Below are 72,089 nucleotides of genomic sequence, written 5' to 3' on the forward strand. Positions count from 1 at the left end.
GCATCGAGCGACAAAGGAATTAGGAAAATGCACACTTGTCCCTAAGGACAAGTGGGAGACTGAAGGAAATAATGCCCTTGGTCCAAGTATGCATTCTATGTTAAGTCTAATAAATGCGGTTCAGTATTAATTAACAAGTTAATAATTCAGTGAGATCAAGTGAGCTGAATGCCTAGCTAGAGGCCGCTTCAGTTCAAGTGGAATTAATGATATTAATCCACAGCTTACTCTTGAATGAACCCGTAGGGTCACACAAATAGTACGTAAACGGATCAAGTATTTAATGGCATTAAATACTCTATCTATGGATATTCGGAATCGACGGATCTTGGTTTCAGTGGGAGCTGAGATCGTCACAGGCAAGAAATGAATACTCCGGAAACGATGATATTACCGGAAACGGAAATATGGATCGTATCGGAAATATAAATATTATCCAAGTCGTAGATGTTGCCGGAAACGGAAACATGGTACGTATCGGAAAATATTATCGGAAATGGAAATATTACCAGAATCGGAAATATTGCCGGAAACGGAAATATTGTCAGAATCGGAAATATTACCGGAATCGGAAAATAATTCCGAAAACGGAAATATTAAATATTTGTTCGAAACGGAAATTAATTCCGGAATCGGAAATGTTAAATATTGTTCGTATCGGAAATGAATTCCAGAATCGGAAGTTTAATCGGAAGCGTATCGTACGAATAAGCATCGGACGAGGCCTGCCGGACGAGGGCCCAGCACGAAGCCGGGCCATCGCCCAGCAAGCCAAGCGCGCCACACAAACAGCCACGCCAGGCCCAGCGCAAGGCCAGGCCCAGCAGGTCGTGGCAGCGCGCACAGCGCGCGCAGCGCGCGCGGGTGCTTGCGTGGGCTTGTGGCTCGCGCAGGCCTCGCTGCGTGGGCTGCTGCTCGCACGCACGCATGGGCGGCCCATCGTGGCTGCCGTGTGTGTGTGCGTAAGTGTTTGTGTTCGTGCACGTTTCCTAAAACGTGCAGAGTTCGGTTAATGATTAAATTCCTAATTCTATTTGATAAATTAATTAAATTAGAGTTCTTGTAGGATTCTAGGTTTAATCAATTTGTATCTGAATAGGATTCCAATTCCCTTTCCATACCCCTATAAATATGTGGCCTGGGTTCACAATTTATAACGAGTTTCAAAGTATTCAAAGTGAGTTTTTGAGAGAAAAATTCAATCACACATCTTGCTCAAAAGTGCCGAAAATTCTAGTACCTTAAGGGCGATTCTAGTTGGTCAATCTTAAGGCGGATCCGGACGTGCTGTGGACTATCTATGGAGGGACGACACTTGGAGTCCTAAAGACTTGTTCTTGTTCGGTTCGGGCGCAGCTAGGGAGGGCACGCAACAAAGAGTATGCATCTAAATTATGCTATTTGATTATGTGTAAATAATATGTAATCCTGGGTTAATGGTTGTTTCCGCATGATTTATGTAATATCATATGTATCATAACCTAACACATGGGCCTTGCTTGGCGCTGGCATGCTGCTGCGCCTCGATGGGCTTTGCGTGCTTGCGCGCTTGGCTCGTTGGGCCGGCAGTGTTGCCTTCTCGTATTTGCGTCTAATGCCTTCTGGCGATTATTTATCGTATAGTGCTTTAACGATCCATGTCGTGCATATACGATTATTCGTTTTGCCTAGCTTAGGAATATACGCAATACGATATACGATTTCGATCCAACGTCATATCGTATGTTTATGTTTTTCCGAACTAATTCCCGAAAAGCTATTAAATGAATTTCCGATTCATTTAATCCGGTGATCTGTTACATGCCAATGGTGTGACCTTATAGGTTTAATCAAGAGTAAGCTGTGAGCCTAATATATATTAGAAAACACTGATCGGAAGCATTGCTACAGCCAGTTTTTCCGATCACTTGATCTCACTGAATTAATTGTTCATAATTAATCTGAACCTTGGTATTAGACTAATGCACCTTGGGTGAAGGACATATTTCCTTCAATTTCCTGCGTCCTGAATTCTTGCATTTGTGTTGTTGTATCAACTTGATCATCAATGAAACACAAAGGAAAATTGTAAATTCAAAAGGAGAGAATAAAATGAAAATGAAAAAGAATAAAAGCAATAACCACAGGTTGCTTCCCGAGAACCGCTTCTTTTACGTCATTAGCTTGCCGACCTTTGCTTTTAGTAAAAACCCCGACAATGATCACAATAGTTTGTCAAATACATTGGCAACCATATCCAAGAACATCAAATAGGCAAGAGTCAAGTGAGAAGCATGCATAAAGTTAAATGCAATTTTATGCCTATGGGAGATGGGGTGCCAAAAAGAAGAATCAAAAGGAGAAATGAGAAAATAAGAAAACGAATCAAAAGGAGAGTGAGAAAAAGGACAAAGAGAAGGCTTATGCTCCTCAACCAACTCTTTTTGGGTGGCAATCATACCTTTTTTTCCTGAAAATTGTACGAATGGGGCACTGGGAGATGACTAGAGGGGTGAGAATCCTCAAGTGGTGGGGCAACATTGCCATTTTGATAAGCGACTTTGGCGTTGTCAAACAACAATCACTTACTCAAACAATATTTATAAACTCCTAAAGAAACCAACTATATTGACTATAGTGGCAAGCATAGGGATCGTCCAAAGAGAACGGATGCTTTAATTTTTCAGCTAATTGTATTCATAAGCTAGCTCAAACGGAAAATGTATACATGTATGTATGTATGTATAAAAATATTGAAATCAAAATATATCCATTATGCACAAGTAAAGAAACTCGAGGGATTTCGGGAATTAGCAAAGGAATTCAAATTGGGAGTTACGGAGATCCTAAATTCTGATGAGATGCAATGACTAAATGAATGAATGCAATAACCAATATATGTCTTAGAATACCTTTCGGTTTCAAGAACTTCTCAACTAATCCGAATCTAGCTTTCACTACAATCAAGACTTAAAGAGGAACTCATGAACGAACAATCCAAAGTCACAAAACACTTTCGCGCCAATTCGAACCCAAGCACTTTAACATTCTAGCAATTTAGGTTAGCTAATCCCAAACTAACTCGACATGGAACCAAACATGACTTAATTAATTTAATCACACTAATAGTCATAAAATAATATCCAAAATCCCCAATTCTACATCCGATGCTTCAATCCTCACCTCTAAATTATGACTACACTATAAGAATGATTAGAACTAGGATTGAACTAGAACAAAACCTAATCATGATTCTGATTGTATCAATTAAACTAATTCAAACATTAAAAATCACAAAATTCAAATAAGAAAAACAAACCAAAATTCCAATAACACTCAACAACAAATTCAAATTTTAAATAACAAAATCAAGCATGATTCTAATTAAACAATAAGAACAAACAATTAAAGAGTGTATTAAATAATAAAAGAGAGTATTATACCATTGAAATGTAAATTTAATTCCACAATTGAAGAACAACAAAATCTAAAAATGAAGAACAATAATGAAAGAACAAGGAATAACAAGATGAAAGAGAAATGAATTTTACTATGAAGCTTGAAATGTTCTACACTTGAAATGGATCTCCAAAAGCAATTAAAACTAAGAGTAGAGTATCTCTCTCTAAAACTAGGAAATCTGAAAATTAGAATGTAATTAGGTGTCCTTCAAAATTGGGGAAAAAGAAGTTTTTATAATCTTTCTGTAAAAGGATAAAAAGAAACTAAAATCGGAGGACTCCGGATGGTGGTGCAGGCGCACCATGGTTGGTGCGGGCGCACATCTATGGGTAGGAAAGGGCACACCAAAACCAATGCGGGCGCACGGATTAGTGAGAGAAAACTACGAGGAGCAAAACCCGATATTTGTGCAGGCGCAACAAAAGGGGTGCGAGCAAACGCCTCAAACGCGTTGATGCGTTTGTGGGCGCAAATGGGATTTTTGGGTTTAGCCTACGGAAACCGAACGCACCTTGTTAGAAACCTGGTTTTAGCCAAAAGCACTAGTATTTGGAAAAAAATGCTACAGTGGCACTTCCCTTCCTGTGCGAGCACAAAAAGTTGTGTGTGGGCGCACCTTTCTACAAACATGATTTCTGCTGGAAACTCCTACAGAGGCACTTCCCTTCTTGTGCGGGCGCACAAAATTGGTTGGGTGAGGGCGCACCTTTCTTCAAACATGATTTGGCTCGAAACTCGTACAGACGCACTTCCCTTCCTGTGCGGGCACACCTCTGATAGGGCGTTTTCCGTCGTTGATAGATTAACACCACAATCAAACAAAATTTATAGAACCACTAGACTAACCAACTATATGGACTATAGTGGCAAGTAAAGGGATCGTCCCAAAGAAACAATGGTTCTCGAGTTTAAATGTCAAGCTAATTCGAACAAGAGGATTGATTTGAGTTATCACTATTAAGCTAAACTAACAATTAAACTAGATTGAATCAAGGAAGGGAAACGTTAGGGAGTTGGGGATAGTCTAGGGAAATCGGGGGAAATGAACTACCATCTAGAAATCATGAATGATGTAATGAAATAGCACATAGGGGAATGAAAACTAATGATGTACTCGCCACCTCTCGGATAGAGCATGCGAAGCAACCTAGCCTATAGATAAGCTTTCGCATAGCCCTAAGCTAGATTAGCTTGCATATAATAGGAACTATCATTCACTTGCATGAATTAGGCTCACAATGTCTTGCCAAACCTAAATCATACATTCCAATCTAATTCAATAAACTGGCATTTGCAACTACTACTCAATTGATCATGGAAAATCCTAGCACTAAATCAATTTAATCACATCAATCATTCATCAATGAAATCATCAAGTTCCCCTAATTAAGCCCCTAGATTCTCTCCTTTCCCTAACCTAAATCTACTCACTAGCCATTCTAGGAATCAAGAAATCCATTAATACTAAGCTAACAAGCATCGAAATTGAAGGAATAAGACGAGAGAATCAAGAATTCAATTGTAAACTAAAATCAACAACTAGAGAATTGAGAATTAAAATCAAAGCAAAAGAAGTTCAAGAAGTTGAAGAACAATCAAAGAACTATGACAAATTAGCATGAACAAAATACTAAGAACTTGAATTAAATTGCAAGAAAAAGAGAAGAGTTGAAGAAATTACAGATTTGGAACTTGAAAGCAATGAGTTTCTCTCTCTAGAACACTAGCTTGAAGAGAAAACCTTCTTAAACTTCCTAAATTCTATTTCTGAAATTAACTCCCTAATAAAAATAATAAAAAATCCATTTATATTAACCCCTAAAAATGAGAAGTTTAAACTCGAAAAGGGAATCCCGCGCAGCCGTGCGAACGGGCATACCCAAATGCGATCGCATCAGGGCAAGCGGGCTGTGGTTCAGTGCGAGCGAGCTCAGCGAAGAATTCTTTTCTTCGATCCGTGCGATCGTGCCCGCAAGCCGTGCAATCGCACAGGACTGACTTAGCCAAATTCCCAGAAATCTTCATGTGCTCGCACAGAAATTCAGTGCGAGCCCACCAAAAATCCGTGCGAGCGGGCTCTTCTTCTGTGCGATCGCACGAAATCCCAAATAGTTCCTGCATGGTTTTTCGATTTCGTGCGAGCACACGATCTGGGAGCACGAGCGCACAAGCCTGCTTGACTTTGGAGGCAAAGCTGTTGACCCGTGAGAACACACAGAAAATCTGTGCGATTGCACGGGCTTATTTCGAGCATTCTTCGAGTGTTTTCCATCATTTCCAAAAATTTTACCTGAAAAGTTCATAGATGGAATAAGGGGATAAAAAAGCAACAAAACAATACAAAACTATCAAAAAGCATAATAAAATCCTCTAAAATCCTAGGCCTAGAGCGACATAAATGCCGCTCATCAAACTCCCCCAAGCTAAGTGTTTGCTAGTCCCTAGCAAACCAAACATGAAAATAGGAGAGAATGAGCCATTATTCAAAATCTAAAACTAAGAAAACAAGATCTTCAAGAATGCACACTAACTCACTTTCGTAGGAATCACAGTTGCATTTAAGCGCATGCAACAAGCTCTTTGAACCCCACAATCGCTCATGAGGGCGAGTGGGATCTCGCAAGGGTTTCCAAAGAGAAACACCCATAACTCTTCCAAAAATTTGAATCAAGGCAAGAACTAAAATGAAAAAGAAACCAAGAAAAAGAAAGAAAAGAAAAGAAAAAGAAAAGATAGGAAAAGAAAATAAAAGAAAAACGAAACTACAAAACTCAAGATAAGGGCCTTTATTATGGAACGAGCACAAGAGAATGCTAATATTACTAACTAAATAAACAAATGCACGCTAACCAATGTCCTAAATCGAGTGAAAGATTCAAGAGTCAAGCAAAGCAAACTAAGGGTAAACACTAGCCAATTCCCCTTCAACCAAGCATACCGCGTCAAATCTCTAGATCTTATCCACCCTTGAGAATAGCGTCTCGAGACGCCGCGAAGGCGCCTGAAAAATTAAGATTAGGCTACCCGACATCTTAGCATGACAATCCCATTCCATAAACTTGACCAAATCCTCCCTCCACCGACAATGACTCAACTCAAAAGGGTCAAGAGGACTTTTTAGGGTGTAACATAGGCTAGGGGTAAGGTGTGGAACAAATTTGGTATTTGGTGCTCATACCTAAAGTGAAGCGCAATCAATGAACTCAACTCAAGCAAATAGAACAAAAAACAAACTCATACCACTTATTTGGGGTACCCCCCAAGCTTATTCAACAACTATTCTAAACTACAACTCTTTTTGCACTTTTCTTGATTTGATTTTCTCTTTTTTTTGTGTTTCAATTGAAACTTTTCTCATGCCTTGTTTTTCTTTGTTTTTGGCTTTTTCAAAACTTTTACTTTCTCTTCTTGCTTTTGCATCATTTATTCACTATATACAACATACTTCTCAAACATTGCCATTCATACCAATAACAATCATTCCTCAACTATGCATATTCATTCAAAACCATCAAGCATCATAACTCAAAGCTTCACTATCACTTCTAAGGGTGAAAATAAAACAAAGGCTATTAGGCTTGTAATGTGCTCATAAGAAATGAAGGGGAAAGGCTCAAATGGCTAGCAAGGGGGCAAATGCAAATAAAAATATATAAAAAATAGAAAATAGATCCCTAAACTAAAAAGAAAAATAGTCACCGAAAGAAATGCCTCTATCGTCCCCTAAAGTAGTTCGGTCGCGGTCTCGGGAAGGAAATAGTCAAATTCGGGAAGTAAGAAAGTCAATGCTAAGGATCCATGCCACTCAATATATGTATATGTGTTTGGGCTAATTTTAACATGAACCTCACATGGGAGCATATACCACTCTCTCCGGTTTCAAGTCACTAGAGAGATCGACACCATCTTACCACAAGCCAAGGGTTCAAGACGCATGCTACCCAAAGTTCAACCAACATTCTTAACACCAAATCCTAGATTCGACCCAAGACATTGAAAACCGTGCAAACGTCTACCAATTAGGAATAAAAGCATTCTAACCTACAAATTCCAATTTTATTTTCCCAAATCAAGAATCTTGCCTAAGAAAACCTACAAAAACTTGCCTAGACAAAAGGAAAGGGAAAAGAAAGAAAAAGAAAGAAAAGGAAGAAAATAAGAAAACACACCAAAAAGGAGAACAAAAGGAAACAATCAAAACAAACGAAAAGAAAAGAAACTAAAATCAAACTAGAAATAAAGAAGCTAATATATACAAGTGCACATAGTGGTATGGTTTCAAAGAAATGAGAATCACAAATAGGCAACCACACAACAAAACTCCCCCCAAGCTAGAATTAGGCCATGTCCTCAAGTCCTAAAACTAAACAAGGAGGGGCACAACTACCCATCCAACCAAATGCCCCATATGCAATATGCCCGTCCCAAAGAATGCAATAGAGTTAGAAGGATGTTACCGGAGATGTCGTGGGAGCAAGTCCCGCAAAAAACCTGTAAAAACCGAACACACTCACCAAAATATTGACGGACAAGGCATTGGTGGGAATAATGAACCCACAACAACGAAACAATACCAAAATCATGCATAGAAGTCACGGGGTGCCTCCCGAGAGCGCTCGTTTAACGTCATTAGCTTGACGAATCCCCCCAAAGCTCATGGGGGGACAAGAAAGGGAATCAATACACTGGTTGCCTCCCTGTAGCGCTCGTTTAACGTCATTAGCTTGACGGACCCCCCCCCCCAAAAGATCAAGGGGGGTCAAAGACAACCAACCTTGGGTCATCACTAGTCAACATGCACTTCTTAGCCTATTTGGGCATAAACAACTTACCCAAACCACCACTTATTGAGTGGGGACCAAACCAAGTCTTCCTAGGCACAGGATTTCCTTTCTTAGACTTCTTGCTCATATACCTCTTACCATCACATGCCGGAGTGAGTGACCCCACATCATCAAGGTCCATCCCGAATGTGTCGGGAATGGTGATGACGTCATCATAGGAATCGCCTAGCACAAAGGAGCTTGCGTGCATATCCTTCTTCACTTTCCTATCAATCTCAAAATCACACTTAAAAACACAAGGATTGTTAGAAGCATTAGCACAAGAATGATTGTGCTCAACATAAGCAAGGGTGTCAACTTTCATGCAACTTCTCATCTTAGAGCAACAATGTTCATCAATTGCAAGCTTGAAACTAGCCTTGGCGTCTCCCGCCTTCAAGGTGATAAGGCCACCTTGAACATCGATGATAGCACCCGCCGTAGCCAAGAATGGCCTCCCTGGAATAATAGGGGTATGGGCATCCTCATCCATATCCAAGACGATGAAGTCAACAAGAAAAGTCAACTTCCCTATCATTAGGGGAACATCATCAACTCAACCCAATGGAAACATAACCGAGCGATCGGCTAATTGCAAGGACATAGGGGTAGGGGTGAGATCGCCAAGTCTAAGTTTCTTATAGATTTTGAACGGCAAAATACTTACACTTGCCCCCAAATCACATAGAGTGTTATCAAACTTAAGCTCTTGGATGCTACAAGGAATCGAGAAGCTCCCAGGATCCTTGAGCTTTGGGGGAAAAGCACTTGAGATCAAAGCACTACAATGCTCCGTTAGGTGCACGGTTTCATTAGTGCTACAAGTCCTTTTGCCGCTCAAAATGTCTCTAATGAATCGAGAATAATGTGGCATTTGCTTGAGCGCCCCGGTGAAAGACAATGACACATATAGCTTGCTAATGGTTTCCCAAAACTTATGAAATTGCTCATCAAGCTTTTTACCGGAAAATCTTTGAGGGTAGGGGGGAGGAGGAATTGGGAGTGGAGGAAGAGGAGTCTCCTTCGACTTATCACCATCACTCATGTCGTCGACATGAGACTTCTCTTCCGCAACATCACGGTCCGAGGACTCATTTCCCATAGAACTCTCACCCCTAGAGAAAGGAGCCTCAACATGCGTAGCACTATCATCTAAAGTATTCCCACTCCTTGTCACATTTTCTTAGGAGGTTGACCTTGGGGTGGGAGACTTGTATGAAATTGTTGCTCTTTGATAGTGCTAGCAAGTTGTGCTAGTTGGGTCTCAATCATTTTCAAATTAGTATTGGATTGCTTGAATCCATCCTCAAACTCAACATTCTTCTTGGCTTGTGCCCCCACAAACGACTCCATGAGAGCCTCAAGATTGGACTTGAGAGGCGGGAGTGGTAGGGGTGCAAAGCCATAACCACAAGGGTTTGGTTGAAATTGATTGCCTAAGGTCCTTGGTCCATTGAATCCGGGAGGTGGTAGTTGAGATGCACCATAAGGACCTTACGAGTTCAAAGGATAACCCCCGCTTGAGGCACCCCTAAATTGCCCATAGGGGTAGTTATAACCCCCTCCACCTTGATGGTTGGGATTATAACTCCCTTGGTTGTATTGGCCTTGATTGCCAAAACCTTGAGGTTGACCATAGGGCGCTTGGCTTTGATAGCCTTGTGCTCTATAGCCACCTCGATTTTGGCTATCAAACCCACTTCCTTGGCCATAGCTTTGGCGGGAACCATACATAGAGGGCTCTCTAGGTTGCGTAGCAAAATTTGGATTGTTAGGGTTATCATTCCTAGACCTCTCATTTAAGGTATTAGCATACTCTACATCAAAATCGCCTTCATAAGAAGGGCCATAATACACAAATGACAAGTTATGAACTAAGGGGCATGCATTGGGGGAGTGACTAAAGTCTTGGCAATTTTCGCAAAAGGAGGTGCCCGGAGGCATTGTATCATAAGAACTAACCTTGCTCTTCCCCTTATTGAGAAGAGTGGCCGAGGGAGGTGGAATTGTAGACGGTGATGGCGGTCGGCTTGGTGTGTTTTCGAGCTTCTCCAATCGCGAGCTAAGCTTCTCTATCAACTGTGCTTGCTCTATGGCGTACACCGAACCCTTACCATCTTCACTCCTACCTTTCCCATCATAATTCCTTATGCCTACATGCCAAGATTGGTAGTTTTGAACTACATCCTCAATGATTTTCTCTATTTGGTCCTTAGTTTTGTTCACGATGGGACCTCACGCGCCCGCATCAAGACTTGTCTTTGAACTTGGACTCAACCCCAAGTAGAATGTTTGAAGCAACAACCATTTAGGGATCCCATGGTGAGGGAATTCCCTTTGGTACTCCTTAAAACGATCCCAAGATTCGAAGAGTGACTCATCTCGCCTTTGCTCAAAGGATTGAATCTTGTGGCGACACTCCGCCGTCTTCCCATGCGAATAGAACTTGTTTAAGAATGCACTCGTCACCTCGTTCCAAGTGCGAAGTGAGTTGGGCTTGACCTCCTTGTCAAGCATATCACTTGCTCGCCCAAGTAGAGAGAACCGAAACAATGTCAACCTCACGTAATCCGATGTGACACCATTGTGCTTGATTGTGTCACAATAGTGCTCGAATTGTTTGAGATGTTCGTGAGGTGATTCATTACTCTTCCCACAAAAGGGGTGGCTTTGGACCAAATTGATCAAGGCGGGCTTGATCTCAAAGTTGTTGGCACCCGTTGTGGGGATTGAATACCACACGTAGCTTCGAATGCCCCCGGTATTCCCAAGTTCTTAACCGGGAGCGCCATGTTCTCAAAAACTTGCTCACTCTCTTGTTGTTCCTCACCAACACTCAACGATTCGAATCTGTTATGGCTTGATGAGCTAGAACGTACATGCCTTAGTCTCCTAAGTGTCCTCTCCAATTCGAGGTCAAGAGGATGGAGGGTCCTTTGACGAGCACGCCCCCTAACAAGCATACAAACTAAAGAAAAACCGTGAGCAATGCCAAGGATAAAAGAAAGCTAAGCGAAATTGCAATGTTTTTGTATTTTCTAATAATGAACTAGTCTCAACTTATACTCAAAAACAACAACCGTTCCCCGGCTACGGCGCCATTTTGATAGGGATTTTTCCGTCGTTGATAGATCAACGCCACAATCAAACAAAATTTATAGAACCACTAGACTAACCAACTATATGGACTATAGTGGCAAGCAAAGGGATCGTCCCAAAGAAACGATGGTTCTCGAGTTTAAATTTCAAGCAAATTCGAACAAGAGGATTGATTTGAGTTATCACTATTAAGCTAAACTAACAATTAAACTAGATTGAATCAAGGAAGGGAAACGTTATGGAGTTGGAGATAGTCTAGGGAAATCGGGGGAAATGAACTACCATCTAGCAATAATGAATGACGTAATGAAATAACACATAGGGGAATGAAAACTAATGACGTACTCGCCAACTCTCGGATAGAGCACGCGAAGCAACCTAGCCTATAGAAAAGCTTTCGCATAGTCCTAAGCTAGATTAGCTTGCATATAATAGGAACTATCATTCACTTGCATGAATTAGGCTCACAATGTCTTGCCAATCTAATTCAATCAACTAGCATTTGAAACTACTACTCAATTGATCATGGAAAATCCTAGCACTAAATCAATTTAATCACATCAATCATTCATCAATCAAATCATCAAGTTCCCCTAATTAAGCCCCTAGATTCTCCCCTTTCCCTAACCTAAATCTACTCATTAGCCATTCTAGGAATCAAGAAATCCATTAATACTAAGCTAGCAAGGATGAAATCGAAGGAATAAGAGGAGAGAATCAAGAATTCAATTGCAAACTAAAATCAACAACTAGAGAATTGAGAATTAAAATCAAAGCAAAAGAAGTTCAAGAAGTTGAAGAACAATCAAAGAACTATGACAAATTAGCATGAACAAAATACTAAGAACTTGAATTAAATTGCAAGAAAAAGAGAAGAGTTGAAGAAATTACAGATTTGGAGCTTGAAATCAATGAGTTTCTCTCTCTAGAACACTAGCTTGAAGAGCAAACCTTCTAAAACTTCCTAAATTCTATTTCTGAAATTAACTTCTTAATAAAAATAATGAAAAATCTATTTATATTAACCCCTAAAAATGAGAAGTTTAAACTCGAAAAGGGAATCCCGCGCAGCCGTGCGAACGGGCATACCCAGATGCGATCGCATCAGTGCGAGCGGGTTGTGGTTCAGTGCGAGCGACCTCAGCGACGAATTCTTTTCTTCCACTAGTGGAAAAAATACCTGTTGAGGGGGGTATTTTGGGCTTATTGAGGCGAACAAGGCCCGCTTCGACAGACGTGGCTTCAACAGCTCACATAGCTGTTGAGGCGGGCTTTGTTCGATCCGTGCGATCGTGCCCGCAAGCCGTGCGATCGCACAGGACTGACTTAGCCAAATTCCCAGAAATCTTCTTGTGCTCGCACGGAAATTCAGTGCGAGCCACCCAAAAATCCGTGCCAGCGGGCTCTTCTTCTGTGCGATCGCACGAAATCCCAAATAGTTCCTGCATCGTTTTTTCGATTTCGTACGAGCACACGATATGGGAGCACGAGCGCACAAGCCTGCTTGACTTTGGAGGCAAAGCTGCTGACCCGTGCGAACACACAGAAAATCTGTGCGATCGCACGGGCTTATTTCGAGCATTCTTCGAGTGTTTTCTATCATTTCTAATATTTTTACCTGAAAAGTTCATAGATGGAATAAGGGGATAAAAAAGCAACAAATCAATACAAAACTATCAAAAAGCATAATAAAATCCTATAAAATCCTAGGCCTAGAGCGACATAAATGCCGCTCATCAACCTCTCTGCAAATATGATTTCTTCTAGAATCTCCTCTATGAGATTGTGCAGGCGCACCAATTTGGGTGCTGCGAACCTCTCTGCAAACACGATTTATGTGGAATCTCCACTTTCTTTATTCCTCCTTTATTCCTTTAAATTCATTCAAGTTCTTACAAAAAAATAGAATAAAAACGAAATTAAACTAAGGAAAATGATCTAAACTAAGAATTATTAGGAATGAAACTAAAACTAAAACTATAAGTAAAATCTGAAGGAAATAATGCCCTTGGTCCAAGTATGCATTCTATGTTAAGTCTAATAAGTGCGGTTCAGTATTAATTAACAAGTTAATAATTCAGTGAGATCAAGTGAGCTGAATGCCTAGCTAGAGGCCGCTTCAGTTCAAGTGGAATTAATGATATTAATCCACAGCTTACTCTTGACTGAACCCGTAGGGTCACACAAATAGTACGTAAATGGATCAAGTATTTAATGGCATTAAATACTCCATCTATTGGTATTCGGAATCGAGGGATCTTGGTTTCAGTGGAACTGAGATCGTCACAGGCAAGAAATGAATACTCCGGAAACGATGATATTGTCGGAAACGGAAATATGGATCGTATCGGAAATATAAATATTATCCAAGTCGTAGATGTTGCCGGAAACGGAAACATGGTACGTATCGGAAAATATTATCGGAAATGGAAATATTGCCGGAATCGGAAATATTGCCGGAAACGGAAATATTGTCAGAATCGGAAATATTATCGGAATCGGAAAATAATTCCGGAAACGGAAATATTAAATATTTGTTCGAAACGGAAATTAATTCCGGAATCGGAAATATTAAATATTGTTCGTATCGGAAATGAATTCCGGAACCGGGAATTTAATCGGAAGCGTATCGTACGAATAAGCATCGGACGAGGCCTGCCGGACGAGGGCCCAGCACGAAGCCAGGACATCGCCCAGCAAGCCAAGCGCGCCACACGAACAGCCAAGGCCACGCCAGGCCCAGCAGGCCATGGCAGCGCGCGCAGCACGCGCAGCAATGGGCTGCGAGCATTGCTGCAGCTCGCGTGGGCCGAGCGGCCGTGTGGGCTGTGCGCGGGCATGGCCTACACGCTTGCGGGTCATGCTCGTGTAGAATTCTACTAGGATTCTAATTTAATTAATTCGTATCCTAGTAGGATTCAATTACTTATTCCATGGTCTATAAATATGAGTTAAGGGCTCATAATTTATATCAAGTATTCAAGTATTCAAAGTGATTTTTGAGAGCAAAAATTCAGTCATATAATTGCCTACAATAGCCAAAAATTCTAAGTACCTTAAGGGCGATCCTAGTTGGTCAAGCTTAAGGCGGATCCGGACGTGCTGTGGACTATCTACGGAGGGACGACACTTGGAGTCCTAAAGACTTGTTCTTGTTCGGTTCGGGCGCAGCTAGGGAGGGCACGCAACAAAGTGTATGCATATAAACTATGCTAAATGATTATGTATAAATAATATGCTTTCCTGGCTTTATGGTTTTTCCGCATGATTTATGTTTTGTCATATGAATCATAACCTAACAAAATCGTAATATAAAAGAAGAATTAAGAACAAAAACTAGACAAAAAGGATAAGAAAACAAAGGTTTAGAGTGACATAAATGTCGCTCATCAAACTCCCCCAAGCTGAAACTTTGCTAATCCTCTAGCAAATCAATCATGAAACGGGAGAAGAATGAGATTATTAAGAGACAATCTACCAAGAGCTAAAAAGAATGGACACTAACTCACTGTCGTATGAATCATGATTGCATTTAAGTACATGCAACAAGCTGTTTGAACCCCACGATTGGTCATGAGAGCGAGTGGGATCTCATAAGGATTTTCTAGGGGATTGACCCATAACTCTTCAAAAAGGGCCAATGCAAGATCTAAAAGAGGAAACTAAAACTAGCAAACTATCAAAAAGGGAAAACTAAAAAAGTGCAAGAATTGGGCATTTATTGTGGAACAAGCAAGAGTGAATGAAAATATTCCTAAGTCAATAAACGAGCGCCTGCTAATAGAAATCAAGAGGTCGAGTGAAAGATTAACATGCAAAGCGTAGAAAACTAAGAAGTTTACACTCATCTATCCCCTTTCAACTATTCTTACTGTGACCTCTCTCTAGTTTCACATCCACCCTCAAGGATGGTTCCTCATGACACCACGAAGGTGCCGGAAAAGAATAGGGTTTTAAGAGAGAAGAGATCTCCACACAACATTCTTGGCATGACTAACTAGCTCTATAGGCTTGACTTTTTCCTCCCTCCACCGACAATGACCCAACTCTCTAAGGTCAAAAAGACTTTTAGGGGTGAAATGATAGGCTAGGGTAAAGGGTGTGGAAAAATTTGGGATTTGGAGCTGAAACCTAAAGCGAAGCATCAAATTGAACTTAACTTAAGAAGACAGGACCAAAACTGAACTATACAACTTATTTGGGACTCCCCCAAGGTTATTCAAAACAACAAAATTGAACTAAACATTTTTTTAAAGTTTTCTTAGGTTCCCTTTCTCTTTTTTTTTTTTTCAAGTGAAACTTTTCTATTTTGCCTTGTTTTCGACTATTTGTGGATTTTTCTCAATTTTTGCTATTGCACTTTATTTGACGTATACAAGAACGTATTCCAAGCCTTCCATTTGAATCTACTTTCCATCACTCTTCTCAAATTTGCATGACTACAACACAAAGCACCATAACACCAAGCTTCACTTTCACTTTTAATGGTGAGAAATAAAACAAAGGCCTTTGGCTTATAATGAGCTAGTAAGAAATGAAGGGGCAAGGCTCAAATGGCTAGCAAGGGGGTAATTGCAAATAAAATAAAAGAAAAATATGAAAATTTTTGTTCTTAAAATACAAAAAGAAAATAGTCAATGAACGAAATGCCTTCATCTTTCCCTCGTGTAGTTCGGTCGCGACCTCGGGTAGGAAATAGCCAAGTTCTAGTTTAAAGAAAATCAGTTCCAAGGATCCAAGCCAGTAATACAATGTGTGTTTAAGAAATAGGCTACAAAAATAAATAATCCTCACACATGGGTAGCAAATTAAATACCATCCTTTCCGGTTTCAAGTGACTAGAGAGAACGACACCATCATGGTTCAAGAATCATGCTCTTCAAAGTACTAACCAACTACCTTTGCATGAAAATCCTAGATTCGACCCTAGATATCCAAGACCGTGCAGACTTCTACCAACTAGTAATGAAAGAATTCAGGCATGCAAGTTCCACATTTATTATGCCCAAAACAAAGAACGAAACAAATTAAAAACTTGCCTTGATCAAAGTATTTTTGCATTTTTCAAATATTATGCAACTCAAAAGAAAATAAACACGTATTCATGCCAACCAATAATCAAGGTTTCACCATACAAGGTGAAACACTCCCTCAAGCTTCAATTAAGCATTGTTTACAATTCTTAAAACGAGAGTCCAGGGAGCCAACAACAGCAAACCCATCAAACCCCATGCCCCAACATGAGATATGCCCATCCCATGGAGTATGCAAAGAAAAAGAGAGAACATATCTTAGTGGAAATATCGTGGGAGCAAATCCCGCAAAAGACCTAAATATACCTTATCGAAAAATGTTCTCTACACACTATTTCGTGTGTCCCAAATGCTTGCATGGGTTGATGTTGTATCAACTTGATCATCAATAAATCACAAAAAAAGTGTAAATGCAAAAAGAGAGAATAAAATAAAAATTAAAAAGAATAAAAGCAATAACAACAAATTTCCTCCCGAGAAGCTCTTCTTTTATGTCATTAGCTTGACGATCTTTACCTTTAGTAAAGACGCGACAATGATCGGACAAGTTTGTCAAATGAATTGGCAAACATATCCAAGAACATCAAATAGGCTAGAATCAAGTGAGACGCATTCACAAAGTTAAATGCAACTCTATCCCTATGGGGGGGTGGGGTGCCACAAAGAAAAAGAAGCAAATGGAAAAATGAGAAAATAAGAAGAAGAATCAAAAGGAGAGAGAGAAAAAGGACAAAGAAAAGGCTTATGCTCCTGGAAAAAATCTTTTTGGGTGGCAATCATACCTTTTTCCTCAAAATTGTACAAATGGGGCACTAGGAGATGAATAGATGGGTGAGAATCCTCGAGTGGTGGGGCAACATCACCATTTTGACAAGCGATTTTTGCCTCGTCAAACAACAACCACTTACTCAAACAATATTTATAAACTCCTAAAGGAACCAACTATATTTACTATACCCGCAAGCGTAGGGATCGTCCCAAGAGAATGGATGCTTTGATTTTTCAGCTAATTGTATTCACAAGCTAGCTCAAACATAAAATGTATGTATGTATGTATGTATGTATGTATGTATGTATGTATATATGTATGTATGTATGTATGTATGTATGTATGTACGTATTTATGTATGTATATATGTACATATATATGTATAAAGATATTGAAATCAAAATATATGAAATATGCACAAGTAGAGAAACTCTATAGATTTCGGGAATTAGCAAAGGAATTCAAATTGAGAGTTCCAGAGATTCTAAATGCTCATGACATGAACGACTAAATGAATGAATGCAACAAACAATATATGGCTTCGAATACCTTTTGGTTTAAAGCACTTCTCAACTAATCCTAATCTAGCATTCTCTACAATCAAGACTTGAAGAGGAACTCATAAACAAACAATCCAAAGTATTGTAAGCCACGAATCACGCATTCGCGCCAATTCGAAGCCAAACACTCCAACATTGTAGAAATTTAGGTTCGCTGATCCTAAACTAACTAGAGATGGAATCAAACATCATTTAATAAATTTAATCACACTAACAGTCACAAAATAATATCCAAAATCCCCGATTCTACATCCAAACCTTCAATTCTAACCTCTAAATTATGACTACACTATAAGAATGATTAGAACTATGATTGAACTAGAACAAAACCTAATCATGATTCTAATTGTATCAATTAAACTAATTCAAACATTAAAAATCATAAAATTCAAATAAGAAAAAAGAACCAAAATTCCAATAACACTCAACCACAAATACAACATTCAAATAACAAAATCAAGCATGAATATAATTAAACAATAAGAACAAAAAATTAAAGAGAGAATTAAATAATGAAAGAGAAAATTATACCATTGAAATGTCAATTGAATTCCAAAATTGAAGAACAACCAAATCTAAAAATGAAGAATAATAATGAAAGAACAAGGAAGAACAAGATGAAAGAGAAAGGAATTTTACTACGAAGCTTGAATTGTTCTACACAAGTAATAGATCTCCAAAAGCAATTAAAACTAAGCCTAAAGTTTCTCTCTTTAAAACTAGGAAATCTGAAAATTAGAATGTAATTAGGTGTCCTTCGAAAATTGTGGAAAAATATGTATTTACACTCTTTAATGAAAAGGACAAAAAGAAACTAAAATCGAAGGACTCCGGATGTTGGTGAGGGCGCACCATGGTTGGTGCTGGGGCACATCTCTGGGTAGGCAAGGGCGCACCAAAACAAGTGCGGGTGCACGGATTAGTGAGAGGAAACTACAAGGAGCAAACCCGATATCTGTGCGGGCGCATGCCTACGAAGCGTTGATGCGTTTGTGGGCGCACATGAAAAATTTGGGTTTAGCCTACGGAGACCGGTGCGGGCGCACCTCGCTAGAAACCTTATTTTAGCCAAAAAGAGTAGCATTTGGAAAAAAAGCTACATAGGCACTTCCCTTCCTATGAGGGGGCACACCTCTCTGCTAACATGATTTCTGCTAGAAACTCCAATATAGGCACTTCCCTTCCCGTGCGTGCACACCTCTCTGCAAACAAGATTTTGGCTGGAAACTCCTAAAGAAGCACTTCTTTTCCTGTGCAGGCGCACCTCTCTGCAATTATGATTTCAGCTAGAATCTCCTCTATGAGATTGTGCGCGCGCATACATTGTTCTGCGGGCGTACCACTTGCCTTAATCCTCCTTTCTACTTTTAAATTCGACCAAGTTCCTACAAAAATAAAATAAAAGAATATAAATGAAATATAACTAAGGAAAATGATCTAAACTATGAATTATTAGGAATGAAACTATAACTGAAAATTTGAGTAAAATCATGAAATAAAAGAAGAACTAAGAACAAAAACTAGACAAAAAGGATAAGAAAAAAAATATTTTAATAAATGTCTCTCATCAAACTCCCCCAATCTAAATCTTAATTGACCTAAAAATTACAAAATTATAATCCTAGTTGAAGCTAAAAGACTCGAATTCGACAAATATGATTAAGTACTTTATGAGCAGGCTTAAGAAAATCCTCGTATATCTTCTTCATTTTCTCGATAAATAGAAAATTTTGCCAATCCTCTAGCAAATCAATCATGAAACGTGAGGAGAATGAGCTTATTAAGAGACCATTTACCAAGATCTAAAAAGAATAGACACTAACTCACTGTCGTAAGAATCATGGTTGCATTTAAGCACATGCAACAAGCTCTTTAAACCCCACGATCGCTTATTAGGGCGTGTGGGATCTCGCAAGGGTTTTCTAAGAGATTGACCCAAAAATCTTCAAATATGGCCAAGGCAAATCTAAAACAGGAAACTAAAACTAGCAAACAATCAAAAAGGGAAAACTAAAAATGTTCAAGAATTGGGCTTTTTTTGTGGAACAAGCAAGAGTGATTTCAAATATTTCTAAGTCAATCAACGAGTGAATGCTACTATATATCAAGAGGTCGAGTGAAAGATTAACATGCAAAGCATAGAGAACTAAGAAGTTTAAACTCCTCTAAATCCTTTCAACCATTCTTACCGCGTCCTCTCTCTAGTTTCAAATCCACCATCAAGGATGGTTCCTCATGACAGCACGAAAGTGCGGAAAACGAATTGGGTTTCAAGATATAAGAGAACACTACACGAGAATCTTGGCATGACTAACTCACTCTATAGGATTGACATTTTCCTCCCTTCATCGACAATGACTCAACTCTCTAAGGTCAAAAGGACTTTTAAGGGTGACATGATAGGCTAGGGTAAAGGGTGGGAAAAATTTGGGATTTGGAGCTAAAACCTAAATTGAAACATAAAATTGAACATAGCTTAAGAAGATAGGGTCAAAACCAAACAATACCACTTATTTGGGATTCCCCCAAGCTTATTCAACAAACAAAATTGAACCAAATATTTTATTTTAACTTTTCTTAATTTGCTTCCTTATCTATTTTTTTTTTTGTGTGTGTTTCAAGTGAAACTTTTCTATTTTACCTTGTTTTTCTCTATTTATGGCTTTTTCTCAATTTTTGCTATTGGTCTTTATTTCACATATAAAAGAACTTATAAGCCTTCCACATGAATATACTTTCCATCACTCTTCTCAAATTTGCATGACTAATCACAACACAAAGCACCATAATATCAAACTTGACTGTCACTTCTAAGGGTGAGAAATAAAACAAAGGCCATTAACTTATAATGAGCTAGTAATAAATGAAGGGGCAAGGCTCAAATGGCTAGCAAGGGGGAAATGCAAATAAAATACAAGAAAAATAATAAAAATGTTGTCCTAAAACTACGAAAGAAAATAGTCACCGAAAGAAATGCCTTCATCTTCCCCTAGATTATTTCGGTCACGATCCCCGGTAGGAAATAGCCAAGTGCTAGATCAAAGAAATTCAATGCCAAGGAAACAAGCCAGTAATGCAATGTGTGTTTGAGAAATAGGATAGAAAAATAAATAAGCCCTACACATGGGTAGCAAATACCATCATTTCTAGTTTGAAATGAGTAGAGAGAACGACACCATCTTACCACAAACCAAAGGTTTAAGAATCACGCCCCTAAAAGTTCTAACCATCTACCTGTGCACGGAAATCCTAGATTCGATCCTAGATATCCAAGACCGTGCACACTTCTACCAACCAGGAATGAAAGCATTCAAGCATGCAATTTTGACATTTATTATGCCCAAAACCAAGAACAAAACAAAATTAAAACTTGCCTTGATGAAAATATTTTAGAAATTTTCAAATATTATGCAAATAAAGAGAGGATAAACACATATGCATGCCAACAAACAATTAAGGTTTCACCACACAATGTGAAACACTCCCCCAAGCTTGAATTAAGCATTCTCCACAATGCGTAAAATGAGAGTCAAGGGAGCCAATAACACCAAACCCATCCAACACCATGCCCCAAAAACAGATATTCCAATCCCATGGAGTATGCAAAGTAATAGAGAGGATAAACATTACCGGAAATATCGTGGGAGCAAGTCCCACAAAAGACCCAAATATACCTTATCCAAAAACGTTCCCTACAAACCATTTCCTACGTCCCAAATGCTTTCATGGGGTGTTGTTGTATAAACTTGATCATCAATCAAACACAAAGTAAAAGTGTAAATCCAAAAAGAGAGAATAAAATCAAAATGAAAAAGAATAAAAGCAATAACCACGGGTTGCCTCCCGAGAAGCGCTTCTTTTATGTCATTAGCTTGACAACCTTTACCTTTAGTAAATACCGCGACAATGATCTAATAGTTTGTCATATGCATTGACAAACATATCCAAGAACATCAAATAGGGAAGAGTCAAGTGAGAAGCATGCACAACGTTTAATGCAACCCTATGCCTATGGGGGGGTGGGGTGCCAAAAAGAAGAAGAATCAAAAGGAGAAATAAGAAAATAGGAAGAAGAATCAAAAGGATAGAGAGAAAAAGGACAAAGAGAAGGCTTATGCTCCTCAACAAACTCTTTTTGGTTGGCAATCATACCTTTTTCCTCAAAATTGTACGAATGGGGCACTGGGAGATGAATAGAGGGGTGAAAATCCTCAAGTGGTGGGGCAACATCGCCATTTTGACAAGCGATTTTTGCCTCGTCAAAGAACAACCACTTACTCAAACAATATTTATAAACTCCTAAAGGAACCAACTGTATTGACTATAGATGCAAACGTAGGGATCGTGCCAAGAGAATGGAAGCATTGATTTTTCAAGCTAATTGTATTCACAAGCTACCTCAAACGGAAAATGTATGTATGTATGTATGTATGTATATATGTATGTATGTATGTATGTATGTATGTATGTGTAAAGCTACTGAAATCAAAATATATGAAATATGCACAAGTAAAGAAACTCTAGAGATATCGGGAATTATCAAAGGAATTCAAATTGGGTGTTCTGGTAATCCTAAATGCTCATAACATGCAACGACTAAATGAATGAATGCAATGACCAATATATGGCTTCGAATACCTTTTGGTTTCAAGCACTTCTCAACTAACCCTAATCTAGATTTCGCAACAATCAAGATATAATCAGGAACGAACGATCCAAAGTAATGCAAGCCACGAGTCACGCTTTCGCACCAACTTGATGAGAAACACTCCAACATTCTAGCAATTTAGGTTAGCTTATCCTAGATTAACTAGACATGGAATCAAACATCATTTAATCAATTTAATCCGGAAATATGACCACACTATAAGCATGATTAGAACTATGATTAAACTTGAACAAAAATTAATCATGATTCTAATTGTATCTATTAAACAAATTCAAACAATAAAATTCAAATAATTCAAATAAGAAAAATAAACCAAAAATCCGATAACACTCAACCGCAGATTCAAAATTCAAATAACCAAATCATGCTTGAATCTAATTAAAAAATAAGAATAAAATATTAAAGAGAGACTTAAATAATAAAAGAGAGAATTATACCATTTAAATGTAAATTGAATTGCATAATTGAAGAACAAAAAAATCTAAAAATGAAGAACACTATTGAAAGAACAAGGAAGAACAAGATGAAAGAGAATGGAATTTTACTATGAAGCTTGAATTGTTCTACACTTGGAATGGATCTTCAAAAGCAATTAATACGAAGCCTAAATTTTCTCTCTCTAAAACTAGGAAATTTGAAAATTAGAATATATTTAGTTGTCCTTCAAAATTAGGGAAAAAGAATTATTTATACTCTTTCCTAAAAAGGACAAAAAGAAACTAAAATTGAACGACTTCGGATGGTGATGCGAGCGCACCATGGTTGGTGCGGGCACACATATCTGAGTAGGCAAGGGCACCACGAAAACTAGTGCAGGCACACGGATTAGTGAGAGAAAACTACGTGGAGAAAAACCTGATATCTGCGTGGGCGCACCAAAAGGGGTGATGGCGCACGCCTCCGAGGCACAGATGCGTTTGTGGGCGCACTTGAGAAATTTAGGTTTAGCCTAAGGAGACCGGTGCGAGCGCACCAATATGGGTGCGGGCGGACCTCGCTAGAAACCTCATCTTAGCCAAAAACAATAGCATTTGCAAAAAAAAGCTATAGAGGCAGTCCCCTTCCTCGGCGGGCGCAAAAATTTGTGTGTGGGCGCACATATCTGGAAACAGAGGCACTTCCCTTTCTGCGCGGGAACACAAAATTGCTTGGGTGAGGGTGCACCTCTCTTCAAACAGGATTTCGGCTGGAAACTCCTACAAAAGCACTTCCCTTCAATTCCTATGCAGGCGCACCAATTTGGGTGCTGGCGCACCTCTTTGTAAACATGATTTCTTCAGGAATCTGCTCATTTAGATTGTGCAGGCGCACCAATTTGGGTGCGGGCGCACCTCTCTGTACACATGATTTCTGCTGGAATATTCACTTGCTTTAATACTCCTTTCTTCATTTAAATTCGCTTAAGTTTCTACAAAAAAAATAAACGAATAAAAACTTAAAAAAAACTAAGGAAAATGATCTAAACTAAGAATTATTAGGAATGAAACTAAAACTGAAAATATAAGTAAAATTATAAAATAAAATAAGAAAAAAGGAAAAAAACTACACAAAAAGGATAAGTAAATAAAGGTTTAGAGTGACATAAATGTCGCTCATCAAACTCCCCCAAACAAAACCTTTGCTAATCCTCTAGCAAATAAATCATGAAACGGGAGGAGAAATGAGCTTATTAAGAGACAATCTACCAAGAGCTAAAAAGAATGGACACTAACTCACTGTCGTAGGAATTATGGTTGCATTTAAGCAGATACAACCAACTCTTTGAACCCCATGATCTCTCATTAGGGCGAGTGGCATCTCGCAAGGGTTTCCTAAGAGATTGACGAAGGAAAGATCTAAAATAGGAAACTAAAACTAGCAAACAATAAAAAAGGTAGAAGTAAAAATGTTCAAGAATTGGGCTTTTATTGCATGCTAATAGACATCAAGAGGTCGAGTGAAAGATTAACATGCAAAGTGTATAGAACTAATTAGTTTACACTCCTCTAGCCCCCTTCAACCATTCGTACTGCGCCCTCTCACTAGTTTCAAATCCACCCTCAAGGATGGTTCCTCATGACAACACGAAGGTGCCGAAAAATAATAGTGTTTCAAGAGATAAAAGAACGCTACACGACAATCTTGGCATGACTAACTCACTCTATAGGCTTGACTTTTTCCTCCCTCCAACGACAATGACTCAACTCTCTAAGGTCAAAAGGACTTTTAAGGGTGAAATGATAGGCTAGGGTAAAGGGTGTGGAAAATTTTGGGATTTGGAGCTAAAACCTAAAGTGAAGCATCAAATTGAACTTAACTCAAGAAGATAGTACCAAAAAAAAAATATACCACTTATTTGGGACTCCCCGAAACTTATTAAACAAATGGCACTAAAGATTTTATTATAACTTTTCTTTGCTTCCTTTTCTATTATTTTTTTTTTTTGTTTCAAGTGAGACTTTTCTATTTTGCCTTATTTTTCTCTTTTTATGACTTTTTCCCTATTTTTTATATTGCTCTTTATTTGACATATACAAGAACTTAATCCAAGCATTACATTTGAATCTACTTTCCATCACTCTTCTCAAATTTGTATGACTAATCATAACACAAAACACCATAACACCAAGCTTCACTTTCACTTCTAAGGGTGAGAAAGCCATTGGCTTATAATGATCTAGTAAGAAATAAAGGGGCAAGGCTCAAATGGCTAGCAAGGGGGAAAATGCATATAAAGTACAAAAATAATAAGAAAAATGTTGTCCTAGAACTACAAAAAGAAAAGTCACCGAAAGAAATGCCTTCATCTTTTCGCCTAGAGTAGTTCGGTCGCGATCTCAGGTAGGAAATAGCCAAGTTCTAGATCAAAGAAAGTCAATGCCAACGATCCAAGCCACTAATGCAATGTGTGTTTAAGAACTAGGCAAGAAAAATAAATAATCCTCACACATGGGTAGCAAATACCATCCTTTTCGGTTTCAAATGACTAGAGAGAACGACACCATCTTACCACAAACCAAAGGTTCGAGAATCATGCTCTTCAAAGTTCAAACCAACTACCTTTGCATGAAAAAGTGCTAGATTCGGCCCTAGATATCCAAGACCGTGCACACTTCTACGAACTAGGCATGAAAGCATTCAAGCAAGCAAGTTTCACATTTATTATGCCCAAATCTAAGAACGGAACAAAATAAAAACTTACCTTGATGAAAATGTTTTTGAATTTTTCAAATAGTATGCAAATCAAAAGTGGATAAACACATATTCATTCTAACCAACAATCAAGGTTTCACCATCTGAGGTGAAAAACTCCCCCAAGCTTGAATTAAGCATTGTCCACAAAATGCGTAAAACGAGAGAACATGGAGCAAACAACAACAACCCCATCCAACCCCATGCCCCGACAAGAGAGATTCCCTTTGCATGGAGAATAAAAAGAAAGAGAGATGACGGATGTTACATAAAATATCGTAGGAGCAAGTCCCGCAAAAGACCCAAATATACCTTATCGAAAAACGTTCTCTACATACCATTTCGTGCGTCCCAAATGCTTGCATAGGGTGTTGTCCTATCAACTTGATCATCAGTCAAACACAAAGCAAAAGTGTAAATCCAAAAAGAGAGAATAAAATCAAAATGAAAAAGAATAAAAGCAATAACTACGGGATGCCTCCCGAGAAGCGCTTTTTTTATGTCACTAGCTTGACGAATTTTACCTTTTGTAAATACCCCCACAATGATCGCAATAGTTTGTCAAATATCAAACATTCTAAGAACATCAAATAGGCAAGAGTCAAGTGAGAAGCATGCACAAAATTAAATGCAACTTTATGCATGTGGGGGGTGGGGTGCCAAAAAGAAGAAAAATCAAAAGGAACAAAGAAAACATAAGAAGAATAATCAAAAGGAGAGAGAGAAAAAGAACAAAGAGAAGGCTTATACTCCTCAACAAACTCTTTTTCGGTGGGAATAATACTTATTTCCAAAAAACTTGTTCGAATGGGGCACTTGGAGATGAATGGAGGAGTGGGAAACCTTAAGTGGTGGGGCAACAACGCTATTTTGACAAGCAAGTTTTGCGTCGTCAAACAACAACCACTTAGTCAAACAATATTTATAAATTCCTAATCTAACCAACTATATTGACTAGCTCAAACGAAAAATGTATGTATGTATGTATAAAGCTAGTATAATCAACATATATGAAATATGCACAAGTAAAGAAACACCAAAGAATTCGGGGATTAGCAAAGGAATTCAAACTGGGAGTTCCGAAGATCCTAAATGCTCATGACATGTAACCACTAAATGAATGAATGCAATGACCAATATATGGCTTCGAATACCTTCAGGTTTGAAGAACTTCTCAAGTAATCCTAATCTAGCTTTCTCTACAATCAAGACATAATGAGGATCCGAAAGAAGAATCCAAAGTAATGTAAGCCACGAATCACGCTTTCGCGCCAATTCGAAGCCAAACAATCCAACATACTAGCAATTTAGGTTAGCTAATCCTAAACTAACTAGACATGGTATCAAACATTAATTAATCAATTTAATCACACTAACAATCACAAAATAATCTACAAAATTCCAAATTCTACATCCAAAACTTCAACCCTAACCTCTAGAATATGACTACCCTTTAAGCATGATTAGAACTATGCTTGAACTAGAACAAAACCTAATCATGATTATAATTATATCAATTAAACTAATTCAAACATTAAAAATCACAATATTTAAAGAAGAAAAACAAACCAAAATTCCTATAACACTCAACACAAATTCAACATTCAAATAACAAAATCAAGCATGAATCTAATTAAACAATAAGAACAAACCATTAAAGAGAGAATTATACCATTAAAATGTAAATTGAATTCCAAAATTGAAGAACAACCAAATCTAAAAATAAAGAGCAATAATGAAAGAACAAGGAAGAACAAGATGAAAGAGAAAGACAACGATGAAGCTTGAATTGTTCTACACATGGAATGGATCTCCAAAAGAAATCAAAACTAATCCTAAAGTTTCTCTCACTGAAACTAGGAAATCTGAAAATCAGAATATATTTAGGTTTCCTTCATAATTGGGGAAAAATAAGTATTTATACTATTTACTAAAAAGGACAAAAAGAAACTAAAATCAAAGGACTCCGGATGGTGGTGCGGGCGCACACTTCTGCGAAGTCAAGGGCGCACCAAAACCAGCGCGGGCACACAGATTAGTGAGAGCAAACTACTAGGAGCAAAACCCGATATATGTGTGGGCGCACGCCTCCGAGGCGTTGATGCGTTTGTGGGAGCATATGAGAAATTTTGTGTAGCCTTCGGAGACTGGTGCGGGCGCATCAATATGGGTGTGGGCGCACCTCGCTAGAAACCTTATTTTAGCCAAAAACAGTTGCATTTGGAATAAAAGCTACAGAGGCACTTCCCTTCCTATGCAGGCACACAAATTTGGGTGTGGGAGCACCTCTCTGCAAACATGATTTATGCTGGAAACTCCTACAAAGGCACTTCCCTTCCTGTGCGGGCGCACAAATTTGGTTGTGGCGCACCTCTCTACAAACATGTGGAATCTCTTAAAGAGGCACTTCCTTTATTGTAAATTTACGGTGCTTTATAAACTTCCTTAATTGTATTGCTGATGAATAGGGAAAGTGTGAATCCGTACCTGATCCATAACTTATCTTAAAAATATTCTTCAAAACAAGAGTAGAGCTTGCACCAGAGGGAGCTTCTTAATCCCACCAGGTTATAAAATTAAATTTAGATACATTCACGCACTAATATGTTCATATGTTGGGGGTATTACAAGTCTATCTAAAGAACATACCTTAGTGTTATGTCAATTTTATGTCTTTCTTTAAACTCCAACTTAACATTGCATTGTTTATTGTCTAATCTGCAGTGTCCCCCTTCAAACAAATGATGTCGATAAATTATAAATCATAACAAATCACAAATTCTGGAAAAGGTATTTTCTATTTTTCTATTTTATGTTAGTATTAAAACTTTTGTTTTGAATACTGATTGGAATCTTGTTTCAATTTGTGCAGTACTCACTCTTCAGATTGTTTATGGCACAACTACAACACGTAACTAATTGATGAAGTAAACATTGATTTGGCGCTCCATATTCTCTACTTTTCTAGTTAATTTAGAAATTACAGAGAATTATTTATTCTTATATAGTCTTTTTTTATGTTCTTTGGATTTTTATAGTGAACACTAGAGGAAAAAACCTCAAGCGCGGGCTCATTTTAAGGGGTTAAGTGCGGGCTTTTACATGTGCAGCACATGGCCTGCCCGCACTTGATGTTTCTCAAGTGCTGCCAAAATATTGGCAGCGCTTGATGTTTCAAGTGCTGCCAATTTGGAAAATGAGCCCGCACTTGACATATTTTGTGTTGCCAATTTTAGAATATGAGCCCGCACTTGACATATTCGGTGCTGCCAATTTTGAAAATGAGCCCGCACTTGACATATTTGGTGCTGCAAAATTTGAAAATGAGCCCGCACTTGACATAGAAATGGGCAACACAAACATAAAAATGAGCTGCACTTGACTTATAAATCAGCCGCACTTGGCCTATAAATGAGCCGCACATGATCTAGATTTGTTGTATAACCGATTTCCCTGCTACATATTATAATTGGACCACGCCACTGATTAACCTCCATACGTCACATAAAAAGCATCCAATTATATAGATAATTAAATTAAATAGTATATAATTGTAAATATAAAAGTCGATTACATTACAATCATATGAAAAACTTGCATCCATAATTTAATATTCAGTACAAGAAAATATAAAAGACAATCACTGATAATGAAGCTTGCCAACATATCTCGAACTTCATCTATCTCCTCAAAGGTGAAAGGCCGCTCCCTCGGATTTTTGAATACCTTAAAAAGATCTGCCTTCAAAAAATATATATACACTTTAGTTATATTATAAATATTGAATCGTACAATAAATTAAGACTTAATTTGTTCATAACAAAGAAATAATGAACCGTATAATAATAAAATTGGTTAATTTCGGTCCCAACTTTCATCTAATGAACTTAAATTAGTATTTTAAAGTCCTTCCATGTTTCATACACTTAGTTTTATATTTCAAAGACTCATTCTCACCCATTTTGGGGAAGTTATGCACATCTAAGCCTCTTTAGTTCATTATCGATCACATTTTGACTAAAATGGCTAATTTTGGTCCCAACTTTCATCTAATGAACTTAAATGAGTATTTTAAAGTCTTTTCATGTTTAATACACTTAGTTTTATGTTTAAAATATCATTCTCACCCGTTTTGGTGAAGTTATGCACATTTCAGCCTCGTTAGTTGATTATCGGTCACATTTTGACTAAAATAGCTAATTTCGCTCCCAACTTTCAACTAATGAACTTAAATGAGTATTTTAAAGTCTTTCCATGTTTGATACACTATGTTTTATGTTTCAAAGACTCATTCTCACCCATTTTGGTGATGTTATGCACATTTAAGCCTCGTTAGTCCATTATTGGTTACATTTTGACTAAAATGGCTTATTTCGGTCCCAACTTTCATCTAATGAACTTAAATGAGTATTTTAAAGTCTTCCCAAGTTCTATACACTTAGTTTTATGTTTCAAATACTCATTCTCAACCATTTTGGTGAAGTTATGCACATTTAAGCCTCGTTAGTTAATTATCGGTCACATTTTGACTAAAATGGCTAATTTCGATCCCAACCTTAAACTAATGAACTTAAATAAGTATTTTAAAGTCTTTCTATGTTTAATAAATTTATTTTTATGTTTCAAAGGCTCATTATCACCCATTTTGGTGATGTTATGCACATTTAAGCCTCGTTAGTTCATTATCGTCACATTTTGACTAAAATGGCTAATTTCGGCCCAAAGTTTCAACTAATGAACTTAAATGAGTATTTTAAAGTATTTCATGTTTAATACACTTAGTTTTATGTTTCAAAGACTCATTCTCACCCGTTTTGGTGAAGTTATGCACATTTAAGCCTTGTTAGTTCATTATCGCTCACATTTTGACTAAAATGGCTAATTTCGGTCCCAACTTTCAACTAATGAACTTAAATAAGTATTTTAAACTCTTTCCATGTTTAATACACTTAATTTTATGTTTCAAAGACTCATTCTCACCCATTTTGGTGAAGTTATGCACATTTAAGCCTCGTTAGTTCATTTTCGGTCACATTTTGACTAAAATGGCTAATTTCGTTCCCAACTTTCAACTAATGAACTTAAATGAGTATTTTAAAGTCTTTCTATGTTTAATAAATTTATTTTATGTTTCAAAGGCTCATTCTCACCCATTTTGGTGAAGTTATGCACATTTAAGCTACGTTAGTTCATTATCGGTCACGTTTTGACTAAAATGGCTAATTTCGGTCCCAACTTTCAATTAATGAACTTACATGAGTATTTTAAAGACTTTCCGTGTTTAATAAACTTAGTTTATTTATCTTATTCACTGCATACATAGGAAAACAAATTTGAAACTAGGTCTACACTCTACACTCAGAGATACCATGTCTTAACTCTTAAGTAGCGCCATCTCCATTATTCAACAGTCAAGCTTAATAATGGAACTCAAATATGGTTACCAATTAAAATATACCATCATTATTTTATTGTGACACCTTATATTTTCGAAAATGAGGAAAAAGAAAATTCAGCAAAAACAAATAAAAGCTTAGTACACTGCCTGTAATACCTTATTCTATTATGATCCTAGTCTAAATCAAAATATTGGGGAAAACTTAATGATATAATTTATAGAGTACTTGACATATATGCTTATAATGTATAAAATAGTTCTCGCATTTGTTGTTACGTACATTTCTTGATATAAGTCTAGTCTGTCATATGACTGGCAGACCTTAGGTGAGTTAGAAATTTGTGGTCATCGTGATAATTAGAATTGCAGTCTCTAATAGGAACAACCAAACAAAAATAATGACTATGAGGAAAAAAGCTTAGGGAGGCATCTATGCTAGGTGTTCCCATTACCATGTAGAATACATATATGTTCTAGCAGTCAAAGAATACATATATGTTCTAGCAGTCAATGATATGAAACTCACCTGAATGAAGGTTGCTTGATCAGAAGAGATGTTCAGGAAGCTCGTAATACTCTCCACAAGCTGATATGATAAAAACACATAGATGGGTTAGTATTCTGGTTATTTACAGCCAGTAAGAAATCAAGATTATGTTTATACGAACCCCAATTTGAAGGATATGAGTTGTATTAGTCATTAGTTCATATACAGTGAATAGTTCAAAGTGCTAAGTATCTAAATAGAATACACAATATCCTTATGACTGACTTATGGGTGCTAGACAATTAATAAACTCATTATGGATTATGGTTAAGAAGTAAGCAGATCCCTTCAAACTAATCATTACATCTACGTCAGAAACAGATCCAATGGTCAATTTTACTCTATCCCTTACTCTATTAATAAAGGGATATAGTTTACTGCATATCTAAAATTATACCCATAATAAGTAGGGATAGACGAAAGTGAAGCTGATTAGATGCGCTACTTAGATATATAGGGTGTGAAGTGAGCTTCTCTGTAATGAACAAAGATATTCATGGAAATAAGTGCTAAATCTTCATTTCTATTTTAGGAAGGAGGGCATAAAACTGGAATCATTTAGATAGCATAGGGAGCAAAGTCAACAAGAGTTTATCTTCAAATCAGATTTTAGTATCTAAAAAATATTTGATTGATTAGGTTCATATTTCCCACACTTATCTAATTACACGTAGCAATGTAAATGGTCTAGAAGAGAAAAGATAAGAAAATCATCGACTAGAGCATCTTATACAAGATCATTGCTGTCCTAAACAAATGCAGCTCCTGTAAGAAAATTAACACGTAGAATAAAGCAATTTAAAGAAAGTAGGAGAACTGACCCCTGATTCCTGCAATATGCCTTGGGTATCATTAGTCACAAGCCAACCAACACGCCAGCCAGGAACTATCCATCTCTTTGATATAGAACCAAGTGTTAGAACAGGAACAATATGTCCAAAAACACCCATTGGTACAAATGGATTGTTTCTAAATGTAAGGTGTTCATACACTTCATCGGCAATCACAAGAATCCCAAGCTTTTTAGCAGTTTCGGCCATCTAAAATCAAGCCCGGGTGAGTGCATCAATCATGCAAATAGTTTCAACACAGAGACATTTAAAAGCAAATGATGCATAAACAGTGAAACAACAGTGAGCTTTGGTGAACAAAGCAACCACAATTAACTTTATTTTGTCGGAGCTACATCAGAGCTTCTCAAGAAAATTCAGTCTTTTTTTCTGGGGGACGGGGGAGAAAGGGACTCTTTATTAGAGAAGATGGTAATATCATCGACAGTGAAAGAACTAACCTCTCAATTGTTTCATGTACAAAAACGAAAAGGTTCTAGACATACTTTCATGTCAAAACTCACAACACAAACACAATTACTCCTGTAATAATTCTTGACATACTAAACCCACATCTTTGAAAGAAATACCCCGGAATTAGTCCCTTGGTCATGGTTCCTCCAATAATAGTTCCCCCTAATTATTAATGGCAATCAAGGAGAGGCTTTAGTCTGAAAAATCACGATCTGCGATATTATTACCTAGAAGACCGCAGAAAATGAACTAAGCCTATACATGTGTGTGTAGGGGTGTTTCTTGCTCATCTGTACTTAAAGTAACCATTTCCTCATTTACTCCTCATGTTTAATCACATAATAGCAATATCACACCATACATATTGTGCTCGTCATCGTGTTTTTTGTGAGTCGGTGTGTGCATTATGCCATTATATATACATGTGTGTGAGTGTGAGTCCATAGAAAATGAAAAATATTACACCATACATATATACTACGTACATATATGCGTTTGTAATGATTGCATGTAGCAATGTATGTGTGTGTTTGTGTCCACAACTATATATATCATGTGAGAAACAAAAGATCAAACTTTGAAACCAATACATTACAAGAGAGAGGGAAAAAAATTGTGATGGATATGCAACTTCCGATTAAAACTTAGCTCCAAAGTTTTACTTCACTAGATCTTGTTGACACTCATTTGCATAGTTCCAAGGATTAACATTTTATAAAATAATTCGAAGTCAGGGAATACATAGTATTTTAAACAAACATAGAACTCAGTAGTAGTCCCTTTATTTAAAATAAATTCACTTTTACTACTGTACCCATATTGTCACCTTGCACAAAGCAAGAAATCGAGCATTTCATACACCAAGAAAACAAATAAAAAAATGCAGATCCTGAGACATTCTCTACCTGAAGCGGCACAAGTTGGTATACTCTTTACGGTTGACAACATATTGAAACTTATTGAGTCATGATTAGGTTTCACAATAAGTTGATGGAGGAATCCTTAGGTTCAATGAGCTAAGAATGGACCTGGCCTCTGCTATAGTAGAATCCTCTTTTTGTTGATTATCTTTTCAAGCTCTGCAATGTTCTCTGACAGCACTGTGACGTTTGAGTTGGCAGACTCTATCAAGTTCTTTGAAGTATCTAGAGTAGTACACATCTGCTAGGAGGGGATGATAAAACAAGAAAATAAAATTAGTCGTCAGCTGAATACAGCATCAAAGTACGACACATGCCCTTGTAGAGGAAAGAAATACAAGCAGTTGAGAGCTAACAAGTTTACAACCAATGAAAGCATATACGAGTAATAGCTTACATCAATGACTGTAATTTGACTGTAATTCAGCTAACCAGTTCAAGGCAAGATCATGGATTATAAACGATTAATACTATATGACAAATACACCTCAAATGTGCTCTCAAGTGCTGCCAATTTATTAAATGAGATGCACTTGAAGAGAAGCACATGACGATTTTTCCTCTAGTGGAAGATAATGAATGGTTTTGAATATTTAGTTTATTTTCCGCGAAGGATATAGACACCGTGAATGTTGGTTTCATAATATTAATATATTTTATTTTGATGGTGGAAGTTTAGTTGGTTTAGAATCATTTTCCTATATGGGCATATGGTAGTAGAAATAAAATAAATAACTGAAAGTCGTAACAAATAAAGAATTTGATTAAGACTGCTAGTTGGGGCGGGCAACACAATGTTGGCCTCAACAGGCTTGTCTATTGAGGGGGCAATTTATTGTTCGCCTCAACAGGCTTGTCTGTTGAGGGGGGCTTGTGCGCCTCAACAAGTGTCAATTTCAGCATATTTTCCTGCTTGTTGGGGCGCGCTTTCAAATTCCCGCCTCAACATATATATTTTTGAGGCGGGCCAAGCCCGCCTCAACAGATCTCTGACATGTTGAAGCCCCCTCCATCGAAGCGGGCCATGTTCGCCTCAACAAGCCCGAAATTCCCCCCTCGACAGGGGTTTTTTCCACTAGTGTTCCAATCCATTTTCAAGACGGAGTTTGAATTTGAAGCTTCAAGATGAAGTCGTGTCATACTAGATCACATTTAAATCTTATGCATGTTTTAAGTTATTTATTGCTTTAAATATGTCTTAATAATGCATGAGATTGTGGCTTGATTTTTTTGCATGATTAAGGATTTTAGTTCACTTAAAATCTAACCAACATAGTAAGAGCCCTAAGTTCCAAACTTTAAAAATCTATTTAAAAGGTGACATTCCAAAATAACGCTTATTTGGATAACCTTTACATCAATCTAGTAATAGTTTTCCGCCATAGCGAGGTGTTACTTATTGATTCTAAAGGGGTAAGGTACACAAATAATTGTGAGTACATGTTAGTTTTGGTAAAACTCAACGATATAAGTAAGGAGTCCTTTTATGTCGTGGCAAATGGGATAGGTTTACCCAATAATTTCCTAGACGTACCTATCAACCAAGAGTAGTTTCTAGACTATTAGCAAAGGATTTGCTTACCTGAATTATTTTAGAATTTATTCAAAATACATAATGTGATTAATTCTTCAATGATTTAAGGATCTTGGATTCATTTTATTCACACCTGAAGGAACACAAAAACTCGAATAAAATGCTTAATAAATTTTGAATTATGCATGAATGCTAGAATTTAAGTTTATTAAGAGAAAATATGAATGGTTATTTATTTGTTTATTCTTTTCAATTGTAGTTTTAACTATGGAAAACAACAATCAAAACATCATCAAGGGTTATGAACTTATGATCAAGTTGAACATAACAAATTTTCTTGAATGGGAAGGGAAACTAGTAGAAGTGGTCAAACTCAATGGCATTGAGTATGCACTGTTCTACCCCATGCCAAGCTATTATGCAAGAGACATGACTCCTGAAAGACACGCCGCCTAGGAAGCGGATCTCAAGAAGGTCATGAGTCTCATACTGAGCAACATCCATGACGATTGGCATAGAAGGTTTGTAGCTTACGAACCATATATGCTTCTCGGGCATCTAAGGGATATCTGTCGTGGAAGCACGGAAGAAAGGGGCCTAAATGTCCATGAGTTGATTGAATCAATGAAAGGTCTAAAGGTTGATCTGCATAACAGATGTTTCAGGCAAGAAGTTCAGGAAACACATGCTCAAGTCCTTCGCTCTAAACAAAGAGTTTGAAAACCACTTAGGGATCATGTGAACTACATGTTATCATTGTTTGATCACTTAAGTCTGCTAGGTTCACCAATAAGAGAAAGGATGGTTGTCTCCATCTTACTCAATTCACTTCATGATGGATTTAGATGCTTCAAGCAGTTCTATATGAGTGAATCAAGAGAAGAAACAATCGGTGAGTTTACCCGTCTAGCCAAAAATGCTGAAATAGTACTCGAATGTGAATCCAAAGATTTACTCAAGGCTAAAGGGTGTGAGGGGGTCGAAAAAACACGAGGCTAATGCGTGACCTCGTCCCTCGTGGGTGTGACGCTTCTTTTTGTCAAATCAAGTGTAATTGGATTTCCTGTGAGTTTACACCCAATTGACTAGTAATATAGGAGTCGCCATTCAGTTTTTAACGACAATGAGAAAAACTGACAAAACCCGGTTATCGTGACATAAACGGAGTGCAATTATGTTTGACCACGACGGCCGTAGGTTCCCTTGTGATCCCTGGTGGTGGGGATCGCTCAACGTACACCCGCAGGGTAGAGATTGAGGGTTCGGGGGACTGTAACTACCGAGAGGAGTACTCGCTCTTCGATAACTCCAGAGGCAGGATATCCTTACTAGCTCAGCATAAATAATTGAAGGGACATGCATTAACTATTAAACTAATCTGAGTTGATTTTAATAATATGCAACATATAGTACTAGATCGAACGCGATTATCTGATTTAGATTGTTTTAAGGGACCTAGCATGATAGTCCAATTTCCCAAAAATATCATATTTATTAAGCGTGATCGAACAATCAGATTTTAGTTAGTTTAACAGTTCATAAAAGGGCGAGGAAAGCAATTAAACCATGGAAAGGGGACACATTACGACGCACCCTTGAGAGGTGCGTCACGGTTCTCAGAAAACTAACCACTTTGACTTTGCTATTTCTCCTTTTATTTAACGAATCTCAAATTATGGGACGGGATACGTTCTGTTCGATTTATGGATCGATTGCGACAGAACGCGTGATCAGTTTTGCAGCGTGAGGCTTAGGCTTAGGGGTTTAGAGTCAATACTCAGAATATAATTGTGTGTTGTGTCCTTTTTTTCACGTCGAACTTAAGGCCCTATTTATAGAAAAGAGTTCGTGGAAAGATAGAATTGTAGAACTCTAATCCTCGAGGAATTAGGAAAAAACACGTCCCAGATATTTTCTGCGCCTAGGGCTGGGCGTCAAAATTTCGGCGCCCAGCTCTAGGCGTTGAAAATAGGATCCATGCAATTTCAGTGCCCAGGGCTGGGCGTTGAAATTGATGTTTGGGCCGTTTCTTTGTCAGATTCGGATTCCTAGAATCCGGAGTATTTGAGATTTAATTGAGTCTTTTAGTGCGTATTAACCTTGTGACGGGATGCGTCTGGGCCCGTTACGAACTCTAGGCTCGTTAGGATTTTAATTAATACGTGACTCTTACTTTCGAATCATATTAGGATTTATGTTGGAGTGCAACACCTAATTTTGACAGGTTTCTATCTTTTATGACTTGCCACTTTTAACAACTACCCATTACGGCAGTTACTATTTTTAGCAGGTTTCCATAAATAGCAGGTTTCTATAAATAGCAAGTTTCTGGGTGAAATGAAGAGGGGTGATCGAGATTCGTTATTTTATAGAATATGCGTTGTCAAGTGGAGATTTATGCTTTCATCATCGAACCTTCCCTTTCGGGAATGGGGACAAAAGTAGGTGTCTACAGTTAGCCCCCACTTTGAATGAGTCTCGGGATGAGACGATGGTCAAAGTACTGGACGGAGTGCGTCACACAAGCCATGGTGTATGTGACCTGTTTTGCGAGGGTCTCACGATCCCCCGAGTGATAACATTTGACTTAAGGGTCATCACTTGAAGTGTCGACATATCCCTCACGTGTCATTGGGATTTGTCAACGGATAGTATAGAAACTTCCTCACTTTGTCATTGGAAGGATCTAAAGAAGTGTAGAAACTCCCTCATTTTGTCATTGGGAGTAGCTACAGATGTTTTCGAAATCAAAGCTATAAAGTGTAATTGGGCCTGGCCAAGCCCAATCACGAGGCAAAAATGTTTTTAAAGATTCTCATTTTCAAGGCTAGTTAAACGAGAAAACCCCCTTGTTTTTATGGGACGTAAAACGAAGGAAAATCCGGCACATCGTTCTTTTTTGGAAAAACGGAAAACAAATCCTTTAATTTTTGGAAAAAGGGAAAACCGATCCTTTAATTTTTGGAAAAAGGGAAAACCGATCCTTTAATTTTTGGAAAAAGGGAAAACCGATCCTTTAATTTTTGGAAAAAGGGAAAACGATCCTTTAATTTTTGGAAAAAGGGAAAACCGGAAAAAGTTATCGCTGCAGCGACTAAGGACCTGCGCGGTTAGTGGCGCAGACCTCGCCGGCTAAAGATGGTGAGCCTGTCCGCTAAGGGTGGACCCCCCGTCCGATAGAAGTGGACGAATCTATTTTGAAATTTGTTTGCGCTTTTTGAAAATAAGGACCTACGTGGTTTGTGACGTAGACCCCGCCGGCTGAAGATGGCGAGCCTATTTTGAATTTGAAGACTTTATTTTTCGAAAACTGAGGACCTACGCGGCTAGTGACGCAGACCCCGCCCGCTGAAGGTGGGCGAGCCCTGTCCGCTAAGGGTGGACGCCGCGCTCGCTAGAGGTGAGCGAACCTGAATTCGTCTTTTTTATTTAGGATTCGCGTGTCGCGGTCTTGCCTGATTGAGGTGGACAAGTCCCTATTTCATTTTTTTTTCTTGTGATTTCTCTTGAGAATTTCTTTTCATTCATTCTTGCAGGAGCGAATTCTTTCGAGGGATGCTCGGATTTAGTTGCAACCTGAATGTGGGTTGACAACGTGCTTAGACGAACCATTGTCTTGTGGTCATCTTCTTTCATGGTTTTGAGCTAGTCTTTATGGCTCAATTTTGCCATTACCTGGGTCCTTGATTAGGGGACTATGTATAAGTATCAACGGCGACCTTTGTCTTGAGGTCGTAATCCGGTTTTATCTTTTGAGGTTATCCAAACACGGGACTTCGTACAGTGTAGTCTGGGAATACCGTTTTAACTTTGCACATTTTCTTTTGAAATATATATTTTCTTTCGAGCCCCCAAGCACTCGTGCTTGACGGTCATTATTTTGTCAAAAAGGCTCCTACGCATTTTGTAATGTCTTTGATCGTGTTTGGGATCGTGCTTGTAAGTGCGAGCGATCTTTGTAGTGGTGTGCTACTTTGACAAAGTCGTGAGGTGCGACTTTCGGCAATTTTCAAGTCGAATGAGTATGGCAGGGCCCACTAGAAGTTAGGGCCTTTTTTGAGCCTGGGTACTTTTTCGGCGCCCAGGCCTGGGCGTTGAAATAATTCACGCCCAGGTGGGGCGTTGAAAGTGTTGTTTGGGCTGGTCTTTTGATGACACAGTTGGCCTTTTGTTCATTCGTTTATTTCACTTGGAAGTTCTATGTATTCTCTTTTCTTTTGTTTTTTCTTTGTTTTTAGAACGTGATGATTTTCTTGAAAAGCCGTAGCCGATTGGTGGACTACGGTGCTTGTCGCTTTGGGGCGATTATTTTAAGGAACTGTTGCTCTTAAGGCGTACAGTTATTGTGATAGTTGGGAGAGTCTATATGGCCCGAGGAACATACCTTGAGGCGTAAGACTTTGACCGCTCTTGTTGTTGTATATTTTTCCTTTTGAACGCGTTCGTAAATGTTCGATACTTAGAATGATGATATGTATGTGCGAACGAGCGTTCATAGAATGGCCGTTGTGTGCGGTCCATTAATCAGTTTGCTTGAATCATTTTGTTTTGAGCGATGACTGATTTTGAATAGTTTGCTTAGAAGCTTGATAGGGTTCAGGCCCATTCATGAAGTGGGCTCAAACATCGTACCCTTTCGATTGTTCAACATTTGCTTCGAGATTTTTTTTATTTTTCTATGGTTGTTTCGTAGCTTGGAGCCCCCAAGTATGCATGTTGGGATGCTTCCTTTTGGCGTACGATTTTTGTAGGTTCTTTCGAGAAAGATGCCTTGGGGTTCCGCTCGTGTAGGTGCGAGCTATCCCTTTTGTGGTAGGTAATATTTTGCTACCTTTAATCCTTAATGTAGAAGTCGTGTGGCTTGAATTTTGGGCGATAAGTAGTCTTTGCCTCTTTTACACATGCTCTTTGGTCGTGCCTACATTAGTGCAATATGCCTTACTCTTCTTTTAGACTTGTACCGTGGGACGGTTGAACTTATGGTTCGACGTAGGCTTGTGTGGCCTAACGGCGTGTCTTAGAATATTCCTCCAGATGTTGGGATATTATTATTTTTTGCATTGGAGTACTTCATCATGCCTCGTTCAGGTGTTCGAACAAGTGTAGCACCTTCTGCGTGGGTTTGCACGGCTTATTACTTCGTTCAATGCGAGGATTCATAGGTGTTTTTTCCACTTTTTTTTATTTGGGTAAAACTTGGCTAGAAGAAAGATTCAGCGCCCAGGCTGGGGCGTTAAAGATATCAGCGCCCAGCTCTGGGCGTTGAAATTGATTTCTGGGTATATTTTGACAGTTCTTATCCTTGATTTTTTCTTTCGCTTTTGCTTTGGAACGAGGTAGACTGTGTAACGGGCGCTTGTAGGGCGAGCGTTATGTGCAGTAGTTTGATCGGAGTTTTGGTGACTCGCGATATTCAGTTACCCTTGTTAGTGGGGTGACTTTATATATTCTAAGTAGTGCTTTTGAATTTGGGAGGGGTTGTAGCCATTCTAAGGTTCGCTTTGAAGGAAATAATGCCCTTGGTCCAAGTATGCATTCTATGTTAAGTCTAATAAATGCGGTTCAGTATTAATTAACAAGTTAATAATTCAGTGAGATCAAGTGAGCTGAATGCCTAGCTAGAGGCCGCTTCAGTTCAAGTGGAATTAATGATATTAATCCACAGCTTACTCTTGACTGAACCCGTAGGGTCACACAAATAGTACGTAAACGGATCAAGTATTTAATGGCATTAAATACTCTATCTATGGATATTCGGAATCGACGGATCTTGGTTTCAGTGGGAGCTGAGATCGTCACAGGCAAGAAATGAATACTCCGGAAACGATGATATTACCGGAAACGGAAATATGGATCGTATCGGAAATATAAATATTATCCAAGTCGTAGATGTTGCCGGAAACGGAAACATGGTACGTATCGGAAAATATTATCGGAAATGGAAATATTACCAGAATCGGAAATATTGCCGGAAACGGAAATATTGTCAGAATCGGAAATATTACCGGAATCGGAAAATAATTCCGGAAACGGAAATATTAAATATTTGTTCGAAACGGAAATTAATTCCGGAATCGGAAATATTAAATATTGTTCGTATCGGAAAAGAATTCCGGAATCGGAAATTTAATCGGAAGCGTATCGTACGAAAAAGCATCGGACGAGGCCTGCCGGACGAGGGCCCAGCACGAAGCCAGGCCATCGCCCAGCAAGCCAAGCGCGCCACACAAACAGCCACGCCAGACCCAGCGCAAGGCCAGGCCCAGCAGGCCGTGGCAGCGCGCACAGCGCGCGCAGCGCGCGCGGGTGCTTGCGTGGGCTTGTGGCTCGCGCAGGCCTCGGTGCGTGGGCTGCTGCTCGCACGCACGCATGGGCGGCCCATCGTGGCTGCCGTGTGTGTGTGCGTAAGTGTTTGTGTTCGTGCACGTTTCCTAAAAGGTGCAGAGTTCGGTTAATGATTAAATTCCTAATTCTATTTGATAAATTAATTAAATTAGAGTTCTTGTAGGATTCTAGGTTTAATTAATTTGTATCTGAATAGGATTCCAATTCCCTTTCCATAACCCTATAAATATGTGGCCTGGGTTCACAATTTATAACGAGTTTAAAAGTATTCAAAGTGAGTTTTTGAGAGAAAAATTCAGCCACACATCTTGCTCAAAAGTGCCGAAAATTCTAGTACCTTAAGGGCGATTCTAGTTGGTCAATCTTAAGGCGGATCCGGACGTGCTGTGGACTATCTACGGAGGGACGACACTTGGAGTCCTAAAGACTTGTTCTTGTTCGGTTCGGGCGCAGCTAGGGAGGGCACGCAACAAAGAGTATGCATCTAAATTATGCTATATGATTATGTGTAAATAATATGTAATCCTGGGTTAATGGTTGTTTCCGCATGATTTATGTAATATCATATTACAGGTTGAATGAAATGGTCAATTACAAGTTGAGTCAATATGCTTGATTAAAACAAACAACTCTTTAACAATAAAACTTTACTAAGTTCAAATCAACCCCTTGATTTGAGTTCCACTAATCTTTGGCATTGTTGCTTAGACCATATCAAAAAGTTAACATTCAAAAGCTCTATTTTGATGGACTTTTGAAAGTTGGTTGATTTCTAGATCAACTTAAGACAAGCTAGTCTTACTTGTTGAAAGTAACAAAAGATATGAACTATTGTTAGAACGCCTAGACAATAGAGTTCAAAGCTAAAGAAAGATTTTATGACTTTATTATTTCACATAGATTTGAGTGAATATAGGTTTATTTACTCAAATGTGATATAAGTTGAATCTGTTTGGCTAGTTCAAAAGTATAAAATCCACTTGGCAAGAAATCATAAAGATCTAGGTTAGATCATGTTGATGATTACTTGAGACCAAATATGATCATCAATGATTGTGTGTTGTAATTTCACAATCTAGGTCCATAAGATATGGCATATCGTAGTTGGAATAATCGAAGTCAATTAGTACTTGATTCGATCAATGATGAATCATAAAAACTTTTCCTATAATTTCTAAAACAAAATGCTCAACTACCACCAAACTAAACCAAATTCGTCAAAGCTATTGAAAAGTAATTTCAGGATATCTTTTCAATTATATATATCTAAAGAGTTGCTAAACTCAGTGGGAGCTTAGTGTTTGTTATTCAACAAACTAAGGCCCAAGTATAGATATATGTTTCATTGTGATTTATTCAAATGAGACACAAGGGTATTTTTTCTACCACGAATTTTTGAGAACATAATGTTTGTTTGCTCGAAATAATGTCCTTTTGGAGATTCGTTTCCAAAATGACAAGTGGGAGAAAATAGACCTCGAAAGTCTTCGAGGCGAACAACAAACATAAACGGACATTCCGGAGGCTTTTCGAAGTGCTTCAGAAAATCCGAACTTATTCTTTAAGGACTTTAGAAGTGGCTTTAAAGAATAGACATCTCTTAGAAGACTTTACAAGTGCTTCAAGGAGAACAGAATATTCAAAGGACTTTCAAGTGGCTATTGATATTCCATTGTTTGATGTTCTATACCCTAGTAGGCATAGAGTTCAAGTCACTGGAACTATGAGATTCTTCTATTAGATAGTGAAGAAACATGGAGTTCAGGTCATTGGAGCTATGCGATTCTTCCATTAGATAGTGAAGAAACCTACAACTTGCAGTCAAACTATTATCATTAGATTAATGAGTTTGTGACTTGTAAGAAAGCTATGACGAAACCCAGATTCCCTAAAATGGTTAGAGGCCATATATAGACTCAAATGTTTTAAATGGTTAGAGGCCATAAAACATACTCAATGTTTTGATGACAAAATTGAAATTTTGTTGATTTGCAAGAATAGTTTCACACCTATTGGTTGCAAGTTTGTTTTAAGGATAAAAACCATCAAACATGGAATTGTGTTCACACACAAAGCTAGATTAGTTGCTAAAGGTTACAAGCAAATTCATGGCATGGATTGTGTTGAAACCTCATGCATAATCGTAATGCTCAAGTCTATAAATCAAGCAATGATTGCATATTGGTACATATAGCAATTGGATGACAAAACGTATTCCTCAATCAAATGTTGGAATAAAATATGTACATGGTATGTCATAGGATTTGTGGATCCAAATAAATGCTTGAAAAGGAAAGCTGGCTTATAAAATCTAAGTACAGATTTAAGCAAGCAATTGGGAATTGGAACTGTATTTTAAGTGAAGCTAATAAGCATTTTAGTTTCATAAAATATACATGATTCTTATAGATATATAAGAAGTTTAGTGGGAGTACTTAAAACTTAATTGGTCCTATGTGTATTACACACATATCTCTCTATTGTGAAATAACATTCAAATGCTAATGACTTAGATTTGAAATAATTCATCAATGATGGACCATGGCGAAACTTAGTACATACTGGGTATTAAGATCTATTTACAAATATCTTATGATATTATTTTGGATTAAGTAATGGCATTTACTAAATCAAACACGAAATTCTCCATTGGAGATATTCGACCCATGTGAATAAATCTAAGTAAAGGATGTTTGAACTATGTATAAGCATTTACTAAGTTAAACATCAAAGGATCTAAATAAGATTCTTAACCTATATTATATGTCAAAGAATTTAGCTGAATTTAGTATCTACTGAAACTAGATAAGCTAAAGTTACATGAATATAATTCAATTGGGAATTATTCTCCAAAAGAATTTATCATGTATGATATAATATGAGGATCGCCAAAAACGTATCGTATGACTTTAGCCATGACGAACATATACCAATCTCTATTGATCTAAGTAAAGATCAACTAGATTGAGATCAAGAATACTTATGGTACTTGAAAAGGTACATAGGAATAGTTCTTGATTCAAGGAAATAAAGATATGCTAAATATTGATGCTACACGCATAAACACTGGCAAAGGATCAAGCAAGACCCTTTGGAGTTAACCATTGATAAGGACGAGCTATAGAGCATCGTGTTTTGAAAATGGCAACATGGATTGAAGACCATGAGTTGTTGCGTGGGAAATTAAATATTAATTTCTATGTTCTAAGATACAGCTGGAAAGTCTTCCACATATCTATGAACTGCTTGGATAGGTAAATCCAAACAAAGCATCACTAGAAACCTAAACAGTTGAAGTAAAAGTACTTATTTCCTAAGAAACAATAAAACAGAGTTGTTTATATTAATGAGTTCTTCACTGAACTTGGGAAGATCACCTATCTGCTGGCTTGATGGTTCTTCATTGAAAAATGCGTAGAACCACTCTTGAAGCAAGAAAAACGTCTGCTAACTTGATGGTTCTTCATTGCAAAATGAGTAAAACCACCATCGAAGTAAGAAAGACTAGATCACATAATAAACAAACTCGAAAAGATCTTATCATCATATCTCGAAGAACATTCGATGAAAAGGATATTAAGATTGGCAAAGCATGATAACTAAACCTATGCAACAAGTGCGAAGCAACACTCACGTTGTAGCACTGGAAATCAAGCATAGCTTTGAATTCCATGAACTGTTTTAAAGATGGGTTTGAGGCCCATGGTTGTAAAACAATAGGGTTGAACATTTATCATATATGAAATGTATTTTCATATTCCATTTAATCTTGGTTTAGTATTAAATGATGAGTCCCTTCAATTTGACGATATATTCAAGATAGACTGTCAGGACCAGTCCTGTGACTAAGAAATGTCTATCAAGTGAACTTGAATGTCAAAAGTTGAAAATGGTCCCTAGTCGGAGTTTTCTATAAAATTGGACGCATAGAAAACGTTAGACGATTAGAATGCAGGATGACTAGTAGTTCTATTTCTTGAACTATGTGGACATGGCAATGTCATAATCATTTGCATAGATACTTACTTTGGGAAGACTAGTATCGGACAAGACCTATGAAACTTTACTGTAAGAGATGAAAATCTGTCATAAGTAAATTTCATTAAAATTATTAGACACTAAATCCTCAATACCTGAGTGATTTGAGATTACTTGTTTGAGAACTGGTTGCTTTGACGTTGACCAACCGTCGCACCGTAAAAGGAGGCTATAAAGGCAACGCTCAGGTAATCACCTATCAAACGAAGTCTAATCTCAAGATCGCAAGATTGGGATTGTCCTCCCATAAATCGGGATGAGATGCTTAAAAGTTGTACAAGGCCACTCGGAGAGCTAGAAACTGTGAAATGCATGGCCGTGCTCGGATGAATCATAGGCTATGATTATCTGTTTATTTGATCAGTTGAACTCTGAAACCGAGGAACACCTCTGGACATAATAAGGATGACAACTCTTACCTTATGTTCAAGAGCAAGCATCGAGCGACAAAGGAATTAGGAAATGCACACTTGTCCCTAAGGACAAGTGGGAGACTGAAGGAAATAATGCCCTTGGTCCAAGTATGCATTCTATGTTAAGTCTAATAAATGCGGTTCAGTATTAATTAACAAGTTAATAATTCAGTGAGATCAAGTGAGCTGAATGCCTAGCTAGAGGCCGCTTCAGTTCAAGTGGAATTAATGATATTAATCCACAGCTTACTCTTGACTGAACCCCTAGGGTCACACAAATAGTACGTAAACGGATCAAGTATTTAATGGCATTAAATACTCTATCTATGGATATTCGGAATCGACGGATCTTGGTTTCAGTGGGAGCTGAGATCGTCACAGGCAAGAAATGAATACTCCGGAAACGATGATATTACCGGAAACGGAAATATGGATCGTATCGGAAATATAAATATTATCCAAGTCGTAGATGTTGCCGGAAACGGAAACATGGTACGTATCGGAAAATATTATCGGAAATGGAAATATCACCAGAATCGGAAATATTGCCGGAAACGGAAATATTGTCAGAATCGGAAATATTACCGGAATCGGAAAATAATTCCGGAAACGGAAATATTAAATATTTGTTCGAAACGGAAATTAATTCCGGAATCGGAAATATTAAATATTGTTCGTATCGGAAAAGAATTCCGGAATCGGAAATTTAATTGGAAGCGTATCGTACGAAAAAGCATCGGACGAGGCCTGCCGGACGAGGGCCCAGCACGAAGCCAGGCCATCGCCCAGCAAGCCAAGCGCGCCACACAAACAGCCACGCCAGGCCCAGCGCAAGGCCAGGCCCAGCAGGCCGTGGCAGCGCGCACAGCGCGCGCAGCGCGCGCGGGTGCTTGCGTGGGCTTGTGGCTCGCGCAGGCCTCGCTGCGTGGGCTGCTGCTCGCACGCACGCATGGGCGGCCCATCGTGGCTGCCGTGTGTGTGTGCGTAAGTGTTTGTGTTCGTGCACGTTTCCTAAAACGTGCAGAGTTCGGTTAATGATTAAATTCCTAATTCTATTTGATAAATTAATTAAATTAGAGTTCTTGTAGGATTCTAGGTTTAATTAATTTGTATCTGAATAGGATTCCAATTCCCTTTCCATAACCCTATAAATATGTGGCCTGGGTTCACAATTTATAACGAGTTTAAAAGTATTCAAAGTGAGTTTTTGAGAGAAAAATTCAGCCACACATCTTGCTCAAAAGTGCCGAAAATTCTAGTACCTTAAGGGCGATTCTAGTTGGTCAATCTTAAGGCGGATCCGGACGTGCTGTGGACTATCTACGGAAGGACGACACTTGGAGTCCTAAAGACTTGTTCTTGTTCGGTTCGGGCGCAGCTAGGGAGGGCACGCAACAAAGAGTATGCATCTAAATTATGCTATATGATTATGTGTAAATAATATGTAATCCTGGGTTAATGGTTGTTTCCGCATGATTTATGTAATATCATATGTATCATAACCTAACACGCTTTACACGATCAAACCTTAGGATTGTGCCCCTATGATGTATGTATAGCATTAGCGTCGAGAATTTGTGATGAAATCGTCATTTCGAGCTTTTTTTAGAGTGTTTTTCTCAAGCCCCCAATTGTAGCTACGGGATTGGCTTGGTGATATAAGGCTTTGCATACATTTTTATGCCTTCATGGTGACATGGATCATGAATAGTTTGAACTAGACTCGTTTAGTGCGAGGTACGTTCGAGTAGTGATTTTGCTGCTTCTCTTGTAAATGTCGTATTGTGCGACATTGCCATGGTCAAGGTAGTCACATGTTGAAGTGTGCCTTGTCCGAAAGCTAGGTGCCTTTCTTTACCCATAATCATATTTGGAAATCATTTGACTCACGTGCAACATTGAGATAAACGCATACTTAGCTTAAACCAACGACACTTTATTATGTTCGAAGAAGTCTTTGAAAATTATTTGAAGTCCGAGTCCTACTGTGTACAATCCGAGGTGTCCTAAGTAGGTTGACATATAGAAGGGTTCGTAAAATACTGTTACGATTTTGGAATGCTGTCTAAGGATTTGCTGGAAGCCAAGGTGCAGGCGCCAAGATTTTACTTGTGCCCGTGGGCACATGCTTTGGGCTTTTAGGGCCATCTTTTCCAGAATTGCGGGAATATAAACCGTTTTCAAATTGACTTAGATTTACTTGGTGTATGTCCGTACAAAAGGTCAAGGTATGCTTAGTTCTTTTCCCTAGCTCTTTCATTTCAATTTTTAGCCCCCAGTTGCTGTTATGTCTTCCAATTAATGATGCTTTTCAGATTTCGGTTTTAGATGCCCGTGTCATATGTCTGAGTAGGGTGAGCCTTGGTTAAGTGCCAAGTCCTATTGACAATGTCTGTTTTTTTTATTATTATTTTTTTTCAAAGGGGATTAGCAAGCATTTGAATTACCATGAACGGGTGCCCTGAGTTCGAAGGAACGATGGGGCGATGCTGTAGAACAATCCTCTTTATTGCAAGCTTACTGCCTTTACTACTTGTTGGCGATTATGACTGTGTCTTAGTAGTGAAAGAAGGTCTTTAAGCGAACGACTATGTCTAGTGGTGAAAGAAGGTCTTTAAGCGAGTTAGTTCGCTTTAGGGAGAGTCAAGTTGAGTACTTTAGAGGTCATGGACGCTTGCGCTAGCCCTTTTTCAATTGAGGCAAAGCGATCTTTTGAGTCTTGGCTAAGTGCCTAGGAGTGTGAGTGCTCCTTCTGGCAAGGGTACATGCCCTTATTATTTTTCTATGTGTGCTCATTAATTTTGGCATTTTGAGGACTTGGATTCTTCCTTTGACTTAAATTTTTCTTTCGACTTGGATTGCAAGTAATTAATTTTCAATAAGGGACTTCTATTTTTTATTCTTGTTTTTCTATAGGCTTTAATATTTTTGCAAATTGGTTGGACCGAATCATGGATTGCCTACGTATCCGCCTTAAATAAATTTAATTTGGAATCAGGTCTTGCGTAGTTCTTAGCCTAGAAAATGGTTTCATAAGATGCTGATTTTAAACAAGTATGTTCTGAGGTGGAAACATATTACTTGAAACGGTAGAATAAGTGAAGTTTATTATTATTTTATTCTGCTGCTTTGCCGTAAGCCAAAATTTTGTTTTATTTTTTAAGTACATGTATTTTCTTTTCATGTGTTTTTTAGTACGTATGCCTGAATACGTGTTGTACCCCTCCAAGTGTTCGTTATTTTTCCGTGCATGTGCGGATAAAATGACGAGCACTTCTGGACAAAATTTGGCAAGCAGCGAGATTCGGCGCCCAGGCAGGGGCGCTAAAGATTTCGGCGCCCAGCTCTGGGCGCTAAAAATGACTTCTGGGCGGATCTTTTCTTTTTGTGCGCTAAATGCTTCTTTTTCTTTTTAGACTAACTTTAGAGGCGCTTTGCAAAGTTTCTTTTTTATTATTTATTATTATTTTTTTACGTTAAGCGTAGAATGTACTTTTCATTTGTGTTTTTTTTATTTGTGACTCAAGACGGTTTGAAAGATGGGTTGAATGAGATAGGGTAATTTGTATAGGTATTGGTCAAGCATAAGGATTACATCTGCTAGGATTCACATTTTACGGCCTCGGGCTAGTGTCACGAGTTTACATCAATCAAGGCCAATGAGTAGCATAGGGACAGCTCAAGGGTATATCAACAGGACGTATCCAAACCAGTTATATGGTCATTATGCTAATCGTGGTGTAAGAGCGGGTTTGGACTTTGGAAATGATGGGCATGACGCACGTGTCAATGGCCGTGCGTGGTTTGCTGTTGATAACAAGTTCAAAAACAAGAGTTGAGGTAATGGTTTCTTGGGTTATGGCAATGAGAACATGGATGGGTTAAATGAGATGCACAGGGACCCCAGAGTGAAGGCGTCTAAGAACATAAAGATTGGAAAGGGTAGACCTCGTAGAATTTTATGATTTGGATTGGTTGACTCAATTCTTTTCCTTCGTTTACTTGGGTAGATTTCGCACTTTGGGAGGTACGGGCTAAGTATTTCATGGCTCTTTTCGCTCTCCCTTTTCTCTTTCTCTTTTTTTCTTTTTGCTTGGGATTTCTCCCCAACATAAATCCTTCAATCAATTTTTTGTTTGGGCTAAAAGGTAGATGGTTGTGGTCTTTGAGTCACGAGGCGAGACTGAGTGAGCCTCGTTTGGTAGGCCTATAGTGGGCCTTTAACTTTAGTAGGCCTAGGGTGGACCTTTAGCTTTAGTGGGCCTAGGGTGGACCTTTTAAATTGTCTTACTTTGCAAGCGTATTTAGTCGTTTCTTAAAATGTGCAAATAGCGTTGATTCAAAATGTTGTTTTTACCTTATTGAAATTTAACGAAAGAATTACATCGAAAATAATTGTTTGCTTCTTTTCAGATTCCAATTTTCGGGATTTAATTGGAAGTTGTGATTTAGACTCGAACTTTCATTAATTTTTCTGATTATAACCCGTGTTGGAATACAAGGAGGTGGCCTAGACTCAAAATAATGACGTGGCGTAAGCCTATAATACTTGACCAAGCAACTTTCAGGTTTAGATTTATTGGACCATAACTTTCGTTGGTTGACACTTTAGATTCTAACCCTTGGGTGTTCATTTGTCATGCGCCATTTGCTTAATATTGGCAAGGTAGTCAGTTGGGGAGATCGAATTTTTATTTTTGCAAGACTAGAATCATTAGTGCGGCTTCCCTCTTAGTGTGTATTGCTTTACCCCAATGGTAGCCCTATGGCATGCAGATTTGGGTATTTTCATGGTTGGTCATGTTGCATTCATGGAAAATCTTTTAGTCCGTACTTAGTAGTATTTCAAGGAGCGAGTGGCTCGAGAGGACTATGATAGTCGTGACCCAATGTGATCATAAGCCTTGAGGCTATTAATAATTTTTTGCCAATGGTATTGATACCTTAGGTTCACTTTGGGGGTTGTGCGACCATGAGGAATGATTTTCAGAATGTGACTGTTTCCATTTTGCAAATACTATAGTATATTCTTTTTATTGGTGAGAGAGTATTGAGGCCGTAGACTCTTAGCAAGGGATGACAATTACATATGGGTGCTTATTGATTTAAATGGTAGGAAGGGAGACTCAATATGGTTTAACCTTTTAACTTGCAGAACGATACCAAGCATTAGGACCGATTCTATGGATAAGACAACTAAGACTTAGGATTTGGATTGTACTTTGGCATAGCCTAGTCTAGACTCGGATTTATTTATTTTTTATTTGAACATTTATTTTTTCTTGAAGACTTCATTCGAACATTTTTTTAGAATACTTTGCCCATGTGACATTCAAGGTCGTTTAATTAGCATGCTCGGTTTTGGTGCCGAGCATTGTCGTCGTAGGAGGCCTAACAACGACACAAAGAGTTATTTATTTTTATTTTTTTGTCGCTTTTAGAATCGAGTGCCTTTTCATACGCCCTTGCAGCAATTTTTACAAAAAGTTTTTTTTTTGCTACGTATTTTTTTTTTGCGCGGGCACCGAGGCTGCTGTGCCTGACCAAAAGGCCAGGCAGCAACTTCAGCGCCCAGCGAAGGGCGTGAAAAATTCTGGCGCCCAGCCAGGGGCGTTGAAAATGCGTCCCTGGCTGGTTCTCGTTTTCTGTTTGCGTCTACTTTTGTTTATGCGACTTCGATTTTGCGTGCTTGCCTAATAACGTCCTTTACGCGTTGTGCAGCGTTTGTGGGATTCGTTACAGGCCATCCCGAGCGTCGCTTATTTTTGTGGCGATCGTTCGGGTTTGCGGAACACGTATTTCGGTATAACTCTTTAGAAAATTGGTTTATGAATGTTTGGGCAATTTTTAAGGTCTTTGGTTTTTCTAGGATAGTTTGTCACACACAATCATATATTTCGCTACACATAACTAACATTCCATCATGAGGCAATAATAATATGTCATGTAGTTTATGATAGGCTTCTATGGGTAGTTATTTGCGCCTGGCTTGGTACCGCTTCTATCGTAGATCCAACACATGCCCCGGTCGAGGTAGTGTCTTCAGCAGACGAATTTCGCTCAAGAGGCCAACCCGCAAGTGCAAGCTAAGGGGGCATGCAGGCGAGAGGGACCTAATGGGCAAGCGATTGGGTTTGGGACGGGTGTACTACTAGCGAAAGTGCCGAGTGGACAACATTCGAAGCGTATGCACCCCCCGGTTGGCGATGGGTATCCTTAGTCCCAACTCCCAAGATGAAACACCAAGGGAGCCAAGATTCGTTATGCGGTTGTGTCCGTTCACATTAATATACTGATTTTCAGGTCGTCCTAACTTGATTGGGAAATAAACACGGGGTAGGATCGTTTCACCCTTCGGCTATTTTGATTACTTACAAGCACGAGTATTTCCTTCACTATCCCCAGTGGAGTCGCCACTGTGAGGGGGTCGAAAAAGCACGAGGCTAATGCGTGACCTCGTCCCTCGTGGGTGTGACGCTTCTTTTTGTCAAATCAAGTGTAATTGGATTTCCTGTGAGTTTACACCCAATTGACTAGTAATATAGGAGTCGTCATTCAGTTTTTAATGACAATGAGAAAAACTGACAAAACCCGGTTATCGTGACATAAAGGGAGTGCAATTATGTTTGACCACGACGGCCGTAGGTTCCCTTGTGAACCCTGGTGGTGGGATCGCTCAACGTACACCCGCAGGGTAGAGATTGAGGGTTCGGGGGACTGTAACTACCGAGAGGAGTACTCGCTCTTCGATAACTCCAGAGGCAGGATATCCTTACTAGCTCAGCATAAATAATTGAAGGGACATGCATTAACTATTAAACTAATCTGAGTTGATTTTAATAATATGCAACATATAGTACTAGATCGAACGCGATTATCTGATTTAGATTGTTTTAAGGGACCTAGCATGATAATCCAATTTCCCAAAAATATCATATTTATTAAGTGTGATCGAACAATCAGATTTTAGTTAGTTTAACAGTTCATAAAAGGGCGAGGAAAGCAATTAAACCATGGAAAAGGGACACATTACGACGCACCCTTGAGAGGTGCGTCACGGTTCTCAGAAAACTAACCTTTTTGACTTTGCTATTTCTCCTTTTATTTAACGAATCTCAAATTATGGGACGGGATACGTTCTGTTCGATTTATGGATCGATTGCGACAGAACGCGTGATCAGTTTTGCAGCGTGAGGCTTAGGCTTAGGGGTTTAGAGTCAATACTCAGAATATAATTGTGTGTTGTGTGTTGTGTCCTTTTTTTCACGTCGAACTTAAGGCCCTATTTATAGAAAAGAGTTCGTGGAAAGATAGAATTGTAGAACTCTAATCCTCGAGGAATTAGGAAAAACACGTCACAGATATTTTCAGCGCCCAGGGCTGGGCGTCAAAGATTTCGGCGCCCAGATCTGGGCGTTGAAAATAGGATCCATGCAATTTCAGCGCCCAGGGCTGGGCGTTGAAATTGATGTTTGGGCCGTTTCTTTGTCAGATTCGGATTCCTAGAATCCGGAGTATTTGAGATTTAATTGAGTCTTTTAGTGCGTATTAACCTTGTGACGGGATGCGTCTGGGCCCGTTACGAACTCTAGGCTTGTTAGGATTTTAATTAATACGTGACTCTTACTTTCGAATCATATTAGGAATAGGATTCTCTCGCAATTTCTATCTCATTTAAGATTTATGTTGGAGTGCAACACCTAATTCTGGCAGGTTTCTATCTTTTATGACTTGCCACTTTTAACAACTATCCATTACGGCAGTTACTATTTTTAGCAGGTTTCCATAAATAGCAGGTTTATATAAATAGCAGGTTTCGGGTGAAATGAAGAGGGGTGATCGAGATTCGTTATTTTATAGGAGATGCGTTGTCAAGTGGAGATTAAAGCTTTCATCATCGAACCTTCCCTTTCGGGAATGGGGACAAAAGTAGGTGTCTACAAAGGGAGACCTTTCAAGAAAGGTAGAAAGTCCAAGGGCAATGCTGAGTCGGTTCCCAAAAAGAAGACAAAGCAGGACAAATCCACATCAAGCTGTCTTTACTGTTATGGAATTGGCCATTACCAAAGAGAATGTCCCAACCTAAAGGAAGATCAGAAGAACGGAACTGTCATTCCATATTCAGGTATTTTTGTTATAGATTGTATGCTTGCAAATTCAACTTCTTGGGTATTAGATACTATTGTGGCTCACACTTATGTTCCAATTCAAATGGACTAAGAAGAAGTAGATGGTTAAGCAAGGGTGAAGTCGACCTACGAGTGGGAAATGGAGCAAGGATTGCTGCATTAGTTGTAGGAACTTATTATTTGTCGTTTCCCTTTGGGCTGGTTTTGGAACTGGAAGAGTGTTTCTATGTTCCAAGTCTTACATAAAACATCATTTCTGTTTCTTGCTTAGATGCTAAGGGACTTAGCTTTTTAATAAAAGATAATAGTTGCTTGTTTTATTTTAAACAGATGTTTTATGGATCTGCTAAATTAGTCAATGGACTTTATAGATCACGACAAACAAGTTTATAACATAAATACCAAAAAGGACAAAAATAATGTTTCAGATCCCACCTATCTGTGGCACTGCTGATTAGGCCATATTAACATGAAACGCATAGAAAAATTTCAAAAGGAAGGAATTCTAGAACCATTTGACTTAGAGAATTATGGTAAATGCGAATCATGCTTACTTGGAAAAAAGACAAAGCAACCTTTCTCTAAATTTAGAGAAAGAGAAACCGATCTATTGGGTTTAATCCATATAGATGTATGTGGACCAATGAGTTCAAATGCTAGAGGTGGTTTCAGCTACTTTATCACTTTCACTGATGACTTCAGTAGATATGGTTATGTCTACCTAATGAAGCATAAGTCTGAGTCCTTCGACAAATTCAAGGAATTTCAGGGTGAAGTAGATAATCAACTAGGCAAGAAGATTAAGGCATTGCGTTCTGATAGAGGTGGTGAATATCTGAGCTATGAATTTGATAACCATCTGAAAGATTATGGAATCTTGTCATAATTGACTCCTCCCGAAACACCTCAATGGAACGGTGTGTCAGAACGGAGGAACATGACATTTCTAGACATGGTTCGATCAATGATGGGTCAGGCCTGACTTCCAATAGAATTTTGGGGACATGCACTAAACACAGCTGCACTCACACTAAAAAGAGCTCCGTCTAAAGCTGTCGAAAAGACTTCATATGAGTTATGGTTTGGAAAGCCGCCAAATGTGTCTTTTCTTAAGATTTGGGGTTGTGAAGTATACGTCAAGCGATTAATTTCAGAAAACTTCAACGAAATCTGACAAATGTATCCTTGTGGGCAACCCAAAGGAAACAAAGGGGTATTACTTCTACAATACATCTGAGAACAAGGTGTTTATTGCTCGAGATGGTATCCTTTTGGAAAGAGATCACATTTCCAAAATGACAAGTGGGAGAAAAGTAGACCTCGAAGAAATTCGAGTCGAACAACAAACTCTAGAGAATTCTCAAGATGACATTCAGGTTGAAACTCATATATCTTTAGAAGTATCTGGTGAGAATCAAGAACCAACCTGAAATGTAACCCCGCGTAGATCGCAGAGATATAGGTCTCAACCAGAAAGATACATAGGTATTTTGACAAATGAGAGCCATGAAATTCTATTGCTGGAAAGCGATGAACCTGTGACTTACAAACAAGCTATGACGAGCCGTAGCTACAAGAAGTGGCAAGAAGCCATGCAATCTGAGTTAGACTCCATGTCTGAAAACCAAGTTTGGGGTTTGGTCGATTTGCCAGATGGCTACCAAGCCATAGGAAGCAAATGGGTTTTCAAACTGAAAAAGGACAAGGATGGGAAACTAGAAGTTTTCAAAGCTAGATTGGTTGCAAAAGGATACAGGCAAGTCCACGGTGTGGATTATGATGAAACCTTTTTACCAGTTGCAATGTTAAAGTATATTCGGATAATGTTAGCAATCGCTGCATATTACAATTACGAAATATGGCAGATGGAAGTCAAAACCGCTTTCTTAAATAACATTTTAACAGAAACTGTGTTTAAGACACAACCTGAGGGTTTTGAGGATCCAAAGAATGTCTAAAAGGTATGCAAGCTTAAGAAATCCATTTATGGATTGAAGCAAGAATAAAGCAGCTGGAATATACGTTTTGATGAAGCAGTCAGTGACTTTGGCTTCGTCAAGAACGCAAACGAATCTTGTGTATACAAGAAAGTCAGTGGGAGCGAAATTTCTTTCCTAGTATTGTATGTAGATGACATATTACTTATCGAAAATCACATTCCTATGTTGAACTCTGTCAAAATTTGGCTTGTGAAATGTTTTTCGATGAAGGATGTACGAGAAGAGTACATACTGGGCATCAAGATCTACAGAGATAGATCTAAAAGGATGATTGGACTTAGTCAAGGCACTTATATCAATAAGGTGCTTGAAAGGTCCAATTTGCTGACTCCAAGCAAGGCTACCTACCCATGTCTCATCGAATGACTCTAAGTAAGACTCAGTGCCCAAAAACACTGGATGAGCGTAGACGAATGAGTGGGATTCCATATGCATCATTGATTGGTTCAATAATGTATGCTATGATATGTACACGCCCGGATGTTGCGTACGCACTCAATGCTACGAGCAGATACCAGGCAGACCCAGGAGAGGCACATTGGACTACTGCCAAGAATATTCTGAAGTACCTGAAAAGGCACAAAGATGATTTCCTGGTCTATGGTGGAGATGATGAATTAATTATTAAAGGATATACGGACGCAAGTTTCCAAACCGACAAAGATGATTTCAGATCAAAGTGTGGGTATGTCTTCTGCCTCAACGGAGGTGTAGTAAGCTGGAAAAGTGCTAACAGAGCACCATTGCGGATTCTACAACTGAAGCGGAGTACATTGTTGCTCATGAAGCAGCAAAGGAAGCTATTTGGCTAAGGAAGTTCATAGGTGAACTTGGTGTAGTCCCCTCCATTAAAGGACCAATAGCTCTATATTGTGACAATAACGGAGCTATTGCACAGGCAAAGGAGCCTAGACACCACCAGAGAGTCAAGCATTTACTTCGTAGATTTCAGCTTCTACGAGAGTTCGTGGACAGAAAAGAAGTTGAGATAAGCAAGATTGGAACTGACGACAACATCTCAGATCCATTAACTAAACCTATGCCGCAAGCAACTTGCACACTGCAGCTATGGGAATCAAGCATGTTGGAGAATGGCTTTGATGTCCTTAATAAATGTTTTAAAGTTTTAGAGTTTAATACTTTGTAAACGTTTTGGTTAACCATTCAAATAAATTAATAGAAATTCATTTTTCCATTTAATTTTGTGGTTTTGATGAGTCCTTTCAATTTGACAATATATTCAAGATACATTGTTAGGACCAGTCTTGTGACTAAGAAATGTCTATCAAGTGAACTTGAATGTCAAAAGTTGAAAATGGTCCTTAATAAGAATTTTCTATAAAGGTGGAAGCATAGAAAACACTAGACGACTAGAGTGCAATATAACTAGTAGTTCTGTTTCTTGAACTGTGTGGACATGGCATGTCGCAAACATTTGCATAGATACTTACTTGAGAAGATTAATACCGGACAGACCTATGAAACTTTACTGTAAGAGATAAAAATCTGTCATAAGTAAATTTCATTACATTATTAGACACTAATCCTCAATACCTGAGTGATTTGAGATTACTTGTTTAAGAAGTGGTTACTTTGACGTTGTCAAGCGTCGCACCGTAAAAGGAGACTATAACGGCAACGCTCAGGTAATCACCTATCGAACGAAGTCTAACCTCAAGATCACAAGATTGGGATTGTCCTCCCATATATCGGGATGAGATGCCGAAAGTTGTATAAGGCCACTCGGAGAGCTAGAAACTGAAAAAATGCATGGTCGTGCTCAGATGAATCATAGGCTATGATTATCTATTTATTTGATCATTTGAACTCTGAGACTGAAAAATACCTCTGGACATAATAAGGATGACTACTCTTACCTTATGTTCATGAGCAGGTATCAATCGACAAAGGAATTAGGAAATGCACACTTGTCCTTAAGGACAAGTGGGAGACTGAGGGAAATGATGCCCTTGGTCCAAGTATGCATTTAATGCTAAGTCTAATAAATGCGTTTCAGTATTAATTTACAAGTTAATAATTCAGTGAGATCAAGTGAACTTAATGCTTAGCTAGAGGCCGCTTCAGTTCAAGTGGAATTAATAATATTAATCCACAACTTACTCTTGACTGAACCCGTAGGGTCACACAAATAGTACGTGAATGGACCAAGTATTTAAGTGAATATATTATTCATTAAGTACTCCATTTATGATCATTCGGAAATGACGGATCTCGGTTCCAATGGGAGCTGAAATCGTCAAAAGGCAAAGTAAAGAATACTCCGGAAATGAAGATATTTTCGGAAATTAAAATATGGTTCATGACGAAAATATAAATATTATCCAAGTCGTAGATGTTGCCGGAAACGAAAACATGGTTTGTATCGGAAAATATTATTGGAAATAGAAATATTACCGGAATCGAAAATATTTTCCGAAAAGGAAATTATTTCCGGAATCGGAAATATTAACGGAAACGTAAATATTTGATCGAAACGGAAAAGGATTTCGAAATCGAAAAACGAATCGGAAGCTCCGCGAGCGACAAGCCGGCAAGCGAGTCGGGCCATCGCTCGACAAGAAAAAGGCTAAGCGCATAGCACTGAGCACGAAGCCCAGCGCCAGTGCCCAGCCAATGGGCCTGGAAGCATATTGGGCCGCGAGCAGCAAGCAAGGCAGCAGCAGCGAAGCAGCCCGCCAAGCCAGCAGCAGCCCGCCAAGGCAAGGTTGCAGCGCGCTGGGCCTTTGGCCAGCTGCGGCTGCGGTTGGGCCTAGGCAGGCACGCGCACCAGCGTGGCCCATTGTGGCTGCGTTGGTTGATTCGTCTTGGGCTCTAAGAAAAGTCTGATTACTTAGTTGCCAAGTAACTTTGGGATTAAGTATTAGTTTTCATAGTCCTACTAGAATTGGTTTAATTAAGAGTTTGATTAATGTTACGATTCAAATTGGATAAGAATTTCAATCCTATTAGGGTTGGTAATTCTTTTCCTAGTAAGACTCAAGTTCCTTATCTCATATCCTATAAATATTAGGCTAGGCCCTCATAATTTCATATTATAGAAAATATATTCTTTACTTACATTGTGTTCAAGGGAGAACATAATATAGCCTAACCCGAATACATAAAACCTTAAGTAAAATCCTAGTTGGTTGAATCTAATGCGGATGCGAACGTGTTGTGGAATTTCTATAGAGGGTCAACGTTTGGGGCTCTAAAGACTTGTTCTTGTTCAGTTCGGGAGTAGCTAGGGAAGGCACACATCACATTGTATGTAACCTAAATTATGCTAATTGACTATGTGGCAATTAATTTGGATTCTGGCTTTATGGTTTTTCCGCATGAATTATATTATTGTATTTTTCATAACCTAACAACGATAACCTGGGCGCGCGTTTTCATCTTTAATGATCCGTTTTTGTTTAGTGTTTTGGGGAAGACTATAAATACTAGGCCCATAATTATTTGTAAACATCTTATTTTCTAGACTCTTAGTTTATTACTTATTTTTATTCTCTCTCTAAATTTTTGTTAAACACTTTTATTATTTTCAATTCAAGTTACAAGCTTTTGATTTCCTCCTTCGTTCTTCAATTAGGTATTGCTTCGTTTCTTACTTTATTATTCAATTTCAATTTGTTTCTTATTCATTATTTAATTTAAGTTTTGAGTTCGTTAATCATGTTTGTTTGGTTTAATTTAAATATGTGTGAGTCATCTACTTTCTAGGGTTTAGGGGATACATGGATTCATGATTGGGATTGGATTAGATTTAATTCTTGATTATTAATTGTAATTTCTATAGATTGATTTAATTGTTCGTCAATTCTGTTTGACCGGACTATTTTGATTGAGTTTGATGAATTTTAAATTATGCGCCGAAAGGTATAAATTGGATGTTTATGATATGTGGCTATTAGATAGGAATTATTTCTAGTAAATTGCGAGAGCCTACTAGTTGTATTTCCTAAGGAATTCATAAGATTCGAGAGATGCATGTTTTCCTAGTTATGATTGTTAATTGTTTATTATTGTCCGTTTTCCAATCCTAGTATGCATTTGTGGTGAACCATTACCGTAGATTTCTTTAATATTGATATTATCTTTCTTTAACTATTGTCGTAGTTATAATCCTCATAACTAACCTTTTTACCTGTTACTTATAGTCTAGACTTTTTAATTAGTAGTAGGAAGAACATTGTTTCCATGTGGATTCGATCCTGACTCCCCTTGTTATTAAATTAGTGGATTTAGGTTTATTTTTGATTAGGTGATACGAATTTAGCCTATCACATACATAATTAATCTCGTACATATATACATAGTTTGAATACGTAAGGATTGGTGTGTAACTGTGTATGTGTGTGGCGTTTGGATCCCGTGGAGTTGAGATTCAAATCTACAAAATAGTGTTTCGTTAATTACCTATATTAACCATACTTTTTAATTACTCTCTATTTTTTCCACGTACTTTATTCATAGAATGGCGGATCCCACACTCTCCAAAACCACAAGTAAAAATACCCCTCACTCCTCGTTCACCTCGGAACCACCCTTTCCACAACAACCACCACAATAACCTCTTCCTTCTCCTTCTTACCAAAGTATGGCAATATTGGAAGTTTTACAACGAGGACGACCGGTATATTGAACATGAAAAATGAACGCAGAGAATTTTAACTTTTAAGATCTATAAAATTATAGTAAATTAAAACAGTTTATTCTGACGTGCGGACACTATAGATAATCCCCGCCGGATATCTTTCTTCAAATAAAGGTACGGTGGCCTTCGAACAGGTACTCGTGGTGGTAAGAGATGGGAGTAAATGATAATTGATTAAGGGAGGAGAAGGAGTTTTTTTTTATGGTGGTTACTAGGTGGATGGTGGAGGTTCACTTGTTGGACAAGGAAAAAGAAAAACTTGGATGGTATTCTGCTAGTGTTCTAGTGTGTTAGAGTTAGACTGCATATTGAATTTGTTATAATGGAGGATGGGAGGGTTGATGATGTGTTGGTGTTGAAAAAAAATATTGTTCGGATTTTAAAATTTCTTTTTTTTCCCGTTTACTTGTTGCCGTTGATTTCCATTTGTAATGATGGAAAGTCAAGATAGGATTGTAGAGTTGAAGCTCAACCCTAGAGAATCAAAACCTCGATGGGTTTTAAGATCAATGAAATAAGATACAAAGTGATACAGAAATGAAGATAAAATTCATTATCATAAACAACATCAAAACATGCATAAAATGTAAGCGACAATCCACAAATAATTCAAATACAGAAAAAGAAAAAGAAAAAAGCATATATAGGAAATAAAAGGAGTTGTGGTGGCTGGTGCAATTAGAGTAGATGAATGTTCAAGCAACCCGGTGACTTTATTGTTGCGGAAATCAGCACAATTAGCTACATGTGTTGTTTTACTAAACAAAATTTTGATGATGTTATTTTATGGGTTCCTTTCACTTCTTGGTGATTGGCTGCTTTCACTATTTGGCGATAGGTTTCTTCCACTACTTTGTGGTGAGATGCTTTCATTTGTTGATGGGATGCTTTCACTTGGTGATGGGCTGCTTTCACTTGGTGGTGGGATACTTTCACTATTTGGTGATGGGTTGCTTTCACTGTTTGGTGATGAGATACTTTCACTTGTTGATGGAATGCTTTCACTGCTTGGTGATGGGCTTAGTGATGGGATACTTTCACTACTTGGTGATGGGCACACGGCTTGCACTTCTGGCCTCAACAAGAATAGGTATGAGCAGACACAATGACAATCTGATTCTGACGGTGGAATATCATTGCAAACACCACCAAATATACGACCGTCATTCTCATTCATGCATTTGTTTCTGCAGAGCATATGCGGCCCGCAATTTCCTTTGTACTCGCTCAGCTTATCACACACTATTAACTTTCCTGCCATTATTATTTTGAAATTCAGTAATTGAGTAATATGAAGTGACAAATATTGATCTTAAATATAAATATTGATCTTAAATAAAGCTTATTCTTCATCTTGTGTAGAGCTGGCAATTTCAACCGAATCCGATGGATATCCATCCACCCGATCCAAATTATACGGACGAAAACCCGAAAATAAGCGGATGGTTGACGGATGATGGATGGATCGGATGACGGGTGGGTCGGATATGGATGAAGGTGCATCCAACCCACCACCCGATCCACCACCCGATCATCAACCTATTACATTAGTTGTATGCTTTAATTTATCATAATTTACTTTCATAATATATTTATTATTGTAAATAAAACTATAGTAGACATAAGCGTAACACAAAATATTACGTTCCCTTACTAGGATAACACAAAGATAAATCTAAAGCTTTGTAAAAGTTACGCAATGGTTTTTCAAAAAGAAAAATAGTCGTGTGGACTATATGTGGACTAATTATTCCTAATTGCAATATGTGTCACTTTAAGTTGTTTTTATATATCTTCAAATTTATTTCACCCGATTCTCACCCGACCCACCCGAATCACCCGTGGATGATGGATGGGTCAGATGTGGATGGAGAATTTTATGGATGATGGATGGGTTGGATGACGGATGAAATGTCATGGATGGATGCGGATTGAGCTTCACCCGATCCAAACCCGATCCATTGCCACCCCTAATCTTGTGTTTCAGTTTTGTCAATTCTGACTAATAATTATTCTCTTCCAATAGTTTGGTTACTTTTCAGAGCGATTTCACGTATAATTCGACTATTTTATGATATGTTTTTCTAATAAAGAATTTCAAAATGGAAAATATATGATTATTATTTACCATATTTCTCCTTATATATATATATATATATATATATATATATATATATATATATATATATATATATATATATATATATATATATATATATATATATATATATATATATATATGTATGTATGGTAAATTTGCCAAAACAACCTTTTATAACTCATATTTTGCGAGAAACAATCTTTTAAAAAAATTGCGAAGAAAGACCTTAAAGTAAAAAAAAACTTGCGAAAGACAACCATTTTGCCTTTTCTAGCATTGACTACTCATTTCCAGCCTTTGACTCACCGGTTTTGCTAATATTTTTAAAAAGTACCATTTCATTTTAAAAGAAACGCACTATTTTTTTAAAAAAAAAAATACAATTTTAAAAAAAACAAGTACCGTTTTGTTAAAAAAAGTACCGTTTCTATTTAAAAATATACCATTGTTCCATTTTTTGGTACCATTAGTTCATTTTTTCGTATCCATAATGAAATAAAAAAATAAACATAAAAATATTAGCAAAATCGGCGAGTCAAAGGCCGTAATGAGTAGTCAACGCCAGAAAAGGAAAAATGGTTGTCTCGCGCAAGTGTTTTTTTTAGTTTAAGGTATTTCTTCGCAATTTTTGTTTAAAAATAAAGGTTGTTTCTCGGAAAAAAAATACGAGTTATAAAAGGTTGTATTTTGCAAATATACCTATATAAATATACACGTTCCTTAAATATCGCACAATTTAGATCTTTACGCTATCAATCAATAATCATCAATAACGTATTGTATATTAAAAGACACACCAAGAATGACACGTGTTATTCATACCTAAAAAAAATTGTAATCATGTGAGATCATGTTATATTCCTATCGATATATATTTTCTAAAATCAATTTATTTTAAAAATGATTGTATATTAATATATAATTTGATATATTAATAGTTAAAGGTAAAGTATGGGAGGCGTAAATGCCAACCATGGTGAAAAAACTCATTAAAGTAAATTGTATTAACTTAAAATTAAATAACAAAAATGTAAAACTTCTTATACTTAATTTTTCAACTTTTAAGGAAGAAAACACATTACTAACAATAAATTATTAGCATTGACAACTAACATTTCAATCTATTTTATTAAAATGTCATTTTAGATTTCGTTAATTTTATAGTAAAAGTAAATGAAAAACTTAAAAGCAAATGTAATTACCTAAAAAGTAAATGAATTTTCATCTAAAGTGAAGAAACTGGAAACAAGTTTGAAAACTTGCACAATAACAGAAATGTCATTAATGACATGGAACTCATTTGCACCATCCGATTTTGATGATCTAAGGGCCTATATGAGTTCTTAGTTCCCATTTTAGGGTATGGCTCTGACCCGATCCTAAATATCTATATTATATATATAATGACGTGTTACCTTGGACAACGTCCCCGAAGATCATACTCGTTGTTAAGACAACGAGAAAGAGAGTTTTCCATGGAGTGGCTGCCATTGCCTTTATAAAGCTTGCTCGTTGATCGAATGTATTATATACTTGAATTAAGTATTAGAAATGATGAAATTTGATTCCCTCAAAAAGAAATTATGAAATTTGTGATTGCTTTCTACGGTAATTATCTTTGAGCCCTTAAGTACTTATAATAGTAGACATCTTCCATATATTATTGCCGGCCTTGTACCATATATATAGTTGACAAATTATATAATCTTCAAAAATAATATGGAGTAGTTGGCAAGATTAAAATATAGATCACAAGATATAACATATTGTTTTAGAAAATAGTTAAATAATCTAGGCTTTAGTCTAATATATTTAACTAGCTTTTGAGCCCGTTCTTATATAGTTGTTATTAAGCCGTCTTTTAAAATGCTAATTTTATTTAGTGTTTGTAATTTTAGTGGAAATATATGATTTATATAGAGGTGAAATTTAAAAGTTGAAAATATATATAAATTAGATGTGAATTAATATTTGGTGTTAAAGAGGGAGATGGAGTGGGAGAGGTTGAATGAATATATAAATTAAAGTGTGAATTGATGTTGAATTGAAATGGGAAAGATGGAGTGGAAACATGTAAAATACTTTGTATAATAACAAAAGGAAAAATTGTAAAAAAAAAAGTTAAAATTTATATATGAAAGATGATGGTCACACGTGTCATCTAATCATCTATGGTTTTCCTAGGTATAGACTAGGTATAGATTATGGGGATATGAAGATTAATGATTGTGAATTTATTTCAATGTCTATTTTTGTAAAATGTAACACTGTGTGCGTAGATATATTAAAAAACCAAAATTATGTTATGTAGAAAACAATTATGTTAAATTATTTGGTATGTTAATGCTTTATTGATTTAACTTTCTAATTAAAGCTAATATACCTACTACTTCCGTTTTAAAATGATCTTTACACTTTCCGTTTTACTCTATTTCATAAAAAAAAAATTACACTTTTCTTTATTCTATTTTTTTACATGAAAATTTACTCTCTTACTCCTCTTACCCCACACCATTTACAACTTTTCACTAACTTTCTCTTACATTATTCTTTTTTTTTTCTTACATTCACCCACTTTTTTACCCATCCACCATACTTTATCCATATTTTATTATATTCACCCACCTTTTTTACACATTTTTCTACTTTGTCTTAATATTTGTGCAAATAGTTACTTTAAATATCATTTAGAAACGAACATTTTCAAACCCCAATTTCCCATATAATTCATAAAGTTCTTTAAGTTGAAAATTTGACAAAAAAATGCCATACAATAATATTGTAAACTATAGTACGTATTTGTTTTATTTATAAAAAAATGATTCACATAATAAGTTACTCCATAATTATTAAATTACTTAAAAATACAACTTATAACAAAGAATAAAAATTATGCATATTAAGTTTTTGTTTAAGGTATTGATGGAAAACACACCTTATTTTAGATAAGAAATTTATTCAGCGTTAGGTATTTTATCAATGACAAACTATAAAACTCGCACAAAAATCAAAATTGCAATTGATTTAACAGAATCGATCGCCTTTTTCCTTAGTGATGGCCTATTTAGTTTCATTCGTAGTCCGATTTTTATTTTTAAAGAAAGGGGAGCTTCAATTGCAGTCAGGCTTACTACCTCTTTAGTTGTCGTCCCCCTACTTGCTCATTCAAAACTACTACAAGTTCTTTCCAACCAAGAAACTAAAGCCAATAGTGAAAGAAAGAGAAGTTAAGGTCGATGGGCATATGACCCAAATTATACGAATATGGTTCTTAGTGAACATATACTGTAATACTCCGAAATGTTTAAACTTGATTTATTAAAATTAAAAATATTTATTAGCTTGATTTCGTTTGAAATGATTACGAATAATCGAATTTCGTTAATTTAAACGTTTTTACGATTTATTTTAAACGATAAATTTATAAACGAAAATTTATTTATTTTTCGTTAACGATACTTTTATAAAGGTTAATTTAGCTAAACATTTCTATTTTTATTATTTTCCAAAATAGCAACTAAATTTCTGAATTTTTGTCCAACCATGTGAAATTACAAAAATGCCCTTGAAAGAGCAAAATTCCATTTATCTTCTTCTTCCTGCTCTCCACGTATGTTTCATTCCTCCCTTTCCTTGAAATCAGTCCAAATTCATGCCTTGGAGACCAAGGACTTCTCCTTCTTCTTCACTCTACTTACTTACAAAAATCAGAATTTCCAATTCAATTTCAATAAATCAACAAAACACAAAATTCAATTTCACTCTCCTTGTTCTTCTGTGATTCAAATCACCACCGCCATCAACAACCATCTGCCACCAGCATAATCACCAGTGCCCGACTACCATCACCCCTTCAACCACCCAGGACCTGAAGGAAATAATGCCCTTGGTCCAAGTATGCATTCTATGTTAAAGTCTAATAAATGCGGTTCACTATTAATTAACAAGTTAATAATTCAGTGAGATCAAGTGAGCTGAATGCCTAGCTAGAGGCCGCTTCAGTTCAAGTGGAATTAATGATATTAATCCACAGCTTACTCTTGACTGAACCCGTAGGGTCACACAAATAGTACGTAAACGGATCAAGTATTTAATGGCATTAAATACTCCATCTATGGATATTCGGAATCGACGGATCTTGGTTTCAGTGGGAGCTGAGATCGTCACAGGCAAGAAATAAATGCTCCGGAAACGATGATATTGCCGGAAACGGAAATATGGATCGTATCGGAAATATAAATATTATCCAAAGTCGTAGATGTTGCCGGAAACGGAAACATGGTACGTATCGGAAAATATTATCGGAAATGGAAATATTGCCGGAATCGGAAATATTGCCGGAAACGGAAATATTGTCAGAATCGGAAATATTATCGGAATCGGAAAATAATTCCGGAAACGGAAATATTAAATATTTGTTCGAAACGGAAATTGATTCCGGAATCGGAAATGTTAAATATTGTTCGTATCGGAAATGAATTCCGGAACCGGGAATTTAATCGGAAGCGTATCGTACGAATAAGCATCGGACGAGGCCTGCCGGACGAGGGCCCAGCACGAAGCCAGGCCATCGCCCAGCAAGCCACACGCATCCAACAACACGCCAATGCCTCGACCAGGCCCAGCGCAAGGCCAGTCCCAGCCAAGGCTGGCGCGCACGCACAAATGGGCTGCGGGCAGTGGGCCTGTGCGCCGTGCGCACAGCGTGGGCCGCAAGGCTTGCGCATGGGCGTGCGATGCTCGTGCGGTGCGTGTGTACATGCTATACGAATCCTAAAGCTATCGGAACTCGTGCATAGATTAAATCCTAATCCTAAAAGATTAAATTAATTATTTAGAGTTCTAATAGGATTCTAATTAATTAATTAGTATTCTAACAGGATTCGAAATCCTTTCCAAGGTTCTATAAATATATGCCTAGGGTCATAAATTTATACACGAGTTTTTCATCGAGTATTCAAGTATTCAAAGTGATTTTTGAGAGCAAAAATTCAGTCACACAATTGCCTATAAGTGCCGAAAATTCTAAGTACCTTAAGGGCGATCCTAGTTGGTCAAGCTTAAGGCGGATCCGGACGTGCTGTGGACTATCTATAGAGGGACGACACTTGGAGTCCTAAAGACTTGTTCTTGTTCGGTTCGGGCGCAGCTAGGGAAGGCACGCAACAAAGAGTATGCATCTAAACTATGCTAAATGATTATGTGTAAATAATATGCTTTCCTGGCTTTATGGTTTTTCCGCATGATTTATGAATTGTCATATGTATCATAACCTAACAGTGGTATCACGAGCCTCTTATTATTTTCATAATCTAAATTGCATGAACATGGTTAAATATTACAAATTTGCAACAACTAAAAGGGGTGATTAATTTTCGTAATTGTTAATTAATTGCAAATTGCGTTTATTTAATTATACGTACGCAGTTTTTCGGCAGTTTCTTCGTTACTCATCCAAATCGAGTGATTTTTGTGTCAATTCCGCATGTAAAAGGCATTCTAAAATTTTGGGCGAGGGCTGTGTGCAATGGGCGAATGGGCGAGGGCGAGAGCAAGGCACGAGCAGTCGCGTGTGGGCAGCAAGCGAGCTGCGCCACAGCGCGCACTGCCTCGCGCAAGCGTGCGGAGCCTCGCGCGCAGCGAGCGTAAGCTCGCGTGCCACGAGTGCTGTGCCAAGCATCGATCGCTCGCGCGCAGCGAGCGCTGTTGTGCGTACGACGAGCGCTGCGCCCAGCGATGGCGTGCGAGCGCTATTGTGCGTGCGACGAGCGCTGCGCCCAGCGATGGCGTGCGAGTGCTTGTTGTGCGTGCGACGAGCGCTGCGCCCAGCGATGGCGTGCGAGTGCGTGTTGCGACGTGCGACGAGTGCTGCACCCAGCGATGGGCTGCGGCAGCATGCTCGTGCGTCGAGCGCTGGCGCGCGCAGCGAGCACCACCTCGCGTGATGCCTTGCGATGTTGAGCAGCAGCGATGCAAGGCAGCGCATGGGCTACACGCACATGGCCAGCGATGGCTGTGTGCGTGTGGCCCATGGGCGTGCGTTGCGTGGGATTGTTGCGTTACGATTAGATCGTTTTGAAATTCTAATTTGAAATTTTCAGTTTACGTAATTTTAATTAATTTTAAAATTAATAATTTAAATTATTTTCTTGGATTTTTATTTTGAATATTGTAATTATAATAAATTTTATTTATTCTAATTATTTTACTAAAATTAATCATTAATTAATTTAAATACGACTGAAATTAAATTAAATTTATGGATTCAATTATAAATTTATATGAGCTTTAAATTTTAATTATATTTGTATGTTTCCGGTTAGACTAGAAATACATTTTTATTTTTAAAATTAGTAAAGCATATGAATTTATTGGTTTAAGTGGGAGCCCTTTTAGTCATAAACTCTTGATTAGGTCTACAAATCCTTAAGGTTAAAACAACTTGATTAGAATTAATAAGGACTGAATAATTTGTAGATTATTGGTGCCCTTGATTAATTGCTGCAAATGTTTATGTGATGCATAATGTGTTTTACTAACCAGCTATGTGGGCCATTCATGATAATGAATGGGTGAATGGTATATATTGTATATGTACTGTTTTGCAGGTTATGAAGTGACTAGTATGGCCCAAATAGAATAGAAAATATGGTCTGCGTACCATTAATTTGAATGTAATTGGTCTAAAGTGCCAACGTTGTTTTTCAATTCAAATATGGTCTGCGTACCATCAAATAGTTGTAATTAGTTTTAATTATAGCTTATTCTATTTGAAGAAAATGGTGCCTCCCACGGAGATTTTCAAGACGGACTTTGAAGTTAAAGCTTCAAGATGAAGTCGGGCCATACTAGATCACATTCATCTTATGCATGTTTTAAGTTATTTATTGCTTTTAAATATGTCTTAAAATGCATGAGATCAAAGCTTGATTATGTTGCATGATTAAGGATTTTAGTTCACTTAAAATCTAACCAACATAGTAAGAGCCTTAAGTTCCAAACTTAAAAATTGAGTTAAAAGGTGTCATGCCAAAATATACACTTGCTTGGATATCCTTTACATCAATCTAGTAATAGTTTTCGCTCAGCGAGGTGTTACTTATTGGTCCTAAAGGGGCAAGGTACACAAATAATTGTAAGTACATGTTAGTTTTGGTGAAACTCAACGATATAAGTAAGGAGTCCTTTTATGTCGTGGCAAAATCGATAGGTTTACCTAATAAGTTCTTAGACGTACCTATCAACCAAGAATAGTTTCTAGACTATTAGCAAAAGGCTTTTGCTTACCTAAGATGTTTTAGGATTAAGTCGACAAACTGTGCTTAGTTCTTCAATGATTTTAGGGTCTTGGAATCATTTTATTCACACCTGCCGGAACACATAATTCGAATAAAATGCTAATGACTTGTTTAAATTGCATGATTGCTTTCATTTTCAAGTTATTATTCATGATAAATGTTTAGTCTTTGCATGCTTCAATGTATGTTTTAATTATTGTTTATAATTAAATATCTTGCACTGCAGTAAACCCTTTTAGAAAGGTAACAGTAAATTTCCTTGATTGGTAGTGAATCCAAGAACGATTCACGGAAATGAGAGAAAATGAGTAATTTAAAATGTACGTTTCTTTTAGCGACTTTTATGGTTGTTTTCAAATATCAAAATCGAATGGCAAACCAATTGGTGCTTGTGAATTCAAAATACACTGTAGTTTTGAGATCATAAAGCATTGAGCTTAAACGTTCAGCTTTACCAATGGTTAACAACCTAATATCTTTGTCCATTTAATTCTCGAATGAGTCTAGTCCCTAGACATTCGAATAGATCGATGCTTAGAGAACTTTAGAAGCTTCTGGTAAGATCATCTAGTTGAAACAGAATATTCAACATAAATTAAACGGAAAGAACCTTGTTGGAGTGACATTGGACATGTCTAACAAAATATAAAAGTCAACACTAGAGAATTCAATTCTTAAGGCTATAAGAAAGAGTACAAGAAATAGGAAAACAAAGGAACAGATGAAAGGAATTTACAATTCCGTTTCTACCTGTAAGTTTATGTTTAAAGAAAAGTGACCTAGCAATCAAACTTCCTTGGTATCATATACCGCTTGAAGTTCTTACTTCGGTAATAACTCAAACAATGGAAGCTAGGCTACACTAATGGCCTACAAATGGGAAATGAAGCATGGCAATGCTACATTAGTTGTAGGGTCTTCTAGTTTGTTTTAAGTCCTTTCAAAGGCTGGAACTTAATGGCTATTTTGTTCCATAATCAGCATACCTAAATTTCTGCTTCAAACACAGAAAGACTCACATTCAGAAGAACAAAAACAATTCTTGTTTGTTTGTTTGTTTATTTGAATAAAATGGTCATTTACGGGTTGAGTCAATATGCTTGATTAAAACAAACAACTCTTTAACAATAAAAACTTTATTAGGTTCAAATCAACCCCTTGATTTGAGTTCCACTAATCTTTGGCATTGTTGCTTAGACCATATCAACAAGTTAACATTCAAAAGCTCTATTTTGATGGACTTTTGAAAGTTCATTGATTTCTAGATCAACTTAAGACTACTAGTCTTACTTGTTGAAAGTAACAAAAGATATGAACTATTGTTAGAACGCCTAGACAATAGAGTTCAAAGCTAAAGAAAGATTTTCTGACTTTATTATTTCACATGGATTTGAGTGAATATAGGTTTATTTACTCAAATGTGATATAAGTTGAATCTGTTTGGCTAGTTCAAAGATTCAGAAGTATAAAATCCACTTGGCAAGAAATCATAAAGATCTAGGTTAGATCATGTTGATGATTACTTGAGACCAAATATGATCATCAATGATTGTGTGTTGTAATCTAGGTCCATAAGATATGGCATATCTTAGTTGGAATAATCGAAGTCAATTAGTACTTGATACGATTAATGATGAATCATAAAGACTTTTCCTATAATTTCTAAAACAAAATGCTCAAGTACCACCAAACTAAACCAAATTCGTCAAAGCTATTGAAAAGTAATTTCAGGATAACTTTTCATAAAATATATCTGGAGAGTTGCAAAACTCAGTGGGAGCTTAGTGTTTGTCATTCGACAAACTAAGGCCCAAGTATAGATATATGTTTCATTGTG

At 37.6% G+C, this 72,089-nt stretch overlaps 2 protein-coding genes across 3 annotated transcripts; both read right to left on the reverse strand.

The window, feature by feature from the left end:
- Positions 1-29,090: 29,090 nt before the first annotated feature.
- On the reverse strand, positions 29,091-33,500 carry LOC130469159 (nicotianamine aminotransferase 1-like). Of its 2 annotated transcripts, none has more exons than XM_056838119.1 (3): positions 32,332-33,500; positions 31,490-31,549; positions 29,091-29,302 (listed from the first exon to the last, which is right to left on the reverse strand). In XM_056838119.1, exons 1-3 carry the CDS (start codon positions 32,548-32,550, stop codon positions 29,246-29,248), a joined length of 336 nt encoding a protein of 111 aa, XP_056694097.1. In that variant the 5' UTR covers positions 32,551-33,500; the 3' UTR covers positions 29,091-29,245. The 2 variants fall into 2 exon arrangements, with proteins under 2 accessions (XP_056694097.1, XP_056694096.1); XM_056838118.1 differs by having other exon boundaries at positions 29,091-29,306.
- Positions 33,501-61,426: 27,926 nt separating this feature from the next.
- LOC130469160 (pectinesterase inhibitor 10) lies at positions 61,427-64,584 on the reverse strand. Its single transcript, XM_056838120.1, has 2 exons — positions 64,370-64,584; positions 61,427-62,107 (listed from the first exon to the last, which is right to left on the reverse strand). Exons 1-2 carry the CDS (start codon positions 64,443-64,445, stop codon positions 61,638-61,640), a joined length of 546 nt encoding a protein of 181 aa, XP_056694098.1. The 5' UTR covers positions 64,446-64,584; the 3' UTR covers positions 61,427-61,637.
- Between the last annotated feature and the right edge of the window lie 7,505 nt (positions 64,585-72,089).

This window comes from Spinacia oleracea, chromosome 3 (assembly GCF_020520425.1).
Source record: "Spinacia oleracea cultivar Varoflay chromosome 3, BTI_SOV_V1, whole genome shotgun sequence".
Lineage (NCBI taxonomy): Eukaryota > Viridiplantae > Streptophyta > Magnoliopsida > Caryophyllales > Amaranthaceae > Spinacia > Spinacia oleracea.

Excerpts from the sequence above, each read along its gene's own strand:
- LOC130469159 (XM_056838118.1), bottom strand. The coding sequence starts at position 32,550 with ATGGCCGAAACTGCTAAAAAGCTTGGGATTCTTGTGATTGCCGATGAA. Across the intron at positions 31,550-32,331 it reads GCATATTGCAGGAATCAGGG|CTTGTGGAGAGTATTACGAG; the intron begins GTCAGTTCTCCT and ends TTATCATATCAG. Across the intron at positions 29,307-31,489 it reads ATCAAGCAACCTTCATTCAG|GCAGATCTTTTTAAGGTATT; the intron begins GTGAGTTTCATA and ends TATTTTTTGAAG.
- LOC130469160 (XM_056838120.1), bottom strand. The coding sequence starts at position 64,445 with ATGGCAGCCACTCCATGGAAAACTCTCTTTCTCGTTGTCTTAACAACG. Across the intron at positions 62,108-64,369 it reads CTTCGGGGACGTTGTCCAAG|GAAAGTTAATAGTGTGTGAT; the intron begins GTAACACGTCAT and ends TAATAATGGCAG.